This window comes from Mesoplodon densirostris, chromosome 6 (genome assembly GCF_025265405.1).
Source record: "Mesoplodon densirostris isolate mMesDen1 chromosome 6, mMesDen1 primary haplotype, whole genome shotgun sequence".
Classification (NCBI taxonomy): Eukaryota; Metazoa; Chordata; class Mammalia; order Artiodactyla; family Ziphiidae; genus Mesoplodon; species Mesoplodon densirostris.
Window position 1 is genome coordinate 117,262,490 of NC_082666.1, and position 68,754 is coordinate 117,331,243.

Sequence of the window (68,754 nt, forward strand, 5' to 3'; positions counted from 1 at the left end):
ATTCAATCCAACCCCTAACAAAATCTAAGCTCTATTCTTTTACAGAAAATGACAAACTACTCCTAAAATTCATGTGGAAATGCAAGTTACCCAGAGTAGCTAAAACAATCTTGATAAAGAAAAATCTTGGAGGGCTCACACTTTTTAATTTCAATTACTTTATGTTTAGGAAAAACACTGTGTTTCTCATCTATATTACTATAACATTCTACTCACAGAATACACTTCTGTATTCTCAATACTTCACTTCTGGTTACTGAAAGTGTAGAGGTTTTTCCCACTACCAAGCAACTCTGCAATGCCAGCAGGGTGTCCTACAATTCAATTCAGTTCTGATACTATCTACCTAGAGTTAGTATCAGATACAACAGGTTAGGGGTTCAGTCCCACAAGACTGCCTCCCCTCACACTACAGATGCTAACTGCACATACAGGTTGCTACCTGTGTTTCTGACCAATTAGCTATTAATAGGTTGTCCCCACATCCTCCTCCTCAGGTTCAGTTAATTTGTTAGAATGGATCACAGAACTCAGGAAACCAGTTTACTGACCAGATTTCCAGTTTTATTACAAAGTATACAACTAAGAAATAGCCAGATGGAAAAGCTGCATAGGGCAGAGCTTCCATGCCCTCTCCAGGGGCGTCATCCTCCCAGTACCGCACCTCATGTGTTCACCAACACCAAAGGTCTCCGAATCTTACAGTTCAGAGATTTTTGTGGAAGATTTATTATGTAAGCATAATTGCTATTAGTAATTAAGTCAACCTCCAGCACCCCCCCCCCAACTCCCTGAAGGTCAGTAGGTACGCTTCAAAGTCCCAACCCTGTAACCACTTGATTGGCATCCTTGGCAACAAGCCTACATCCTTAGGGCGTTTCCAAGTCACCTCATTAACAGGAACTCAAGCATGGTTGAGAGGGGCTTGCTATGAATAACAAAAGACACCTTGATCTCTCTTATCACTTAGGAAATTGGGACGCTGTGCCAGGAACAGGGGTGATGAACAAATAAATCTCTTACTATAAATCAGAATATCACACTATGCTGCTAAGACAGTACTGGTCTAAGAATAGACGCTTTAAGAATAAACTTAGAGAACAATGGAAGAGAATTAAGAGGCCAGAAATAAACCCCTACAACTATGGACAACTGAATTTCAACAAGGGTGCCATAATTCAATGAGAAAAATAGTATTTTCAACATATAGTGGTGGAACACTTGAATATTCACATGCAAAAGAATGAAGCTGCACCTCTACCTCACACCATGTATAAAAATTAAATCAAAGTGAATAACAGACTGTAGAGACTAAAATTATTAAATATGTAGGAAAAAACAGGATAAATCTGTTTGACTTCAGGTTAGGCAAAGTTTTCTTAGATTTGACAAAAACAAGCCAAAAAAAGAAAAAAAAAAGATCAACTGGATAGTATCAAAATAAAAAAACTTTTATACTTCAAAGAACTCCATGAAGAAAGTGAAATCCACAGAATGGGAGAAAAAAATTACAAAAATTTAATTGAGACAGAGACTTATATCCAGATTGTATAAGAAATCTTAAAAGTCAATAATGAAAAGACAAATAACCCAATTTATAAATGGAGAATGAATGTGAACAGACATTTCTCCAAGGAAATATATTCCTTGGAGAAATGTCTGTCTGTATGTGTGTGTGTGTGTGTGTGTGTGTGTGTGTGTGTGTGTGTGTGTGTGTGTATATTCCAGCCAAGAAGCAACTAGCACATGCGTGACATTAGGGAGATGCAAATCATAACCATAATGAAATCTCACTTCACTCACTAGGGCGGCTTTAAAAAAAAAAAAAAAAAGACATAAAATAACAAGTACTAATGTAGATGTTGCCAAAACTGGAAACTTCATCATTGCTGGTGGGTTGGTAAAATTGTGCCACTGCTTTGGGAAATTGTTTTGGTAGCTTCTAAAATTGTTAACAGAGTTACAATATCACCTAGTAATTCCACTCAAAGTATATACCCCGGAGAATCGAAAACTCCTCACACAAGAATGTTTATACAACTGCTCATAGCAGCATTATTCATATTATTCATAACAGTCAAAAGAGAAACAACGCAAAACCCATCAATCGAAAAATGGATAAACAAAATGTGATATATCCATACAATCAAGTATTACTTGGCCAGAAACTGAAGTGGATTACTGATACATATTACAACATGGATGAACCTTAAAAAGATTATGCTAGGTGGAATAAGTCAGTCACAAAAGGCTATATATTGGGGGATTCCACTGATATGAAACCTCCACAATAGGCAAATCTCTAGAGACAAAGAGTAGATTAGTAGTTGCCGGGGGTAGGGAGCAGAAATGAGGAATGACTACTAAAGGGTACTATTTTGGGGTGATGAAAATATTTTAAAATTAAATAGTGATGATAGTTCCATATCTCTATGAAAATACTAAAAAACACTGAATTGTACAAACTAAAAGGGTGAATTTTTGAAACATGAATAAACTTGTTACTTAAAAAAAAAATTCTGACAAAGAAAACTCCAGGTCCAGATTGCTTATGTAGAGAATTCTACTATGAACTTTTAAAGGAAGAAATAATATTAATTTTATAGTACTAGGATTAGAAAGAAAAGAAATAGCTAACAACAAGCAACTAATTAAAGGCTATGACTAACGTATTTAGTGGTAAATAAATTCTTTTGCATTAAATCCTAGTGTGCTCAAAAAAGAAATAGGGCCTCCCTGGTGGCGCAAGTGGTTGAGAGTCCGCCTGCCGATGCAGGGGATACGGGTTCGTGCCCCGGTCTGGGAGGATCCCATATGCCGCGGAGCGGCTGGGCCCGTGAGCCATGGCCGCTGAGCCTGCGCGTCCGGAGCCTGTGCTCCGCAACGGGGGAGGCCACAACAGTGAGAGGCCCGCATACCGCAAAAAAAAAAAAAAAAAAAAAAAGAAATAAAAATGCATAGAGATTAGAAAGATATAAAAATATCTTTATTTACAAACAACACTAATTAATATATAAAATATTCTAAGGAGTCTTCAAGACATCTAGTTTAAGTAACAAGTGACTTTAGCAAGATAGATAAAATAGCAATATAGATTAGGTTTTTACATAATTCCAAAAAACAACTGGAAATTGAAGTTTTGTAAAATATCATTAAAGATAGCATCAAAAGATTGAAGGATACATCTCATAAAACAGATTGAGACAAGTACACTAAAAACTACAAAACACTGCAAAGGAACATTAAAAGCTAACGAAAAGGAAAAAGATTTTTCACAAGTTGAAAAATTCAATATTGTTAGATGTAAATTTTCCCCAAAATGATACACAGGTTCAACAAAATCCTTATAAGAATACCACTAGTGTTTTAAGAAAAACCACATTCTTTTAAACTTTATAGAGAAAGAAAAAGAACCTGTAATAGCCAAAAGAAAAACTTAAAAAGTTTATCTTTCCTGATGTGAAAACTTACTACACAGCCAGATTAACCAAAATAGTGCACGATTAGTATTAAGATAGAAATGTAGATAAATAAACCACAATAATATTCAGAAATAAGCCTAGCATATATAGTCAGTTTATTTCAACAGGTGCCAAGGCAACTCAATAGGAAAGGATATAACCAGTGCAGCAATGAGAACTTTAGCTACAAAAAAAAGAATAACAATCCATATTTCCACACCATGTAGAGAGATTAACTAAAAAACTCAAAGGCTTAAATATAACCTAAACCAATAAAATTTCTAGAAGAAAAATACAGGAAATCTGAATGACCTTTGCTTAGTCATATTCTTAAACAGGGGAAAAAATAGAATATGAAAATAAAGCAAATAATAAATTGGACTTCATCAACATGAAAACCTTTTGTCCTATTGTTTAGCAAATAAAAAGGGCAATCACAGATAAGGAGAAAAAAATTCCTAAAGGTGTATCTTATGAAAAGTCTTCTACCCAGATTGTAAAAAGAACTCTTTCAATTGAATTATAACAAGACAAAAAAACTCAACAACACAAATAGGTTGAGGATATGAACACACTTTTTATAAAATATACATGAATGGCCAAACAGCATATAAAAGTTGTTTAGCAACATTAGTCAAAGGGAAAAGCTAACTAAAACTCAAGTAGATAAAACATACTCCCACTACCAAGATCATAAGTCATCAGGTTTACAACACAAAATGATGGTGAGGATGTGGAGCAACTAGAACTACTGTAAGTTGCTAATGCCCACGTAAATGACACTTGCACTTTAAAATCATTTGGCAGTTGGTTTTTTTTCTTCGTATACAGGCATACCTCACAGATACTGCAGGTGTGGTTCCAGATCACTGCAAAAAGGAAACAACACAATAAAGCGAGTCACAATTGGTTTCCCAGTACATATAAAAGTTGTGTTTACACACAGAGTAGCCTAATAAGTTTGCAACAGCATTATATCTTAAAAAACAATGTACATATCTTAATTTAAAAAACTTTATTGCTAAAAAATGCTAACCGTCATTGAGCCTTCCGTGCATGGTAATCTTCTTGCTGGTGGAGGGTCTTGCCTCAGTGTTGATGCTGCTGACTATTAATGGTGATGGTTACTGAAGGGAGGGGTGGCTGTGGCAGTTCCTTAAAATAAGACAACAATGAAGTTTGTCACATCAACAGACTCTTCCTTTCATGAATTATTTCTCCATAATACGCAAAGGTAATTGACATCATTTTACCGACCATAAAACTTCCTTCAAAACTAGAGTCAATCCTCTCCAACCCTCTCACTACTTTATTAACTAAATCTGTAATATTCTAAAATCTTTTGTTCTCATTTGAAGGATCTTCACAGCATCTTGACCAGGAGTAGATTCCATCTCAAAAAACCACTTCTTTGCTCCTTCAAGAAGCAATTCCTCGTTCATTAAATTTTTATCATGGGATTGCAGCAGTTCAGTCACATCTTCAGGATCCACTTCTAATTCTGATTCTTCTGCTTCTTCCACCACATCTGCAGTTACCTCCTTCACTGAAGTTTTGTACCCCTCAAAGTCACCCATAAGGGTTGGAATCAACTTCTTCCAACTCCTGTTCAGGTTGATATTGTGACCTCTTCCCATGAATCACAACTGTTCTTAATGGCATCTAGAATGGTCAATCCTTTCCAGAAGGGTTTCAATTAACTTTGCCCAGATCCATGGAGGAATCACGACCTATGGCAGCCGTAGTCTTACAAAAGGTATTTCTTAAATAATAAGACTTGAAAGTCAAAACTTGATGCATGGGCTGCAGAATGGATGTTATGTTAGCAAGCATAAAAACAACACTAACCTCACTGTACATCCCCGTCAGAGCTCCTGAGTGACCAGCTGCATTGTCAATGAGCATAGTTTAAAAGGAATCTTTTTTTCTGAGCCGTAGTTCTAACAATGGGCTTAAAATATTCGGTAAACCATGCTGTCAACAAATGTGCTGTCATCCAGGCTTTGTGGTTCCATTTATAAACCACAGGAAAAGTAGATTCACCATAATTCAAAAGGGTCCTAGGATTTCCAGAATGGTAAATGAGCAATGGCTTCAACTTAAAGTCACCAGCTGCATTAGCCCCTAACAACAGATTCAGTCTGTCCTTTCAAGCTTTAAAGCCTGGCACTGACTTCTCTTCTCTACCTATTAAAGTCCCAGATGGCACCTTATTCCAATAGAAGACTATTTCATCTCCAGTGAAAATCTGTTGTGTCATGTAGCCACCTTCATTAACTATCTTAGCTAGATCTTCTGGATAACTTCCTGCATCTTTTCCAGCAGCACTTGCTGATCCCCCGTGCACACTGATCTTACAGAGATGGCTTCTTCCCATAACCCTCATGAACCAAATTATACTAGATTCAACCTCTTCTTCGGCAGCTTCCTCACCGCTCTCAGCCTTCACAGAATTGAAGAGAGTTAGGGGCTTGCCCTGGATTAGGCTTTGGCTTAAGGGAATGTTGTGGCTGGTGGACCTTCTATCCAGATCACTGAAACTTTCTCTATATCAGCAATCAGGCTGTTTCACTTTCTTATCATACATGTGTTCACTGCAGTTAGCACTTTTTTTTTTTTTTTGTGGTATGCGGGCCTCTCACTGTTGTGGCCTCCCCCGTTGCGGAGCACAGGCTCCGGATGCGCAGGCTCCGGATGCGCAGGCCCAGTGGCCATGGCTCACGGGCCCAGCCGCTCCGCGGCATATGGGATCCTCCCAGACCGGGGCACGAACCCGTATCCCCTGCATCGGCAGGCGGACTCTCAACCACTGCGCCACCAGGGAGGCCCTGCAGTTAGCACTTTTATTCTCTTTCAAGAACTTTTCCATTGCATTCACAACTTGGCTGCCTGTTTGGTGCAAGAGACCTAGCTTTTGGTATATCTTGGCTTTCAACACAGCTTCCTTATTAATTATTTCTAGCTTATAAGATAAATTAAGAAACATGCAACTCTTCCTTTCATTTGAAGACTTACAGGCCACTGTAGGGTTATTAATTGGCCTAATTTCAATATTGTTGTGTCTTAGGGAATAGGGAGGCCTGAAGAGCAGCAGAGAGATGGGGGAATGGCCAGTAAGTTGAGCAGTCAGAACACACACATTTATGAATTAAGCTTGCCATCTCATATGGGCTCAGTTCATGATGTCCCAAAACAATTACAATACAACATCAAAGACCACAGAGCACTGAAACAAATACAATAATGAAAGAGTCTGAAACACTGCCAGAATTATCAGAATGTAATTCTGAGACATGAAGTCTCACACATGAGACATGAAGTGAGCAAATGCTATTGGAAAACTGGCAGCAATAGACGTGGTTGACACAGGCGTTTACCACAAAACTTCAATCTGTAGAACACGTAATATCTGCGAACTGCAATAAAGTAAAGCACAATAAAAAGAGGTGTTCCTGTAGTTATAAATACTTGCCATGAGTCCCAGGGAACCACCCCTAGGGTCTTTACACAAGGGAATGAAAACATGGCCACACACAGACTTGGACTTAAATATTCCTAGTACCTTTACTTATGATAGCACCACTTTGGTAACGAACTAAATGTCTTATCAACAATTGGAAATGCACAGCACAGAATGGAACACTACTCATCAATAAGAAGAATAAACACAGATACATACAACAACATCCATGAATCTCAAAAGAATTATGCTTAGGGAAGGATGCCATACAAAAACTAGTACCTAAAGTATGATTCCATTTATATGAATTTTCAAAAAAAGGGAAAAAGTATTGAAGCAGAAAGGGGATCAGTGATTATCAGAAAATGGGTGGGAAGAAAGGACTGACTGAGAAAGGCCATAAGAAAATTTTCACATGGTTGGGAATTCCCTGGCGGTCCAGCGGTTAACAGTCAGCACTTTCACTGCCATGGCCCAAGTTCATTCCCTGGTCAGGGAACTAAGATCCCACAAGCTGCAGAGAGTGGCCAAAAAAAAAAAAAAAAAAAAGGGAAAATTTTCAGGTGATAGAAATAACCTGTATCATGATTTTGCTGGTATAGCTGTACACATTTTTCAAAATTCATTGAATTATACATAGAAACTTGCTGAATTTTATTTTCTTTTAATTATACCTCAATATGGATGATTTTTTTAAAAACAAAAGAAGAAACAAAATCAAATACACTCTAGGCGGAGTCGCATGATAAAGTAGGCTCACCAGATGAGGCAAGGCGGCTGTAGTTCTCCAGCATCACTTCTCTGTACAGGGTCCTCTGAGCAGGATTCATATGCTGCCACTCCTCCTGGGTAAACTCCACAATCACGTCCATGAATGACACTGATGTCTGTGCAAGCACATTTCCCATCAATTTGAAGATTTCAAAATTAGGTGACATGGATAATACCTTTGGAACTAATTCCTATCATGTTTCTGGTTAAGACAAAAACCGAAAAAAGGTTTTGCATTATCAAAGTCTGACAGTACATTCTTTATTTGCGAGGCCCTAGGGAAGCAGGCATGTTCATACTTTTGGCTCTGCTTTCAAAATCCATCCAAAAAATTTCAAAGTATTGATACAACTGCTAACAGCATCATTTCTTGAAAGGATTATTGAAACAGCCTGCCAACTCTTCTGTTTCCACCACTGTCCCACTAGAGTCCATTCTCAGAGTTACTATTTTAAATTATAAGTCAGGTTATGCCCTTTCTCAGCTTGAAATTCTCTAAACAACCTAGTAAACAGAGGTAAATATTGAATTCATAGATTAGGAGATTCAACATGGTGGAGATGTCAGTTCTCCACAAAGAGATCCATAGATTCAATGCAATCACAATCAAAAGCTTACCATGCTTTAGAATCACAAGCTAATTCTAATATTTATGTAGAAAAGGAAACAACCTAGAATATGAAAACAATTTTGAAAAAATACAAAGTTGGAGGACAGATATTACCTTGATTTTGAGACATACCATACAGCCACTAATCAAAACAGTGTATGATATTAACTGTGTGTAATATTAAATAAAAGAAACAAATCAAAGAGCAAGTTCAAAAATGATATATACACACATATGTGCAAACACACATCTCCTTATCTGAGGTGTCTGGGCAACTCAATGCAGAAAGTATATTCTGACAAAAATCATGCTAGACTAATAAAATTCCATTAAAAAAATAACAATAACCTTGATTCACACTTTGCACCACAAAAAATAATTAATTCAAAATGATCACAGACATCAATGAGTCTGTTTTCTGCTTAGATTTTAGAGTCAGAGGAACATATCACCTACCCAAAAAAGAAACTGGCAGCTGCTGTACTGAAGTGGAAACCAGCAGAATGAATGAGCGTATACTCCCTCAACTCTCACATTTAGAAGATACTACCAGTACAAATTTCCAAGCCCATCCTCAGACCCTGAAATTCTAGATTTCTGGCAGGGCCAACCATGAACACATTTGGTTGTTTTCTGATCAGCATTCCCTCTATTAAAGTAAAAAATTTAAATATATGACAAAAGGAATTACTGACATAACAACAGATATAATAAGAGAATACTATCAACAAACTTACAAAAATACATTTGAAATACATAACAATGTACAGTTCTCTCTGAAAATGTAGTTTAAAAAAAAAAAGAAAACCAGACTAAACCTACGGTTGTTTAAAATAAAGTGATTCAATTATCTACATCTATGTACAAAAAGGAGATGTACTCACAAAGCCCAATTTTAGAGGTGAGTTTCATGAAATTTATAACAGGGTTTTTTCATATGAATTATATAGAGATAGATAGATAGAAAGAAAGAAAGAAAGAAAGGGCAGAGGGGAGGGGAGCAGAGAAAACAGGAGGAAAGGGCCACAGTAAGAGCAGTATAACCATGATAACACAGTTGGTTATGGAGAGTATAAAACAAAATTATAAGCTAATCTAGTTGTGAATCCAGGAATAAAAATTCAAAGATAATACTAACAAAAAATGTCAGTTACAAATTTACAAAAAGGTACTCAATATGATTCAGTGTACATTCATGACTCAAGTACAATCTTAAACCGATTATAAAAGGGAAATAACTTACACTGATAAAGGATGTGTAACACAAGCTAAGAGCAATCTGAAATCAAGTTAACTCTATCACAGCACAAAGTAGCTGATGAATAAAGAGCTCACCTCAGATATGTTCATCTTCTGTAGCTCTTGGCAGAGTGTACAGGACGGTGAAGATCCTGCTGGGGGGACAGCATCCCGACCTACCCCTTCTCGATTTGGTAAAAATAATTTTTTCAACAGATTTAAATAATACAAACAAAAAACTAACAACAGATGATTAAAATACACCAAAGGAGGACACTATTTCATTAAAATTAAAAGTGGAAAAAAAGACACAGGCTGAATACTTATTTTGTTTTCCTAGCAAAATTATTTACCCCTTGAGTTAGAGAATCTACAGAAAGCCCGGTAAAATGGATGGTGTGCTTCAAGATAATTTTTAAAAAATTATTTAAGGGACTTCGCTGGTGGCGCAGTGGTTAAGAAACTGCCTGCCAATGAAGTGAACATGGGTTCGAGCCCTGGCCCAGGAAAATCGCACATGCCGCGGAGCAACTAAGCCCATGCGCGACAACTACTAAGCCTGCGCTCTAGAGCCTGCGAGCCTCAACTATACTGAGCCCGCGTGCCTCGACTACTGAAGCCCGAGCGCCTAGAGCCTGTGCTCCGCAACAAGGGAAGCCACCACAATGAGAAGCCCGCGCTCCGCAACAAAGAAGAGCCCCGGCTCGCCGCCAACTAGAGAAAGCCCGCGTATGGCAATGAAGACACAACACAGCCAAAAATAAATAAATAAATTTATTTAAAAAAATTATTTAAGTGGGTTGTAGTTTCTCAAACGGGACTCTTGGTAAGTTTCTTTTGATAACTGAACAGTATGAATGACTGTTCGACTCCTGGCTGTCACAATCTGGGTGAGCCTGGAGAAGTCACTGGCGCTCTCGAACACAAGACAGAAACAGGAGAGAAGGGGGCAGGGCACAACTTTTAAAAGAATGACCTAGCCACAGGGCATGACAAGAACTGGTCAGAACCAACTAGATCCAAGATGGTGGAAGAGTCAATTTCCAGTAGACCTTGCGCCTCATTATACGCTCATTGTAATTGCAGCATTAGCATGATAAATGACACAACCAACAGCGCCGAGACATGAGGCCAACCATAAAAGGCCAAAAAGTGCGTGTTGGCCCAATTCCACCCCTTCTCCAAAATAGTTGGAATATCCCACTCGTTAGCCTATGAAGTTACCCATCCCATAAAAACAAACCACCCCATATTTCGGGGCCTCTCCAGTTTTGAGATTGCCCACACTCTGTGGAGTGTGATTCTCTCTAAATAAATCCACTCCTTACCTATCACTTAGTCTCTCACTAAAGTCTTTCTGTGATGCGACATAAAGAATCTGAGCTTCATTAAGTCCTGAGACCAGGTGTGTGATCTCAATTAAAAGACAATGGCTTCTGGCTGGGTTCCAGTCCCGGTACATGGTCTCCAGTTCCATGTGAGGTGCACAGTTTCAGGACCACCTCACCAACCTGAGACTCAGATTTGCTTTTTGTTATATGTGTGTTTAACGCAGATTGGTCATATCGCTATCACAAGATAATTGGGTGACTTGTGTAAACCACCCAATGAAAAGAACAAAGTGTCTTCTAAATACAACAGCTGTTATCACTCTTCCGCGGTTGGCAATTTGCTAACTCCTTTAACAAATGACATCGTATGGAATTCTCAGATCAACCCAAGAAGCAGACATTATTCATAGCCTCCTTTGCATACGAGTGGCCTGACTCTTCCCCAGGTTACTTCTCCCGCCCATAGTACAGGTGACACGGCTGTACGTGACCGGGTCTCTCCCGCTCCAGAGCAGGGCTGCCCAGCACACCTTCCGCCCGCGCTTTCTGGCCCGCTCACGGCCAGCGTGACCACCGCGCTTTCCCTCCCACTGTCCGCCCCGGCGTCCCCCCGTCAGACGCAGGCGGGACCCAGCATTCCGTCCCCACACGCACCGTCGCCGCTCCTAACGGGTCTCAGCTCCACCTGCCCCCAGACTACGAGGCCAGAACCGGGATCGCCCCACCCACCTTCCCAGATCCGAGGTCCAGGCCAGACACGGGCAATGTAGGGACGGGAGGGGGGCGGCCCGAGATATCTTGCTTCCGCCCCCGCCACAAGAACGCCGCTCTCAAAAACCTCCTGGCAACAGTAAAGTCCCTGCCGGGATGCGCAGCTCCTGCACCGGTACAGCTCCTGCACCTGCGCAGACGTACAGGCTCTATAATCTCTTCACCCCGCCTGGGATGGCGGAAGGGAAGAGGCGGGACCTAGGTTGCACATGCGCAGAGGGAGACCCTCGGTGTGGGGGCGGTGTGGTGGAGAAAGACTACATTTCCCGTCGCTCCGCGCGGACCCTGCGGTGACTTTGAAAGGAGCAAAGAGTTGAGCGCAGCCCAGTGGATATGTGGGAGAAAAGAAATGCGTCCCACAAGCCTGGGTCTCCGAGAACTCGGATGGGGTTTGTCTCCACTCTGTGGGTCTTAAGACATCTCCATACCCCACCCATGTGTGGGTACAAGAGCAAACCTCGGAAAGCTCATGGCTGAAATCAGATTCTTCACATTGTTAAATCATGATAGTCTTGAGAAAGTGTCCTTCTATTAGAATAGAATTTTCCATCTTTCCATAAATGAACCTACTTGGCATCTTGTGGGCTTCCTTTGTGAAGGACAAATAGCGTATTTTTTCTTCAAGAGTGAGTTCACAGGGTTAGACATAATCAAACACACTTCTTTTTCATTTATTGCAATTTTGAAACAAGGAGGACCCTGCAGAGCCCTCCCAGGTACAACAGCCTTTTTTTTGTCCCCCGCTTCTTTGTAGGAAAAATGCTTCATCCTCCTAGACCTTCCCTGAGTTCCAAAGGGCAGATTCAAACAGTTACTGTTACGGAGTCCCAGCTTGCTCTGCTCGCTGCATGACAGGCTGATGAGTCGGAGATGAGGTGTTGAGGCAAGGAATAGGACTTTATTCAGAAAGCCAGCAGACGAGAGTGTCCGATAAACCATCTTACTGGGGTTTGGATGCCAGTTTCTTCTATAGCACAGAGAGGGGGAGGAGATGAGGAACTAAAGTAAAAGGGCCATAAGTTTTGCAGTTATCCCCTGGAATGGCCAGCCTCAGGGAGGGGATGTGTTAATTTCTTCTTTCTTGCAGCCATCCACAGGTGGGCGGGGTCAGATTGTCTCCCTGTAAGCGGAACAGAGCCAATTTAGCATAACATTCAGGCAGAGGGGCAGGGTTCCCTGAGGCAGGCCATTATGTATGATTATAATAACAAAAGCAACTAAAAGCAAAGGAAACAGATCCAACATGGAGTCATAATTGGCTCTTCCCGGTTACAATTATAGCAACCGTCCACTCTCTATCTCCTTCCCAAACTTAACCAATGTTAACTGCTGCTTTGCCCTGACTTTATTTCGGTGCAGACCACTAGAGGAATACATTTTTCAAAAAGGAGCTATTCTTTTTTTCTACTTATTTACAATTTGTTTTGACTCTTACTTAGGGTATAATCATGTTATCAGGTCAAACTTTTTACAGCTACGCCATACCTTTTCTTGGTTGCATTTTTTTAAAAATTAATTAATTTATTTATTTTTGACTGCATTGGGTATTTGTTGCTGCGTACGGGCTTTCTCTAGTTGCAGCGAGCGGGGACTACTCTTCGTTGCGGTGCGTGGGCTTCTCATTGCGGTGGCTTCTCTTGTTGCGGAGCATAGGCTCTAGGCATACGTGCTTCAGAAGTTGTGGCACGTGAGCTCAGTAGTTGTGGCTCGCAGGCTCTAGAGCTCAGGCTCAGTAGTTGTGACACACGGGCTTAGTTGCTCTGCGGCATGTGGGATCTTCCTGGACCAGGGCTCGAACCCATGCCCCCTACATTGGGAGGTGGATTCTTAATCACTGCGCCACCAGGGAAGCCCGGCTGCATGATATTTTATTTTGGGGGGGTATATCATTTACTTAATAAAACACTTTTTGATGGGTATTTAATTTGTTTCCAATATTCATTACTGTAAATGTGCAGTAAATATTTGTGTTTATACTTCTTTGCATATTTGCATTATTTTTGCAATAGAAATTCCAAAATATGGATTTGCTGATTTAAAATAGATGTGTAAAAGTTGGTAGATGTTAACAACAAGCCATCAAAAAGGCTATGCTAGTTTATGCTCCCACTAGGATTTGTGAAAGAAAAAGCTATTCTGACACTTACTAAAATGATAAGAAAGACTTTATTCAGGATGATTGCAATAGGGTAGAGAGATCAGACTCAACTCCAAATACATCAGAAAAAGCCAGGGATTTATAGCTGATGAGCAGAGTGAGGGAATACACGGGTAGAAAATGACTAGAGGGAGACTTCAAAGGTAGGATTCTTACTAAACTGACCTATTGAAATTCTTGCTAAAGAGAGGCCTAAGGCTTAGATGTCAACGGTGAGGGATGAAGATCAAGGATGAGGATTCTAAAGTGAATTAGCAGGATTCTTGTTAAAACTGAACTATGTATGCCTGTCAAGGATGGGATGGATATGGAATGCCAAGGTCAAGGCCTAGTCAAAAAGAGGGTTTAGAGGAGCCTGACTAAAGTTTGGTCAAGAAGAGGGTTTGGGTCACATGAAAGTTCCATTTCTCCCACCCCTATTCCAACATTGGATTTTATTATTCTTTGATGAATAATTATTACAGAGGCTAATTGAATTGACCACTCACATCTATGTATTTACATGGGGCATTTTTTTACTGTATGTGTGAGTTACAAGTTCTAATTTTTTTATAAATAGGTTCTGAAACTAGAGTCCTCTTTATTATTCTGAAAACCAACATCTATTACATATAAAATTCCATTATGTACTTGGATCTATTCATAGACATTTCGTTATTGTTTTTCCCTTCATCTACCTATCAATGTACCATTTAAGCACAATGTTAATTATTTTAGCTTTCTTATGGATATAAATACCATGTAGTACTAATCATTTCTCTTGACTCTTAATTTTCAGAATTTCCCTAGCTATCCTCACAAGCTATTCATCAAGAGAAACATTACCATAAGTTTGTAGGGCCAAATCTCTAAAATAATCATGTTGAGGTTCTGATTAGCATTACACGTATCAATTAAAGTGAGAAATAGTATTTTTACAATAATAAAATAATGACATTATCCAGTCTTCCAATAATATACTTCTGGTCACTGTATAGTCTTTAAATCCCTTATGCAGGTTAATAGTTTTCTATATATAGATGAACATACAGGTAAACATTTATTAAGTTCTTTCAGTTTGATTCTTATTATTATAAATAAATCATCTTCACATACTGTATAACAAGTATTTATTTGCACATGTGAGAGCTGTTGGTTTTGATATGTTAACAATATTTTTTCCTTCATTCTCTTATTTTTTAAACGAATTTGAATGTTAATGATCTTGATTTTCATGAACATAATGTTATTCATTTTCAATATTATCATTTTTTGTCTTTCTAATATGGGCAGAATTGTGCCCCAATCTAGAAGTTAATATATTGAAGCCCTAACCCTCAATACCTTAGAATATAACTATATTCAGGGTTAGGACCATCAGAAAAGTAAATTTATTTTTTTACTTTTTGTCTGTGTCACGTGACTTGTGGGATCCTAATTCGCTGACCAAGGATCAAACCCATGCCCTCGGCAGTGAAAGTTCAGAGTCCTAACCATTGGACCACCAGGAAATTCCCTTAAAGAAGTAATTAAGTTAAAATGAGACTGTGAAGGTAAGCTCTAATCCAATCTACCTGGTGTCCTTATAAGAAGATTTGTATACACAAGGAGATATAAGGGATGCATACATACAGAGGAAAGACCATATGAAGACACAATAAGAAGGCAACACTAAAAAAGTCCCAGAGATTTTTTTTTTTTTGCATACGCAGGCCTCTCTCTTATGCTTTTGCCTATTTTGGATGATTCACATAAACGGAATAATAGAATAGGTAGCCTTTTGTATCTGGATTCTTTCACTCATACTGTTTTCAAGGATTATCCATCTTGCAGCATGTATCAGTATTTTATTCCCTTTATGAATGAATAATATTCCATTGTATATAATGCCACAGTTTCTTTATGCATTCATTAGTTGATAAGATATTTGGGTTGTCTCCATCTTTTAGCTAGTGTGAATACTGCTGCTATGAACATTTATGTAAAAAGTGTTTACTTGAAAAACTGTTTTCAATTATTTGGGGTAGAGCAGAAAGTAGAATTGTTGGGTCATAAGTTAATTCTATGTTTAACTTTTTGAGGAACCATCTATTTGTTTTCCATAACAGCGGAACTATTTTAAATTCAAACCAGCAATGTACGAGGGTTCCAATTTCTCCATATCCCCACCAAACATAATGAATGTTTCCAATTATATGTAATTGTGGAAAAGGCAAAACTTTAGAGACAGTAAAATAATCAGTGGATGCCAGATGGTTAACAAGAATGTTGGAGGGCTGAGTAGGTGAAGCACAAGTTTTTTTTTTTAATCATATCAAAACAATTTTTTATGATACTATAATAGTGAGTGCATGATATTGTGCACTTGTCAAACACACAGAACTCTACACCAAAAAGAATAAGTATTAAAAAGCAGTAAGTCAGCAAAATGGTGGAAGTTCCAAGCCATCACTTCCTCAGGGAAACAAATGCATTAAAAAGAACAACTGGAAAAATATACTATATAGGGACTCAGGAAAACAGACAAAGGGATGTGAACTAACCAAATGAACATCAAACTATGGCAAAAAATTCAAGTCAACAAGAAATTTTGTGGCATTTTTGCTCACATATGTCCCAACCCCTTTATTGCATGGCACAACTTGGTATGGAAGAGGTGGCATCCAGTTCTCAATCTCTTTCCTTGAATTGGTGGGAAAAAAGGAGAGCTTATTTACAGCATTGTGACCTGCCTTGGAGCTGCTTAAAGAACTGGTCTCTGTCTTGCCTAACTCAGACCTCAGATGGGAAGAATAAGTGGGCACTGCATGGGAAGGCTTTGAGGATCCTAAGACCTGCAGATCCTAAGATTTGAAATCTCTAGAGCAATAGATTATAGGACCCATATAATAAATCATCTAAAGCTCCAAGGAAAAGCTGGAGTGAGACTCTTCAAAAAATTAAGTTATTTAAAACATGTGTATATACAGGGAATTAAAAACACACATACATAGATCTATATAAGATGCATGCCTCTGAGAAGAATTAAGCTTTCTATTCAGGCTAATCACTAGATAGTCTCCTAAATGGAGAAAAGCAGATATAGTGAGAGGAAAGATGAGGCAATGAGCTCAAAATAATAGGAGTAAGTGAGGGTTTTCATATTGTACTAGTGAGATTTTCCAAACCTCTTTTCTTGTTGCAATATAAGAATGACAGCTGCCTGCCACATGCCAGAGAGATTCCAACACACAGTTGGAGCAAAAATATCTGAGACTGGATGCATTGAAGAAGGTAAAGGAATAGTTTGACTTTACTTACATCACCCCTCCCTCAAGGTGGCACAGCTCAGTGATAAGAGAGACCCCTGAAGCCCATGATTTCTCTCATTGGGCAAATTTAGAGCATGTGAGTGAGCAATCAGTTTCTCCAGCTATGCAGAATGCTGCCAAAGGGGTCCACTTCTTTATTACCTCACCCAGAATACTGAGGTGAGCTTCATTGCTAACAGGTTGGGAGAGGCTAGGAGCACAGCAGTCAGGGTTCTGAATACATCAAAAGGTCATGGATCTTACTAACTGCTTCACAGACTCCATCAGGAAGTCTGCTTATAAGCCACTGGGGATGCTTGCCTCTGGACCCCACCCCCCTCAACCAGCTCACAGGCATGCCCAACAAACCATGTGCCTCAACTACCACACCCCCATGACCAGCTCTCTGTGCATAACTCACTGGTGGTGAAAATGAGACATTGTAGATGGCTAGCACACAGAAAGTCAACCCAACTCTGTGAGATTGGGAGAAATCACATAAGCCTGAGCATTCAGCACTGCCCCAGGTAAAGCAAATGGGAATCTGTCTGCATGCATTCTGGCTTTGCAGGATCAAAAGAAGGCATGCAATCTTAATAATCCCCCCAACCCCAAGAGGGAGCAAGAAGTGTGGAGCAGGCATATCCATAGAAAATATTTGAGGAAATCCTCCAAACTTTTAGGAATTGCAAGAAGAGGGATTTCTCTCCTGATGCCAGTCATAAAGTCTAGGAGGGTGACTGCTGCTTCAATAATGAAAGACTACAACACACAAGAATTCAAAAAACATGAAAAATCAAGGAAACATGACACCACCAAAGGAACACAATAATTTTCCATTAATTAACCTCCCCAAAATGGAAATCTATGATTTGCCTGATAAAAATACAAAATAATAGTTTTAAAGAATTTCAGTGAACACAGGAAAATGCACAAAGGCTATACAATGAAATAATTTTTAAAAAGCAATATGTGAACAAAATTAGAAGTTTAATAGAGTGATAGAAATTATAAAAAAGAACCAAACAGAAATTCTGGGGTTGAACAACACAATGACTAAAATGAAAAATACAATAAAGAGGATAAAATTGTATCAATCAGAAGAAAGAATTTGTGAACTCAAAGACAAGTCATTTGAAATGATCAAATCAGAGGAGAACAAAGAAAAAAAGAATGAAAGAAAGTGAAGAAGGCCTATGTGCATTATGGGATACCATTGGGCAAAACGACTTATGCATTAATGGAGTCCCAGAAGAGGTAGAGAGAGAGAAAAAAAGAGCAGAAAGCTTATTTAAAGAAATAATGACTGAGAATTTCCAAAATCTTGGAGATAAATGCATAGCCAAATCCATGAAGCTCTTAGGTCCCCAAACATATTCAACCCAAAGAGATTTTCTCCAAGACATATAATAATAATAATGTTTAAAATTAAAGAAAATGAGAATTTTGATAGCAGCAAGAGATTAAAAAAAAAACTCACCATTTACAGAGAAACCCCTGTAAGGCTTTCAGTGGGTTTCTCAACAGAAATCTTGCAGACCATGGGAGAGTAGGATGATATATTCAAAGTGCAGAAAGAAAAAAAAAAACCTGTCCATCAAAAATTCTTTACTAGCAAAGCTGCCCTTCAGAAATAAAGGAGAGATAAAGGACTTTTCCTTTAGTTGAGAAAGCTTATCACCATTAGAAATGTCTTACAAGACATACTAAAAGGAGTTCTTCGAGTCAATGAAAGGATGCTAATTAGTAATTTGAAAACATGAAAGTATAATACACACAGGTAAAGGTAACTATATGGTAAAGTTCAGAATAGTTAATACATAATGGCAATGTGTAAATCACCTTACTGTAAAGTAAAACAAAAGAACAAAAGTATTTTAAAAATAAGTATAGCTACAATAATTTGTTAATGGATACACAATATAAAAGATGTAAAGTATGACAAAAACATAAAATGTGTGACAGAAAGTAAAATTGTAGAATTTTGTATGTGATCAAAGTTATCAGTTTAGTATAGACCATTTTAACTAAAAGATATTTTATATAAGCCTCATTAACCTCAAGTGAAAAACCTGTAGTAGATACATAAATGATGGAAGGAAAAGAATCAAAGCATGCCACTACAGAAAATCATCAAATCACAAAAGAAAACAGCAAAGAGGAAGCAATAAAACAAATGAACTACAAAACAGCCAGAAAACAATGTATAACATGTCAATGATAAGTCTTTACCTATTAAGAATGATTTTAAATTTAAAAGGAGTATCATTCTCTAATCAAAAGATATAGAGTGACTGAATGGATTTAAAAATATATCCCAACTATATGCTGCTAACAAAATGCTTATTTTAGCTTTAAGACACAAATGAGCTAAAAGTAAAAAAGATGCAAAAAGGTATTTCATGCAAATGGAAAACACAATAGAGCAGGAGTAACTATTCTTATATCAGACAAAATAGATTGTGTCAAAAGTTGTAACAAGAGAATAAAATTTATTTTATAATAATAAGATGGTCAATTCACCAAAAGGATGTATCAGTTATAAATATATATGCACCCATTATCAGAGCACCTAAATATATTGAACAAATGCTAACAGATCTGAAGGGAAAAATAGACAACAATGCAATAACAGTAGGGAACTCCAATACCCCACTTTTTTGTTTTTTTTTGTTTTTTGTTTTTTTTTTGCGGTATGCGGGCTTCTCACTGCTGTGGCCTCTCCCGTTGTGGAGCACAGGCTCTGGATGCGCAGGCTCAGCGACCATGGCTCACGGGCCCAGCCGCTCCATGGCATGTGGGATCCTCCCGGACCGGGGCACAAACCCGCGTCCCCCGCATCGGCAGGCGGACTCTCAACCACTGTGCCACCAGGGAAGCCCCCAATACCCCACTTTTGACATTAGATAGATCATTCACACGGAAGATCAATAAAGAAATATTGGATCTGAACTACACTTTAGACCAAATAGAGCTAAAAGACATATACAGAACATTTCATCCAACACACCAGAGTACACAATATTCTCAAGCACACACAGAACATTTTCCAGTATAGATTACATAGTAAGTCAAAAAGCAGGTCTTAATAAATTTAAGAAGATTGAAATCACACCAAGTATCTCTTCCAAAACAATAAACAAAATTCTTCTGAACAACTAATGACCCAAAGAAGAAATCAAAAGGGAAACCTAAAAGTATTTTGAGACAAGCAAAAATAGAAACACAACATACAGAAACCTATGGTATCTAACAAAAGCAGTTCTAAGAGGGAAGTCTACAGTGATAAATAGCTACATTAAGAAAAAAGATCTTAAAACAGAATCTAACCTTACACGCCAAGGAACCAGAAAAAGAAGAATAAATTAAGCCTACTGTTAGAAGAAGAAAGGAAACAACAAAGATGAGAACAAAAATAAATGTAATGGAGAGACCCCCCTCCACCAAAAAAAAAAAAGGAAATAGAAGAAAAGATCAACAAAACTAAGAGCTAGCTTTTTAACAAACTGTACAAAATTAACAAACCTTCAACTAAACTAAGAGAAAAAGAGAGAAGACTCAAATAAAATCTTAAATGTAAGAGGAGACGTTACAAATGATACCAAAGAAATACAAGGGATCATAAAAGATTACTATGAACAAACTGGCCAACAAATTGAATAACCTAGAAGAAATGGATAAATTCTTAGAAACTGAATACTAATACTGAAACTAATACTAAATCATGAAGAAATAGAAAATCTGAACAGACCAATAACAAGTAGAAGATTCAGCAGTAATCAAAAACTGCTCATAAAGAAATGCCCATTACCAGATAGCTTTATTGATGAATTTGACCAAACCTTTAAAGAAGACTTAATACCAATCCTTCTCAAACTCTTTCAAAAAAGAGGAGAGAGCACTTTCAAACTCATATTATGAGGCCAGTATTACCATGATATAAAAACCAGATAAGAACACTAAGAGAAAATAAATTACAGGCCAATATCTCTAATGGACATGATTTCAAAAATCCTCCACAAAATACTAGCAAATCAAATTGAAATGCACTTTAAAAGTTTCACACACCATGATCAAGCTGGATTTATCTCTGGAATGCAAAAATGATTTAAATACACAAATTAATCAATATGATAAACCACAAGAACAGATTGAAGGATAAAAAATCATATGATATCTCTATAAGTACAGAAAAAGCACTTGACAAAATTTAATGTGATTTCATGATAAAAAAAAAAACTGCCAACAAATTTGATATAGAAGGAATGTAGTACAATGTTATAAAAGCCACATCTAACATCATGCTCAGTGATGAAAAGCTGAAAGATTTTCTCCTAATTTCTGGAAGAAGAGAGTGGTGCCCACTTTCACTACTTCTATTCAGCACAGTACTGAAAGTCCTAGACAGAGCAATGAGACAAGAAAAATAAATAAAAGCCTCCAAATCAGAAAGGAAGAAGTAAAATTGTCTTTGTTTGCAGATGACATGATCTTATATGCAGAGAACCATAAAGACTTCATAGAAAAGCTGTTAGACCTAGTAAATAAATTTAGTAAACTTGAAGGATACAAATCAACATACAGAAATAGTTGTGTTTCTATACACTAACAACAAACTATTAGAAAGAGAAATTAAGAAAATCATTCCATTTATAACAACATCAAAAAGAGTAAAATGCTTATGAATAAATTCAACCAAGTGAAATCATATGATATGTGTCTTTGTCTGACTTATTTCACTTAGCATAATGCCCTCAAGATCCATCCATGTTGTCACAAATGGCAAAATTTCATGTTTTTTTTGTTGTTGTTAATTTATTTTATTTATTTATTTTTGGCTGCATTGGGTCTTCATTGCTGCACATGGGAATTCTCTAAGTTGTGGCAAGCAGGGGCTACTCTTCAATGCGGTGCATGGGCTTCTCATTGTGGTGACTTCTCTTGTTGTGGAGCATGGGATCTTAGGTGCATAGGCTTCAGTAGTTGTGGCATGCAGGCTCAGTAGTTGTGGCTTGTGGTCTCTAGAGCACAGGCTCAGTAGTTGTGGTGCACAGGCTTAGTCACTCCACGACATGTGGCATCTTCCCAGGCCAGGGCTCGAACCTGTGTCCCCTACATTGGCAGGTGGATTCTTAACCACTGTGCCACCAGGGAAATCCCAAAATTTCATGTTTTTAATGACTGAGTAATATTGCATATATATATATATATATATATATATATATATATATATATATAATATTTATCCATTCATCTGTCAATGGACACTTCATTTGCTCCCATATCTTGGCTATTATAATAGTGCTGCAATGAACATAAGAGTGTATATATATTTTTTCAAATTAAAGCCTGTGTTTTCTTTAGGTAAATGCCCAGAATTGGAATTTGATGAAGTAGTCCAGTTTGATTTCTTTTATGTGTGGCTGTCCAGTTTCCCCAAACCATTTACTGAACAGGATGTCTTTTCCCCATTATATATTTTTGCCTCCTTTGTCATAGATTACTTTACTATATCAGTGTGTGTTCATTTCTGAGCTCTCTATTCTGTTCCATTTATCTCTGTGTCTGTTTTTGTGCCCATACCATACCATTTTGATTGCTGTAGCTTTGTAGTATAGTTTGAAACCATCTTTTGTGCTGTGTTTGGATTCCTTTCTTTTTATGTGTGTGTGTATGTTACTGATTTTTGGTTTGGGGTTACCATGAGGTTCATATATAACAAGCCATATATATATATGTACATATAGCTTTATATATATAAAATTATTTAATGTTGATAATCTCTTAAGTTCAAGTGCATTTTAACATCCCTGCATTTTATTACCTCCTCTCCAACACGTTTAATGTTTCTGACATCATATTTTACATCTTTTTGTTTTGTTCATCCCTTAACTTCTTCTTGGGGATACAGACAATTTTACTACCTTTGTCTTTTAACAGTTTTGCTTGGAAAAGTTCTTTTAACATTTCTTGTAAAGTCAGTTTAGTGGTACTGATCTCTTTTAGCTTTTGCTTGTCTGTGAATTTCTTTTTTTTTTTTTTGCGGTACGCGGGCCTCTCACTGTTGTGGCCTCTCCCATTGCGGAGCACAGGCTCCGGACGTGCAGGCTCAGCGGCCATGGCTCATGGGCCCAGCCACTCCGCGGCATGTGGGATCTTCCCGGACCGGGGCACGAACCTGTGTCCCCTGCATCGGCAGGCGGACTCTCAACCACTGCGCCACCAGGGAAGCCCTGTGAATTTCTTTATCACTCCTTCAAATCTGAATGATAGCCATGCTGGGTAGAGAATTCTTGGTGGTAGGTGTTTTTTCTTTCCTTACTTTGACTATTGGGCCATTCCCTTCTGGCCTGCCAAGTTACTGTTGAAAGTCAGTTGATGGTCTTATGGCAGTTTCCTTGTACATAACTAGTTGCTTTTCTCTTGCTGCTTTTAACACATTGTTGACTGGGGGATTTTTGCAGAAACTAATGTCTGTTGTTGGCGATCTGTTATGTCAATGAATATTGAAATGTCTCTGGTCAATAACGTTTGGGTAACAAAAGTCATATTAAAACATCTCTGGTCAATAATGAGTTAAGATTCTCTCTTTATCTTTAATTTTTGCCATTTTAACTTTATGATGTCCTGATGTGGACCTCTTTGGTTTTATCTTGTTTGGTGCACTCTGTGCTTCTAGGACCCAGATATTTGTGACCTTTTCCAGGCTAGGGAACTTTTCAGCTGTTATTTCTTTAAATAATTTATCTGCCCCTTTTTCTCTCTCATCTCCTTCTGGGATCCCTACAATGCAAATGTTAATAAGCTTGATGTTGTCCCAGAAGACTGCTAAACTATCCTCATTTTTTTAACTTATTATTTTCTTCTTTTTTTCTGTTCAGTTTGGGTGATTTCCACCACTCTGTCTTCCAGTTTGTTGACCTGTTCCTCTGTACCAACTAATCTACTGTTGATTCCTTCTAGTGTATTATTATTATATAACAATATAATATATAATATGATTTTTATATAAGTAATTATTATACTATATATAATATAGTATATTTTTGTTATATAATAATTATCATTATTTTATTTCAGCTATTGTTTTCTTCAACTGTGTTTGTTTTTTTCTTTACATTGTCTAACTCTTTGTTAAACTTTTCATTGGGTTCATCATTCTTCTCCTGATTTCATTGAGTATCTTTATGATTGTTACCTTACACTCTTTATGGGTGGATCTCTTATCTCTGTTTCATTTAGTTCATCTTCTGGGGTTTTGTCTTGTTTCTTCATTCAAAACAAATTTCTCTGTCTCCTTATTTTGCCTAATTCTCTCTGTTTATTTCTATATATTACATAGGTAAGTTTCCCAATCTTGGAGTATTGGCCTTATGTAAAGATATGACTATCCTTCAGTGGTGTCATGTTTCCTTGATTTTTTGTTTCTTAGTTTTATATTGCTCTCTTCCAGTCTTTATGAAGTGCCTTGGGAGAGTAACACCTTTCATCTGTCCTGCTAGGTATTTTGAGACTTTCTCAGACTGTCTATGAATATACCTGCTCCACACTTCTTGCTATTTCTTGTAATAGAGTTTAAGCACACATGACTTCTCTTGATCCTGCAATACACCAGGCAAATTGTTGACAACATTTTTGCTTTCCTAATGGTGGCACTAGAACTCAAGTTCATGGTCTGTGCCATGCTGCAGATTCAGGCAGGCTTTCTGCACGTGTTCACTAGCCATCTACCAAAGCTTGCTCTTGCCAACACCATGGGGAACGAACACAGGGAGCCAGCCACAGAGTGGGAGTATGTGTAGGTGAGGCACACTGAGCACTGGGGGTGCCCATGGGTCAGTTGGGAAATCCATGTGTGAGGCATTCTCAGCAGTTCAAGGAAAGGCTTCTTGATGGAGTCCACAATGGGTTTGTACCTTCTGAGAGTCCTATCTGCTCTTCTTTTAGGCTGTTCCTGCGCCCCCCATTAATGCAGCACACAAATTAGTACTCTGGATGGAGTGAGAGAGAAATGAGCCTCTTTGGCTGTGTCCTGCCTTGTTGAGAAACCAGGTGCTCACTCACACACTCTCACTTTCCCTCACAAGAGAAATCATGGGCCTAGAAGATTTCTCTTGGTCCTAAGCTGTGCCACCTTGGGAAAAGGGGATGAGAATAAAGTAATGCTGCTTCTCTTACCCTCTCAAATGCATCCAAACTCGTATTTTTCCCCCTCTAATAGTGTCCTGAAACATCCTCTGGACACCTGAACTTCCACAAAGGCTTTTTCACCTGTGGATGGTTGTCTAACACAGTGTTTTCCAGGGGATCCTAGATTGTGACCAAGAAGAGCTGAAGCTGATTCATACACTGCTGTAAGTTCCACATCCAGGATTGAGTTTTGTGTTCTGACGCATGGGAAGGTGAGACTCCTCGGAGGTATCTTGGTATATGATGTTGGATCCCGCAGCTCCCCAAAGGCATTTCGTCCATGGATGGATGCCGAATTATTGTTGCTGAGGGAAGGGACAAAAACAAGGAATGTCTTATTCCACCATGATACTGACATCACTCCTCTGTACATGTTAAGTATATACAATTTTATTTGTTAATTATATCTCAATTATGCTGGGGGGAGCAGAGAAAGAGAATGAGTTAAACCCTTAAAATTCTGGGGGGAATTTTTTTAAACGAATAATTGTATGCCCAGCAAAATATCAATCAAGTGTGATGGTGGGATAAGTACATAGTTATGAGGACTCAAAAAATTCACACCTCATGCCCCCTTTCTTAAAAAGCTGTTAGACGGTACACTCCAAAGACAAGGAAAACATGGCTCAAAAGAAAGAGATGCCAATCTGAGCAGGCAGTGAGGATTCCCCAAGGGCCATGTCCAGGAAAGATGGAATTGATAAAATATCTGATCTGTGTAAACATTTAGAAATAAACTACTAACAGGAATTGGCATAACCAATGGGAAAAAAGTGAAATGAAGCTAACAGAAAATTATACAAATAAAAATAAAGAGGCAATCAAGGAAAAGCAAAAAGAATAAGAAAGGTGATAAAGTGCTATTACACCAGGAGACTCATAAGGAAACAGTAATGTAATATTGTAATATCATCATTTAACAATGTAAATCCTGACCTTATGTAACCAAAAATTGCAAAGTAAATATTTAGTATGATGGGAGTAGGGAAGAAGGAAAGCTAAATAGTCATTTATAATAAAATGAAAGCAACAGACAATATCTAAAATGAAGAAATCAAGAGGCACCAGTTTAAAACTATTATCAAAATGAAGTAAAGGGACTTCCCTGGTGGTGCAGTGGTTAAGAATCCGCCTGTCAATGCAGGGGACATGGGTTCAATCCCTTGCCTGGGAAGATCCCACATGCCATGGAGCAACTAAGGCCACGAGCCACAACTACTGAGCCCGTAGGCCGCACCCACTAAGCCCACGTGCCACAACTACTGAAGCCCGTGCACCTAGAGCCCATGCTCTGCAACAAGAGAAGCCACTGCAATGAGAAGATTGCACACTGTAATGAAGAGTAGCCCCCTCTCACCACAACTAGAGAAAGCCGGAGTGCAGCAAGGAAGACCCAGTGCAGCCCCTTCCCCCCAAAAAATGCTGTTTAAAGATGAGTACAAGAAAACACAGCTAAAAAGATTGAAAGGGCTTAGTTATCTCTGTGGAGCAGGGGGAGGGAAGGGGAGAGAAAGAGCAAGGCTGTAAACTGTGTTTTCTGTTGTGTTATTTAATTACACTGGATTTTAAAAATGTGTTCGATGCTTCTTAATTTAAAATTTTAAAAGTTATTTTAAAGTTAAAATTTTAAGTTAAAAAATTATTTAGAAAAATCATAGTGCTCTTTTTTAAAGAAAGAAAATGAATACAAAAGGGTTATATGATTACCAGCAGGTGGCACTATTTTCTATCTCAGTGTGAGACTTTTCTTCCTAAATCCTGCCTCCTCTGCTTTTTCCTCATTCATTTGATTACATTAAATTGTATAGCTTTTTTCTCCCAAGAACTGAGAAGCCCAAACTTGTTGATCTTGATGGAGAAAATAGTTTGTTTCTATATTGCTTAGATTTTAGGCAATCATGAGTATTTCCATAGTGACTACACTAAACTGAAATTATCAGTTCTCTAATGCAGTACAATTATCTTTATATTTTTCTTTTGTAAAACAGAGATGAAATAACTAAACTCTTCTCTTTTTCATAAATCTTTGCCTTCCAAGAAAACCAGCAAAATTTTCCAGAACCAGCTTATTTGTTTAGGTACTTAACCTGCAAGTTCACGATAAACTATCAAATTTTGAAAGTACAAATGCTACTGGTTATGTTAATATAATCTGGAATATAAACACATACTGATTACAAAGAGTAAGATTAGAGATTAAATTGATTTTACCTAACTCCACCTTCTAGCTCTATATGACACTAGAACATAGATCTTGAAGCAACAGAAAAGATTATTTTTTGAGCAGTAGCTCCTGAATTCTACTCACCTATAACTTCCTATCAATGCCCTGTCCTGTCTGGCACCTAAAATTTCTCACTCGTACACCCTGCCTTCTCCTCACACTTTCTCTCCAACCCTGACATTCATCTCTCCTCCTCTCACCTGTCAGCCTGTCTATCCACCCACCATCTGACAGCTTTGTCTTATTGTCTGCTTTGCACCCACTTACATCACTCTCTTTGCCTTACCCCCTCTTTCTTCCACCTAGCAAAGTGTTTTTCCAACATTTTGTATTTCTGCTGGGACTCTTGTTGTTTTTTATTCTAGTCCAGTTTTCCCTCTCCATTGGTAACTATGTGCCTTGGTCTTCCTCCATGGGTTGAGGTTAGGGCAAGATTAGTGTTAGGGTCAGGGTCTTCTGTATTTCTTTCCTTTTACTGTCCCTCTGAGCCAGCTCTTTTGTCACAAATTCAATAACAACATCTTAACTCTGCCATGAAGATAGATAACGTGTATGGTGTACTGTGAAAATAATTTTTTTTTTTACTTATTAGTAACTTTTAATTTTGATACAGTTGAAATAATAGTACAAAGAACATTAGCATATTCTTTATCTAAACAAAAGGTATACAGATATTAATGTTTCATTATTGTTTCTATTCATTTGCTTTATCATTTCTCTCTCTCAGATAGATTGATAGATACAGATATAGTTTTCTGAACCATCTGATGGTAACAGACATCATGTTTCTTTACCCCTAGATATTTCAGCATGTATTTCCTAAGAACAAGGATATTCTTTTTTTTTTTTATTAGTCTCTGCTTTACAACAAAGTGAATCCGTCATACATATACATCTGTTCCCACATCCCCTCCCTCCTGCGTCTCCCTCCCTCCCACCCTCCCCATCCCACCCCTCCAGGTGGCCACAAAGCACCGAGCCGATCCCCCCGTGCCACGCAGCCACCCCCCACCAACCATCCACCCCATGCCCGACAGTGTATACACGTCCATGCCTCTCCCCTGCCCCGTCACAGCCCCCCCATATCCCCAAGCCCACCCCCAGTAGGTCTGTGTCTCTATTCCTGTTTTACCCCTAAGTTATTCATGACATTTTTTTTTCTTAAATTCCATATATATGTGTTAGCATACGGTATTTGTCTTTCTCTTTCTGACTTACTTCACTCTGTATGACAGACTCTAGGTCTATCCACCTCATTACAAATAGCTCAGTTTTGTTCCTTTTTATGGCTGAGTAATATTCCTATGTATATATGTGCCACATCTTCTTTATCCATTCATCTGTTGATGGACACTTAGGTTGCTTCCATGTCCTGGCTATTGTAAATAGAGCTGCAATGAATATTTTGGTACATGACTCTTTTTGAATTATGCTTTTCTCAGGGTATACACCCAGTAGTGGGTTTGCTGGGTTTTATGGTAGCTCTATTTTCAGTTTTTTAGGGAACCTCCATGCTGTTCTCCATAGTGGCTGTATCAACTTACATTCCCACCAACATGGCAAGAGGGTTCCCTTTTCTCCACACCCTCTCCAGTATTTATTGTTTGTAGACTTCTTGATGATGGCCATTCTGACTGGTGTGAGGTGATACCTCATTGTAGTTTTGATTTGCATTTCTCTAGTGATTAGTGATGTTGAGCATCCTTTCATGTGTTTGTTGGCAGTCTGTATATCTTCTTTGGAGAATAATTAAGTTACCACAGTGTCTATAACAGAAACCTGAAACCGGTATTTTTTTTCCTGATATTGAATAACTTGGTATTGGTTCAATGGTAGAAGTATTTTTGCCTCAGCTTTAAAGTGAGACTTGTAAATGATGAGACCCAGGCTGAAAATGAATGAGCTGTGATTAGAATGACAAAGAACAGAAAAATATGGGACAGGTAACCTCACTGCCATCTCTACTCCTCGCAAATGAGTAAGCTGAAACAGGGCTCTTTACCCTCAGTTTCTCAGGACTGTTTCTTTATCTGTAAAAAGGGCATAACAATATTGATAATATACGTGCCTGGGGCCACAGCCCCTGGACCTGGAGAATTCTTGATTTCCTGTCCATTTTTAGGATGTGTACACACAGCTTTCACAATTGCCTTAAATTGGCACACAGTGAAGAGCTTCTGGAAAGAAAGGGACTGAATAAAAACTTTACCCAGTGATTCAAGACTGATTATCTGAAAATATAAAGGCATTCTTTGTGCCAGTAAAGGAAACTGAGAGAATTTGGCTCCATGACATGGTGATAAGAAATAGAACTTTGTACTTTTCTAAACAATGATCCTGTCATTGTCTCAGACCTGCACATAAAACTTACCTGCTTCCAAAAGTGGGTCTGGTCCATCCAATCATTCAGTTTCTTCCACAGTAATTGGGTGGGATTTCTAAGTCACTTCCTTAACATGTATACATTTATTCATTCAAAAACATACTTGTAGTTCTGCTATGTGCAGACTTCACTCACTTGTGATTTATTGAGACGTGAAAAAGGGAGAGAGTATGGATTCTCTTTCCATGGGAGTAGGGACAACAGAAAGGGATTTTAGAAAGTGGCATTAAGGGCCTTCAAAACCAGCAATGGGGATAGGAGAACAGTCTGGGGTTTCTACCATAAACATCTAATAAAGCACAGTTTGTCACACTAGCCGGGTCTGCTCAATTAGTATTTCCTTCTTTTTGTATCTTTTGCTCAACAAAATTAAATATTAATAATAGAACTTGTCTTGGTAATACCAGTATTATAAAGTTAAAATAAAGTTGACAGATATTCTTTCTTTCAACACATGTTTATTGAGCACCTACTATGTGTGAGGTATTGTTCTGTGTGCTAGGGATGCAGCAGTGAAGTAGGCAGGCAGCATGACTCAACAGGAGTTTCTGCTCTGATGATGGGAGGCAATTAATTAATCAACTAATAAATAAATAAGGTAATAAGAAAATTTCAGATAGTGGTGAGACAGTGGAGATATCTAAGGACTGCACAGCTACTTTAGGTGATTAAGTAGACATTTTGCATTGAGATCTGAAGGACAGAATGGTAAGCATAATGAGATTGGTGGAAACTGCATTCTGGGCGTAGTAAACTGATAGCATACATGCTCTAATGCACAGCCAGGCCTGGAACTCAGATAGGCCTCTGCATCTGGAGTAGGCTCACAGACGGTGAGAGTGGCAGGAGAAATTGGCAGGGAAGTAGGTAGAAACCAGGCTGTGTGAGATTTAGCATTTTGGATATCTGTGCACATGCAGACAAAAACAAGTATATCATAAGTGTTCCTCAGTTCACAGCAATGTAACAGACGTCCGAATTTTAGCGTTATTAAAACATTTTTTAAAGTGCTCTCAAATCAATAAAATATAGTACTTTAAATGTGTTGCAGAAAGTTCTATGTAAATAGAATGTTTTAAGTCATTTTATGGAACTCTAGTTTAGACTGTTCAAGTTTTTGTGAAGTGAACTATCACTTCCATGTTTTTTTGGTTATAAATCCAGATATTTAGAATAAAACTCAAATGTAAGGAGAGTGCTTGCAATGTCTGGTGAATAATCTCTTTTAAAATTATTGTAGGGCTTCCCTGGTGGCGCAGTGGTTGAGAGTCCGCCTGCCGATGCAGGGGACACGGGTTCGTGCCCCGGTTTGGGAAGATCCCACATGCCGCGGAGCGGCTGGGTCCGTGCGCCATGGCCGCTGAGCCTGCGCATCCGGAGCCTGTGCTCCGCAACGGGAGAGGCCACAGCAGTGAGAAGCCCGCGTACCACAAAAAAAAAAAAAAAAAAAAAAAAAAAAAAAATTATTGTAATTAGAGCATCTAAAAGACAAAGTCTAACTTTTTGAAAATGAAGTTTAAATCAAATAAAATTAAAAGCTCAGAAAAGCTTCTTTCCAAGCTCACTTTAGGGTGCAAAAATAATTCCTTATTAATGACTCAGTAGCTATTTAAATTTGCTCTTGCTCAAAATAAGATATCTATATGCTCAATATTAAGAGAAGTAATAGGCTTATTTCTTTAAAAATAGGTGTGAGTTAGGATGACTAATCTGGAACAAGGAGCAAGAATTTGTAAGAAATTTGGGGATCTTACTTCTCTGTCCATTTCTTTCCATTTACACTCCCAGTCCAGAAGCCATAGAGAAAAATATATGCCATAAATTGAGAAAAGCCAAGTAGTTTCTAGATGAATTTTAGAGAGTTGACAAAGTTGAAAATATAGTAATGGGCTCAATATCAACTTTTACCAGTTACCTGGCATTTAATTATTTGCCATCAACACTAAGCTGGGTATGATTTTGTTTTGTTAAAGCACTATAACCCTAAAATATACTTACTACTACATATTTAAGTGTGAAATTTACATAAAGGCTAGAAGTACCTTGTAGTCTAGTTTGGAACATAAAAGAAGGAGGCCCACAAGATACATAGGAATTTGATAAGCAGTTTAGGAATTCTTGAATTTATGGGTTTAACATTGTTTCACCTACAGAGTTGAAGCTCTAGGAACAGTGGAGAGAGGCTGCACTGGAGATCATGGGACTTGAGTTCTCTTTCCGACCTTGCCGTGCAGAGACTTGGCTCCTTTGAGCAAGAGCCCTTTCTTCTCTGAACCTCAGATCTGACACTCTAGGATTTTTTATTATTTTATTATATTATTTCATTTTATTATTTAAACGCTTCTCTCATATCACCTTGGCTGATCTCTATTTTCAGCCACAGCTTTCTAGGAGATTTTGTGTATGTTTAGACCCATTCTACAGAGCAGCCTTCCAATTAAAGAAGCTTATGTCTTTCTGCACTTTGCTGTAGGGCTTTACCTACTCCACCTTGGGCTCTCTGCTGGAAGCACTGCCTGGAAATGCAGGCTCATTAAGCCTCACTTAACTAAGAAGAGGCTAAACTGAACTGTCTGGTAGTTTTTTGTTTTTTGGTTTTTTTTGCGGTACGTGGGCCTCTCACTGCTGTGGCCTCTCCCGTTGCGGAGCACAGGCTCCGGATGCGCAGGCTCAGTGGCCATGGCTCACGGGCCCAGCCGCTCCGCGGCATGTGGGATCTTCCTGGACTGGGGCACGAACCCGTGTTCCCTGCATCGGCAGGTGGACTCTCAACCACTGCGCCACCAGGGAAGCCCTGTCTGGTAGTTTTGATGGATAATTCTGGGTGGTATCCTGCCAACTTCTAAGGAGATCTCAGGAGAATTGAAACCCCCCTCCTCTCCCCGACTCCCCAAAACAACCTCTCATCAGGTACCCTTACTATTGGCTTTCTCTCTTGCCCCCCTCCCTCTCTGCTCCCTTACTCATACTTCCTAAATCATGTCTTGTATTAGAGTGTTATTGCTGCATACCAAATTACCTGTAATAAATGTATTACCTATTGTGTAGGTCAGAGCTCTGGGTGGGGTTGCCTGGATTTTCTGCATACAGTCTCACAAGGCTGAAATCAAACTGTTGGCTTAGCCAGGCTGGGCACTTATCTGGAAGATCTGGGAAAGAATCTGCTTCCAAGCTTAGTTCCTTGCAGTTGTAGAGCTGAGGTCCCTGTTTCCTGCCTGTGAGCCAGGGGTCATTCTCAGCTCCTAGAGGCTAGTCTCAAGTCCTTTCCAGCTGTCTCCTTCCATTTTCACAGCCTATGATAGTGGCATGTCAACTCCTTCTGTGCTTTTAACCCGTTTGACCTCCACTTCTGCAACCAGCCAGAGAAAACTTTCTGCTTTAAAGGGCTAATGCTATTAGATTAGGCTTATCTGAATGATTTCCTTTTTGATGAACTCAAAACCAGCTAATTAGTAACTCAATTAAATCTGCAAAATCTCTTTTGCTGTGTCACATTAATGTAATCCATCCATGATATTTCATCATATTTACAGTCCCAGGATTTAGGATGGAAAATCTTGGAGGACTATCTTTAGAATTCTGCATACCACACTTTCCAAATAAACTAGTTGTACCCAAATCTTTGCCTCTGCTTTCAGGGGGACCCAGAGTAAGATAACCCATAAATAGCAAATGGCTACTTTTCCAAATTCTAATTGAGCTTTCCAATTGTTCCAACTAAATCAAGATTTTAGAGAAGTTTTCTAATTTAGTTGTCATTTTCATGACTGGAAACTTCTAAGAGAAGTAAGTATAAAAATTAAACAATTTCTCAAGCTTCCTTAAGAATGTCTGAACTATTTAAACCTAACTAAGGCTGGCAGCCTCTTGCCTTTTGATCTTCTAATTTTACAGTACATCACACTTTATATTTTTGTACTCTTCTCATCTAGCAGATTTATTGAATTTATTTCATTTACTCTGCACAAGAAGGCTGAGAGCCTTTATGACCCTAATTTTATAAACAGAAACTGGGGCTCAGTTTCAGAAATTTTCTCAAGGCCGCATGGCTAGTCATGGCAAAAATGGAAAAAAAATCCAGCTCTGATTCCAGGTGCCCACTCCTTCCATTTTACCTTGCCAGCCTCCAAAACTGAGCAAATAAGCAGGTAATCTGGGAGAAGGAGGTATTGCATAGCCCTATATAGAGACACTTTAAGTCACTGAGTTGGAGAAAATAACCTTGTTCAACACAGACTGGCTTTATAGAAATTATAGCGCAGAGTACTGATCCCAGATCATAGTCCAGATTTTCTCTTACAGACTTCCTCCTTCCAGAAAATTTAACAAACCTCAGAGAACTCAAATATAGACCTATAATTGTTTCCATGGTTGCATTTCAACAAAACTGTTCATTAAACAGCAATCTATTATCTTATCATCTTCGGACTTATGAACAAACATTTTCCCAATATATCTCTTTCTAGAAAACTTTACATGCCAGTCCTAACGAAGGAAATTTAGAAAGTATTAACTACACCAAAGTCAAACCAAAATTTTTGGAATTTTACTGACTTCAAATAATGGCATGAGGACTTTAGCTAGGAGGGTATTATTTGTGAAAAAGAACTCTAAAAAGCAGAAAATTGAAAATTAATTGTTGCTTTGTAAACTGTTTCTGTTTAGTAAACTTTTATTTTCTATATGAGGCTTATTATCATATCAAGGATCAAGGTTATCCTTGAGATGAGTGGGTTGTTCTCTAAATCTTAAAAAGTCAGAGAGAGAGAGAGAGAGAGAGAGGTGGGAGGGAAGAAGGAAATTCTTGTTTGTAAATAAAGCAGAATGATGGATGACTTACTTTAAAATTTGTGATGGTTTTAATTTTGTCATTATTTTTTGTTTTTGGATAGGTACGTACATATACAGGAAGACAATAAACATATGCAGTGTTTTCAGATGCAAAATATTATGGTAGAATGGAACACCTTGATGTATTATCCTCATTTATCCTCACAGAGAAGCAGAAGGTGAACGATGCAGTGCTAGCTTATGGTTAGATTTGACTGTAATTTGCCTGGTGAACATTTCAGGGTCTTGAGGCTCAGGAGCTGGCATGTTCACACAAAGAGCAGAGCAGGGACCGACGTGGGGAGCGCAAGTCTATGTCTCTAATTTTTCTTTAGCTCTGACAGTTTTTGAGTATCTTCTTTCTTCTGGGGTCCCTTACACCCATACAAATCCACTGCGCATGGACTCAGGTGTAGCCCATCTTTAGTGCTCGCTGCTTTCAATGTCTTTGCTTCTCCCTCACATCAGCTCTACAGCTTTCCTTCCTGACCCCTACCCCTGCCAGTGTGCCTACCTGCCTCTATCTTTCCCAAGTAAGCATGTTTTAAATATAATATACTTGCCAAAATAATAAAGACTTGCATATTAAATGTCTCAGGAGTTGCAATGGATTCCATGTTTGTGTCCCCACCCAATTCATTTGTCGAAATCCTAACCCCCAATAAGGTGGTATTAGAAGGTAGGGCTCTTAGGAGATAATTAGGTCATGAGGGTGGTATCATCATGAATGTGATTATTGTCCTTACACAGGGATTCCCAGAGCTTTCTGCCACGTGAACAAGCAGTGAGAAGGTGGCAGTCTATGAACCAGAAAGTAGACCCTCACTAGATACTTAGTCTGCCAGCACCTTGATCTTGGACTTCCCCAGGCTCCAGAAATGTATGAAATAAGTGTTTGTTGTTTAAACCACCCAGTCTATAGCATTCTGTAATGGCATCCTGGACTAAGACAAGAGTGTCTGATTGAAAAGAAGTCCTCAGTAAGAAAGCCACTCATAATGAGAAAGAATATACTGCTAATGAGAAATTAGGAATGGATGACCGTAAGAGAGAGTATCTATTAGATTCAAGGAAGCTCATTTTTTATGGTCACAATCTTTTGACATCAGTTGGAAGAAAGTCTCAGGGCAGGATCTTCCCAACATTCTTAATTTTGGTCACTCAAGGACTTCCTACTGAACCTCACCCCTGTAGCCAGGTTTCTTCTACTCCTGTCACTTGTTCCCTTTCTCCCTAGTTGCTTTTTCCCCTCTGTTGACTACTCCATAATTTTATCCTACTTGTAAGCATTTCATGACCCAGCTCCCTCTTCAGTTCCAGTACCATCTCTCTCTGAGTGTTTTCCAAACACATCTTTTATGAGAAGCAGCACGGTGACCTGAAAAGTCATGGGCTTGATTCTGGAGTCTCAGCACTGCCATTACTCACTAGGGATGGGCCTTGGGGAAAGATAGTTCTCTATGCTTCCATTTTTTGGATGTTCTCTATGCGCCTTTAGCAAGAACATTGTGGAGTTCAGCATTTGGTTAGTTTTATAACTATCTGTTCCCTTTCCTCTCAAGATTTCCCATCGATTCAACCAGAGTCAAAATAATCTGAAACATTGCTATTCAAAGAGTTGCCCATAAGCAATCAGTATGGGCATCATCAAGGAGCTTATTCAAAATCTCAGGCCCACCTCAGACCTGCTGAGTGGGAATCTGTATTTCAGTGAGGTCCCAATGATTGATTGAACATTGAAGTTTAGAAGTACTTATCTAAACATATACTTAGGCATTGAGTTCAGAGTTTGGGAGCAACAATTCCTGGCAGTCTGAGGGAACAAGTCCAGCTGGGTCACATGAGCAGGGTGTCCAGATTCAAGGAAGCTTATTTTTTTATGGTTAGAGTTTTTATCATTGACGTCAGTGACCTCAGAGCTTCTTCCTGGTGCTATACTTGGAATGGTGCCACTGTGCAAGATTCAGGAGCATGTCTTACTTTTTTTTAATTAAAAAAATTTTTAAGTCTTTATTGAATTTGTTACAATATTGCTTCTGTTTTATATTTTGGTTTTTTGGCTGTGAGGCATGTGTGATCTTAGTTCCCCGACCAGGGATCGAACCCACACCCCCTGCATTGGAAGGCAAAGTCTTAACCACTGGACCACTAGGGAAGTCCCAGGAGCATGTCTTTTAGCAGCAACCAAGACCCCCCAAAGCTATGCCTCCAAAAGAAAGGGAAAACCAGTGACAAATGAGCTCAAAGAAAAATCAACCTAGTTCTTCCTGACTCTTGGAGATTTTATCCTCCTATAAACATCCTTCTGTCTTTCTCTGGCCTCTGATTTCTCTACTCCACTTCCAAGTGGGGATGTTGTTCAGATAGGCTCTCTCCTCTGCTTCCTTTCTGACTTCTTTGAATCTAGCACTCAACATTTTTCCTTGAAATAATACTCACTAAATAAGATAATTATCAAAAACTAGTAAAAGTTGCCAAGATATCTGGCTTAGAATCAGACTCTGGCCTGGCTCCTCTCTTGAGACCAAAAGAATGCTGCTCTACAGCTACCTGCTGGGTTCCCCTCAAAGATGGCATATGTTGCTGTAGGTGCAGCTGCCGTTGCTAATCTCAAATGTGAGGTGAGAGATTGAATTTAGCTAATAATAGAGCAATAAATTCTAGATTTCACATTATCTCAAGTAACTCACAGCTTCAGCCCTTCTCTTCACAATAAAAGAGAGAAACAGAATTTTTAAAAGTACTCTGAGCTGCAAAAATAAACATTATATAGGTACCATACACGGGAGAGTTGATGCATTTTATACCTAGTGTCTCACTCAGAATTTATGTACCCTTGCTTGACACTTTGTTCTAATAAGATTATATATCTGATTTCTAGACCATGATAAATTAGAAAAGAGATAAATATTGCTCTAGATAAGTGTGTTATTACAGCTATTGGGGATTAAGGATGTAGTAAAAGGCAGAAACCCTGCACACACACACACACACACACACACAAACACACATACCCCAAAAGTAGTATGAGACTATTTTATGTAGGGGCAAAGATCCATCCTTACCCTTGTCCTCTAGCCCTGAAAGCTTTATTGTATTACAACTCAACACCCCAATTAATATTCTTAATAACAGAGCTGATTTTATGCAGGAAATGTAAAATATTCTCCAGTAAACTGAAAAATAAAAAGACACACAAGCATATGTTATGGTTTAACTATAAAAACTCTAACCATAGCAGAAATAGAATTTAGACAATTTTTTCATTAAAAATAGTTTAAATAAAATTTTGTGAGGCTATTCAAGGGTTATGACTAGATAAAACTTCACAGCATCTTTTATTTTGTATAATCCTTAAAGTTTTCAAGAGGTTCTCATATACATTATTTGCTTTCATTCAAATGAGATTAATGAAAACTTGAAATGCATTTAAGTAAACCAATGAAGGAAAATAAATGTATTTTTAAACACAAAGTAGAAGGCAAAGTCTCTATGGAGGCAGAATGATTCCTATGACTCTCTCTAAAACTACAGATAAAATGTTTTAGAGAAATGGGAAAAAAATGTGTGTAGAATCATATCTCTCTGGCTAGAAGAAGTTTAGTAATTACTTGGTCCAACCATCCATATAATATTCAAGATCTTTCTACAACATCTCTGATAAGTGATTCTTCAATCAGGATTTAAACATCTTAAGAGACAGAGGAATACTTACCTCTATTTCCACTTCTTTTATTTTTAAGTAACTCCCTCAGCATAATCCTTTTTATACTGAATCATAATCTACCTCCTTGTAGTCTCTACCAGTAATATCTAGCTTAATCTGTTTTGGTCTTTGTTCATAGGGAAAAGACGCAGGAATAAAAATAAAGAGAGGTGAGGGTGTTCTCTTCAAAGACCCATTATGTGAAAGAGAAATTGGACTTAACATTTTAAGGTCATGGTGATCTATGTGCAGAAGTTATGAAAAGGCAAAAACAAAAACAAAAACATAAACCATTTAAGCAGTCATTACTGTCCGCCAATGTGATGAACTTCCTTGAGAAATCCTTAGTTTCCCATTAGCAGAAGCATTCTAATTGAGGCTTGATGACCAATTATCAGGATACTATAGAAAATCCTGCTATATTACATGGGACATTGTGTTTTACAAACTCTAACTTAGTTTTATTTACTACACTGTTATGATTTCTGGATTACAACTTAATGCTCCACATTTTAATCATCATCACCATCATCATCAGTAACATTTATTTTGTGCTCTGAATGTACCAGGCACTGTGCCAAGTATTTCATACATATTATCTTATTTAATCCTTTTAACAATCCCAGGAAACAGGTGATATTATTAATATTTCCTTTGATGAATGAGAAAACCAGGCTTACAAAGATTGAGAATCCTGTCTTTGAACTACAGAGACTGAGAACATATCAGTGGTTGCTGAGGACTATTAGTGAGAGGAAAGGTTGATTACAAAAGAGCACACAAAAATTGGGGGAGGTGGTGGAATTGTTCTGTATCATGATGGTGGTTACCACATGGCTGAATGCATTCATCAAAACTCATAGACTTGTACAGGAAAGAGAGTAAGTTTTACAACATAAACTATATCTTAATAAACCTGACTTTAAAAATCTTGCCTTTGATTGTACAGTTGGTTAGTACTCTTCTGTGGGCTGAGGTAGTTATAAGTTTGGACTCTGTGGTTATTCTGTGCTCCTCAACTGAGGTCTCTAATTTGGGTAAGGTGCCACATCACATTTGCAACTTTGGTGCTTGGGCTAGGCCCAAAGACTACGTGGATAGTATCCTATGGGAATGCATATGTCTTAATAAGTTCTATCACCTTTTAACTATATTTGTCACTGTATTCTCCTCTGTAATTCACTTCTCAATTCATGGTTTCCAAACCTGCTACATTCTGATTATCTTGAAAGACGAGACAGTTTGTTTACCTCTATAATTGTCTCTAAAATTCTAGTATCTTTCACAGTACCGTATTCAGACACAAAGAGTATTTTCCTCAATAAAAAACACTAGGAAAACTGAAATTTGGGTTCATCATAAGGAAACATTTCAGATAGGCACTGCTACTCAGAGACGGACCAGGTGCCCACTAGGACATGGGTGTCTTACATCAGAGAACAAAGTATTTCTAAAATCACCTTTAACTGAATTTATCAAAGCTCACAAATAAAAAATGCTCAATGATTTCTCTAAAGGCATGAGGAATATTGATTTCGTAGAGTTATAAGTGCAGAACATTATGACATAAAAGGAGGAGAACCTTGCTTTGGTTCTACTCCCACTCAGCTTTCCTTCTGTGCCTGCTTTGTGTGTGTGTGTGTGTGTGTGTGTGTGTGTGTGTGTGATTGTGTCTGAGAACATGTGTCCTACTGAGGGCAACTTAAGGGCAAGATTTTGAGGCAACTGATGAATGAAATCACTATGAGTAGTCAATTTCATAAGAGAAAAACGTTTTTTTAAATTTTATTTATTTATACAACAGGTTCTTATTAGTTATTTATTTTATACATATTAGTGTATATATGTCTATCCAAATCTCCCAGTTCATCCCACAACCACCACCCCTTCTCTGATTTCCTGCCTTGGTGTTCATATGTTTGTTCTGTACATCTGTATTTCTATTTCTGCCTTGCAAACTGGTTCATCTGTACCATTTTTTAGAGTCCACATATATGCGTTAATATATGATATTCGTTTTTCTCTTTCTGACATTTCACTCAGTAGGACAGTCTCTAGGTCCATCCATGTCTCTACAAATTACCCAATTTCATTCTTTTTTATGGCTGAGTAACATTCCATTCTATATATGTACCACATCTTCTTTATCCATTTGTCTGTCAATGGGCATTTAGGTTGCTTCCATGATCTGGCTATTGTAAATAGTGCTGCAGTGAACACTGGGGTGCATGTGTCTTTTTGAATTATGGTTTTCTCAGGGTATATGCCCAGTAGCGGGATTGCTGTGTCATATGGTAATTTTATTTTTACTTTTTTAAGGAACCTCCATACTGTTCTCCATAGTGGCTGTCTCAATTTACATTCCCACCAACAGTGCAACACGGTTCCCTTTTTCTCCACACCCTCTCCAGGATTTGTTGTCTGTAGATTTTCTTATGATGCCCATTCTAACTGGTGTGAGGTGAAACCTCACTGTAATTTTGACTTGCATTTCTCTAATAATTAATGATGTTGAGCAGCTTTTCATGTGCCACTTGGCCATCTGTATGTCTTCTTTGGAGAAATGTCTATTTAGGTCTTTAGCCCATTTTTGGATTGCATTGTTTGTTTCTTTAATATGGAGCTGCATGAGCTGTTTATATATTTTGGAGATTAATCCTTTGTCCGTTGATTCACTTGCAAATATTTTCTCCCATTTTGAAGGTTGTCTTTTCATCTTGTTTGTAGTTTCTTTTGCTTTGCAAAAGCTTTTAAGTTTCATTAGGTCCCTTTTGTTTATTTTTGTTTTTATTTCCATTACTCTAGGAGGTGGCTCAAAAAAGCTCTTGCTGTGATTTATGTCAAAGAGGGTTCTTCCTATGTTTTCCTCTAAGAGTTTTATAGTGTCCAGTTTTACATTTAGGTCCCTAATCCATTTTGAGTTTATTTTTGTGTATGGTGTTAGGGAGTGTTCTAATTTCATTCTTTTACATGTAGCTGTCCAGTTTTCCCAGCACCACTTATTGGAGAAGCTGTCTTTTCTCCTTTGTATATCCTTGCCTCCTTTGTCATAGATTAGTTGACCATAGGTGCATGGGTTTATCTCTGGGCTTCCTATCCTCTTCCATCAATCTATATTTCTGTTTTTGTGCCAGTACCATATTGTCTTGATTACTGTAGATTTGTAGTAATGTCTGAAGTCAGGGACTCTGATTCCTCCAGCTCTGTTTTTTTTCCCTCAAGATTGCTTTCACCATTTGGGGTCTTTTTTATCTCCATACAAATTTTAAGATTTTTTGTTCTAGTTCTATAAAAAATGCCATTGGTAATTTGATAGAGATTGCATTGAATCTGTAGATTGCTTTGGGTAGTAGTCATTTTCACAGTATTGATTCTTCCAATCCAAGAACACGGAATATCTCTCCATCTGTGTCATCTTTGATTTCTTTCATCAGTGTCTTATAGTTCTCTGAGCACAGGTCTTTTACCTCCTTAGGTAGGTTTATTCGAGATGTTTTATTCTTTTTGTTGCAATGGTGAATGGGATTGTTTCCTTAATTTCTCTTTCTCATCTTTCATTGTTAGTATATAGGAATGCAAGAAATTTCTGTGCATTAATTTTGTATCCTGCAACTTTACCAAATTCATTGATTATCTCTAGCAGTTTTCTGGTGACATATTTAGGATTATCTATGTATAGTATGTCATCTGCACACAGTGACAGTTTTACTTCTTCTTTTCCAATTTGAATTCCTTTTATTTCTTTTTCTTCTCTGATTGCCATGGCTAGGACTTGCAAAACTATGTTGAATAATAGTGGTGAGAGTGGGCAACCTTGTCTTCTTCCTGATCTTAGAGGAAATGGTTTCAGTTTTTCACCATTGAGAATGATGTTGGCTGTGGGTTTGTCATATATGGCCTTTATTATGTTGAGGTAAGTTCCCTCTATGACTACTTTCTGGAGAGTTTTTAATCATAAATAGGTGTTGAATTATGTCAAAAGATTTTCTGCATCTATTGAGATGATTATATGGTTTTTATTCTTCAATTTGTTAATATGGTGTATCACATTGATTCAATTGCATATATTGAAGAATCCTTGCATCTGGGATACATCCCATTTGATTATGGTGTTTGATCCTTTTAATCTGTTGCTGGACTCTGTTTGCTAGTATTTTGTTGAGGATTTTTGCGTCTATATTCATCAGTGATATTGGTCTGTAATTTTCTTTTTTTGTAGTATCTTTGTCTGGTTTTGGTATCAGTGTGATGGTGGCCTCGTAGAATCAGTTTGGGAGTGTTCCTTCCTCTGCAATTTTTTGGAAGAGTTTGAGAAGGATGGGTGTTAGCTCTTCTCTAAATGTTTGATAGAATTTGCCTGTGAACCCACCTGGTCCTGGACTTTTGTTTGTTGGAAGATGTTTTTTCACATTTTCAATTTCATTACTTGTGATTGGTCTGTTCATGTTTTCTATTTCTTCCTGATTCAGTCTTGGAAGGTTATATATTTCTAAGAATTTGTACATTTCTTCCAGGTTGTCCATTTCATTGATATATAGTTGCTTGTAGTAGTCTCTCATGATCCTTTGTATTTCTGCCATGTCAGTTGTAACTTCTCCTTTTTCATTTCTAATTTTATTGATTTGAGTCCTCTCTCTAGATGAGTCTGGCTTTAAGTTTATGAGTTTTATCTTTTGTTTATCTTCTCAAAGAACCAACTTTTAGTTTTTTTGATCTTTGCTATAGTTTTCTTTGTTTCTATTTCATTTATTTCTGCTCTGATCTTTATGATTTCTTTCCTTCTACTAACTTTGGGTTTTGTTTGTTCTTCTTTCTCTAGTTCCTTTAGGTGTAAGTTTGGAACGTTTATTTGAGATTTTTCTTGTTTCTTTAGGTGAGATTGTATTGCTATAAACTTCCCTCTTTGAGCTGCTTTTGCTGCATCCCATAGGTTTTTGATCATCATGTTTTCGTTGTCATTTTTCTCTAGGTATTTTTTATTTCCTCCTTGATTTCTTCAGTGATCTCTTGGTTATTTAGTAACGTATGGTTTAGCTCCATGTGTTTGTGTTTTTTAAGGTTTTTTTCCCCTGTACTTTATTTCTAATCTTATAGCATTGTGGTTGGAAAAGATGCTTGATATGATTTCACTTTTCTTATATTTACCAAGGCTTGATTTGTGACCCAAGATGTGATCTTTCCTGGAGAATGTTCTGTGTGCACTTGAGAAGAAAGTGTAGTCTGCTCTTTTCAGACGGACTATCCTATAAGTATCAATTAAATCTATCTGGTCTATTTTGTCATTTAAAGGTTGTTTTGTTATTAATTTTCTGACTGGATGATCTGTCCACTGGTGTAAGTGAGGTGTTAAAGTCCCTCACTATTATTGTGTTACTGTCCATTTCCTCCTTTATAGTTGTTAGCTTTTGCCTTATGTATTGAGGTGCTCCTATATTGGGTGCATATATATTTATAACTGTTATATCTTCTTCCTAGCTTGATCCCTTTATCATTATGTAGTGTCCTTGTCTCCTGCAATAGTCTTAAAGTCTATTTATTCTGATATGAGAATTGCTACTGCAGCTTTCTTTTGATTTCCATTTACATGGAATATCTTTTTCCATCCCCTCACTTTCAGTCTGTATGTGTCCCTAGGCCTGAAGTGGGTCTCTTGTAGACATGATATGTATGGGTCTTGTTTTTGTATCCATTCAATCAGTCTATGTCTTTTGGTTGGAGCATTTAACCTATTTACATTTAAGGTAATTATCGATATGTATGTTCCTATTACCATTTTCTTAATTGTTTGGCGTTTGTTTTCGTAGGTCCTTTCCTTCTCTTGTGTTTCCCACTTAGAGAAGTTCCTTTAGCATTTGTTGTAAAGCTGGTTTGGTGGTGCTGAATTCTCTTAGCTTTTGCTTTTCTGTAAAGTTTTGATTTCTCCATCAAATCTGAATGAGATCCTTGCTGGGTAGAGTAATCTTAGTTGTAGGTTTTTCCCTTTCATCCCTTTTAATATATCATGCCACTCCCTTCTGGCTTGTAGAGTTTCTGCTGAGGAATCAGCTGTTAACCTTATGGGAGTTCCCTTGTATGTTATTTGTCATTTTTCCCTTGTTGCTTTTAATAATTTTTCTTTGTCTTTAATTTTTGTCAATTTGATTACTATGTGTCTTGATGTGTTTCTCCTTGGGTTTATCCTTATGGGACTCTCTGCACTTCCTGGACTTGGGTAACTGTTTCCTTTCCCACGTTAGGGAAGATTTCAACTATACATTCTTCAAATATTTTCTTGGGTCCTTTCTCTCTTTTCCTTCTGGGACCCCTATAATGCGAATGCTTAATGTTGTCTCAGAGGTCTCTTAGGCTGTTTTCATTTCTTTTCATACTTTTTTCTTTATTCTGTTCTGCGATAATGAGTTCCACCATTCTGTCTTCCAGATCACTTATCCATTCTTCTGCCTCAGTTATTCTGCTATTGATTCTTTCTAGTGTATTTTTCATTTCAGTTATTGTATTGTTCATGTCTGTTTGTTTGTTCTTTAATTCTTTTAGGTGTTTCTTCTTTAATTCTTCTAGGTCTTTGTTAAACATTTCTTGCAGCTTCTCGACCTTTGCCTCCATTCCTTTTCTGAGACTCTGGATCATCTTCACTATCTTTATTCTGAATTCTTTTTCTGGAAGGTTACCTATCTCCACTTCATTTAGTCATTTTTCTGGGGTTTTATCTTGTTCTTTCATCTGGTACATAGTCCTCTGCCTTTTCATTTTGTCTATCTTTCTGTGAATGTGGTTTTTGTTCCACAGGCTGCAGGACTGTATTTCTTCTTGCGTCTGCTGTCTGCCCTCTGGTGGGTGAGGCTATCTAAGAGGCTTGTGCAAGCTTCCTGATGATAGGGACAGGTGGTGGGCAGAGCTGGGTGTTGCTCTGGTGAGCAGAGCTAAGTAAAACTTCAATCCCGTTGTCTGCTGATGGGTAGGGCTGCGTTCCTTCCCTGTTCATTGTTTGGCCTGAAGTGACCCAGCACTGGAGCCTACAGGCTCTTTGATGCAGTTAATGGTGGACTCCAGGAGGGCTCACACCAAGGAGTACTTCCCAGAACTTCTGCTGCCAGTGTCTTTGTCCGCATGGTGAACCACAGCCCCCTGCCTCTGCAGGAGACCCTCCAACACTAGCAGGCAGGTCTGGTTCAGTCTCCTATGGGGTCACTGCTCCTTCCCTGGGTCCTGGTGCACACACTGCTTTGTGTGTGCCCTCCAAGAGTGGAGTCTCTCTTTCCCCCAGTCCTGTCAGAGTTCTGCAATCGAATCCCACTAGCCTTCACAGTCTGATTCTCTGGGAATTCCTCCTCCCATTTCCAGACCCCCAGGTTGGAAAGCCTGACGTGGGGCTCAGAACCTTCACTCCAGTGCGTGGGCTTCTGTGGTATAATTGTTCTCCAGTTTGTGAGTCACCCTTCCAGTGGTTATAGGATTTGATTTTATTGTGATTGTGCCCCTCCTACCATCTCATTGGGGCTTCTCCTTTGTCTTTGGATGTGGGGTATCTTTTTTGGTGTGTTCCAGTGTCTTCCTGTCAATGATTGTTCAGCAGTTAGTTGTGACTCTGGTGCTCTCACAAGAGGGAGTCAAGAAAAATATTTTTATAATTATTATGTCTAAAAGTATTTTTCAGATCATTCATTTTATTGTAACTGAAAATTGTTACAAGTCAAAATAATCTAAAGTGATGTGTATCCTTTTTTAGTAATAATAAGAAAAATTCATAAGTTGTTGTATCCACCTAAGTTGTAAACTTTTTTGAAAAGCAAATAATATAATTTGTATTTTCTTCACATATATCTCAGATACCCATGTCTGATCTGTGAACACCACACTAGTCTCTGAAATTTTGTAACATCAACATGACAATAGACTAACCATGGCCATGAATGCAGGATGCTGAAATCCACACAGCACTAAATCACCTAAGAGAGAGCTTGATTAGATACGTACTCAAGGATGGAGTCCTATAGGAAATGAGCTTGGCAGCTCTCTGCAACAAAAGGGGTGCAAAGCAGTTGACATGACAAAGGGAAAGTCAAGCGGGGCCCCAGTGTTCTCCTCCTACCTAAGTGCATGACCTTAAACAAGTCACTACATGTTGGGCTTTTGTTTTTCACCTACAACATGAGGAGTACACAATTGTTTGCATAGATTTCAGGACAAAACTGTTATCATCTCAATAGCTAACGTAGTAAACATTTTAAATAAAATTCTTATCTGACATTGGGAGCACTTGGAAAATTCTTAGTTTTCAATATTTGTATGGATTTTGAAATGTCAAGCCATTGTGTAAATGTCTTTTACAACTTTCCCACGTCTGGCCAATCAGGGCAAACAACAACTCATGTGAATTGAGTAAGATGAAGATTTATTTTAGAATAGAAAAATCTTGCCCCATAGAACTTGTGTCACTATGAACACTGAGAAATATCGAAGAACAATTTCTTGTAGTTGCTCAACAGTGTTAGAAAAGGTTATATAAAAGGGACAAATTGCCCAATATGCACTCTTTCTTCAAACCATAAAACAAAATTAGCAGCCACATGAGGCAACTATATAAAGCCAGGAAGTCCTAAAATGGAAAAGTAAAGAAGTAAATGTCTACTGGAATAAAAATGCTACAAAACATGAAAATATGCAGATTAAATTCTATAGGAGACAAGGAAATAAAAGACTTTTGTAACCCAGTGTTAGCAAGATTTGATAGCACATACTTAATTCACAATGTGAGTAGTGACAGCATGGGATCGTAAGGATCAATTAACCTAATAATTTATTTAGCATATTTATGTATATGCTTTTTTGTATAATGTTTTACAATTTATTTATTTATTTATGTCTTCACAGTGCAATTTATTCCACCAAAAGTTCACAGTCACATTCTAGGGATGGCATTCAGGACAACCAGAAATCTGAACAGGTCTATGCAGCATATGAAAAAGTTTAAAGCTGTGCTGGCATAGGCATGAGCTGGTTAAGAAATGTGGTGTTACTGACCCACAGGACTGAAGAAAAAGAGGTTGGAGAGAAAGTAGAGTGGAGTGGTTTGAAGAAAGGTTTTTCATGCCTAAAGGGTTTGGACATTGGCTCTGCCACTTACTTACTCTGTGACCTTGGAGAAGATTCTCACCTAAGATCAGTGAACTATTCTGTAAAATGGACTGCTGGGAGGAATATGTGAGACACTTCATGCAACATGTGTGACACATGTAGAGTAAGTACTTAAAAAACATTCACTCTTTTGATGATGATGATAATGACAATGACATGGACTGTTTTCTGAAAGGAGTATAAACACCTACCAAAAAGGTCAGACAGTTCTAGGGTAAGTAATACGATGGACAATCTAGAAGAAATGGACAAATTCTTAGAGAGATACAACCTTCCAAGGCTGAACCAGGAAGAAATAGAAAATCTGAACAGACCAATCACAAGTAATGAAATTGAAACTGTGATTAAAAATCTTCCAACATACAAAGGTCCAGGACCAGACGGCTTCACAGGTGAATTCTATCAAACATTTAGAAAAGAGATAATACCTACACTTCTGAAACTCTTTCAAAAAATTGCAGAGGAAGGAACACTTCCAAGCTCATTCTATGAGGCCACCATCACCCTGATACCAAAACCAGACAAAGATATCACAATAAAAAGAAAATTAGAGGTCAATATCACTGATAAACATAGACATAAAATTCTCAACAAAATACTAGCAAACTGAATCCAACAACACATTAAAACGATCACACACCCCAATCAAGTGGGATTTATTCCAGGGATGCAAGGATTCTTCAATATAGGCAAATCAATCTATGTGATACACCATATTAACAAATGGAAGAATAAAAACCATATAATCATCTCAATTTAAAAATAGTTTTCACACATTATCTTAATTCAAAACTCAACAAAACTCTGAGGGAAATAGAGTAGCCTAGTCCCATTTCGACACCTGTCCCTACCTCCTGCCCAGGTGCCAAAGGGAATGGCTTACATAAATCAAAAAGCAGATCCTAGAGGTCCAGTATCCTTATGTACATTGTGAGACATGCTGATGGCCACATTTTTTACTTGCATTCCTGGATTGGAAAGAAGTAACACACAGTCTCCAAATCAAAAGCTGTCACTTTCAGATAACTACAGGTAAATACAAAAACTAAGCCTCAATCAACAGAAAGCTGCACTTCTAAGCCTGGGACATAGCAGATCCTTACTATTTAGAGGCTATGCACTTATGTAAAATATTGGTAGTAATAATACTACCACCAAGGGTTGTTGTAAGAACTGCATCTATTCATTCAATCAACATTTATTGAGGCCAGAGTGACATCACCAAGATGGCAGCATAGGAGACCCCAGCCTCTATCCCCCAACAAAGACCAACAATTAGATAGCTATCCATGAACAAAAACAGTTCTGGGAGAGCTTGGTGTCCATTTAAGAAACTTTAGCAACACAGTGGAATAAAAAAGAAAATCCTGAAACTGCACAAGAAGAGTAAAGAAGACAGCTTAATTTTCCCTGAATCATCCCTCTCCCCCAAACTGGCATTGCTCATTGCCAAAATGGAACTCCCCAGCTAGAAAACATTCCCCTCAACAGGAAAGGAAGAGTGAGATGAGTGACCAGCTTTCTCAGCCTTTTGGGTACCATATGAAGGTCCAGCTTCATTTTCACCTACCCAGACCAGCAAAGCTGAGACTTACAGAATTGGCTAGAAACAATGAAGAAAACCAGGGGCTACTAATAGCAGCCATGCATGGAAGTGACTGATGTTCACAGTAACCTGCTTTTACAGGCAAAACCAGCAGCTTTTGACAATGAGGGAACCAAAAAACAATGGCCAGTACAGCTGGCAGATTTCACTAGCTTTTCCCACAGGTTTTTACATTCACTGACTCCCGCCACCTGAGTCCTCCCTGCTCCCTTCCTTTACCCCCCAGAGTCCAGGAATTGCATCAGCAGCCAGCCCAGGCCTCTGCAGGTGTAAAATGCAAGTCCAGACCCCTGTGGCTCCCCACCCCATCAGTTGTGCATGTGCTTGTGTCTAGCCCCTCTAGTTGTGCACCTGCACACTGCTGCCTGACACCTATCACCAAACTCCACTGTGTGTGCACACCCAGGAAAGACCATCAGGAAAACACATCTGGCACCCATGGCCACCACAGCTGCTTATGGGCCCAGACAAGACCTTGTCTTCTGTCACTGGCCTCCACCACTGTGATCACCTGCAGCCAGCCCCTATAGCTGAGCACCTGCATGCTGTCAGCCCAACTACTTCACCATGCTGTGCTGCCACGTGCCTGGAGCAAGACCCAGCAGCCAGTGTAGTACATGCCAACAGCCAGGGTCTCTGAACTATCAGTGCACCAGCAGTTGCCTATCATACCCCAACAACTACATGTGTGCCTGTAACTGATCCCTGTCACTACATAGGCACTTGCAGTTGGCCTCCAGAGCCAAATGTCTGCACACTACTACCAGCTCTGGTTACCACCATTGTCTGCAGTGGTCCCTAACTGTTGGAACTGGAAGCATAGCTGAGAAACCCAAGAGCCTTTGCAGCCACCATGGGCACCCAGTGACACTCACCAAGAACCACACAATTATCAATGCCATGGACCCAATGGCCTGAGTTTAAGAGACATCATGCCTCCTGAGACCCAGTGCCACCACACACCTCTCACTTGGCACCTTCAACACTAGACCCAGGGCCACAGCATGCTCCAGTGTGCCCCCACTTTCAGGTGAAAATCTTTCTTACTGAAATCATTTCATAAAGTCTGAAAGAGGTGACTGCTTCTTTAAATGTACCAACACCTACACAAAACTACAGGGATCAGGGAAAATCAGGGAAACACTGACTCCACCAGAGGAATGCTGTAAACCTCCAGTAACTGGCCACAAAAAATGGAGATACAGGAATTACCTGACAAACAATTCAAAATCATTATTCTCTAGATGCTCAGAGATCTACAAGAGGACACAAACAATTAACAATATCAGGAAGGCAATATAAGAATGTAAGAATTTCAAAAAAGAGATAGAAAACATAAAAAAGAACCAAACAAATTTTAGAAATGAAGAATACAATGGCTGAACTGAAGAATTCAGTAGAAAACTTCAACAGCAGACTTGACTAAGCAGAAGAAAGAAGTAGTGAGCACAAAGACTAGAATAAATAAAATTGTAAATGAAAGAGAACACGTTACAACTAATACTACCAATACACAAAGAATCAGAGAGACAACTATGAACAGGAGCACACAATACGGAAAGGATAGTCTCTGAAACTACTGTTGCTGAGAGAACCAGATTGCCACATGCAGAAGAAAAGAAATTGGACCCTTATCATACACCAATCACAAAAACTAACTCAAAATGGATTAAAGACTTAAACATAAGACCTGAAACCACAAAACTCCTAGAAGAAAGCATAGAGAAAAAGCTGCTAATACTGGTCTTGGCAATGATTTTTTTTTTTGGTGGAGGGATATGACATCAAAAGTACAAGCAAGAAAAACAAAAATTAACAAGTGAGACTACAGCAAACTAAAGAGCTTCTGCACAGGAAAAGAAACATTCCAAAAATGAAAAGGCAACCTATGGAATGGGAGAAAATATTTTCAAATCATATATCTGTTAAGGAGCTGATATCCCAAAATATGTAGATAACCCATACAACTCAATTGCAAACAAACAAACAAAAAAGCAAAAAAAAAAAACAATGAAAAAAATGCGCAGAGAAACTGAATAGAAAATTTTCCAAAGAAGACATCTGAATGGTCAACAGGTACAATGAAAAAGTGCTCTACATCACTAATCATTAGGGAAATAAAAATAAAACCACAATGGGATATCACCTCACACCTGTTAGAATGGCTATCGTTAAGAAGACAAGAGATAGCAAGTGTAAAGATGTGAAAAAAAGACCCCTTGTACACTGTTAGTGGGAATATAAATTGGTACAGCCACTATGGAAAACAGTATGGAGGTTACTTAAAAAATTAAAAATAGAACTACTGTACAATCCAGTAATTCTTCTTCTGGGTATATACCCAAAGGAATTTCAAATAGGAGTTCAGAGAGATATATGCACTCCCATGTTTATTGCAGCACTATTCACAATAGACAAGATTTGGAAACAACCTAAGTGTCCATTGATGGATAAAGGGATAAAGGAGATGTGGTAAATATACATATATATATATTTTATACATATAAATATATATTATATATATAAAATATACAAATACATAAATATACATAAATATATATTTTTATAGATATATATATGTAATTATTCAGTTGTGAGCAAAAAGGAAATTCAGTCATTTGGGTCAACATGGATTGACCTTGAGGGCATTATGCTATGTGAAATAAGTCAAACAAAAAGGCAAATATTGTATTATATCACTTATATGTGGAATCTACAAAAGCAAAAGCATAGAAACAGAGTATAAAGTTGGTTACCAGGGGCTGGGGGATGGGAGAATATTTGTCAAAGTGTGTAAACTTCCAGTTATGAGTAAATTCTGGGGATCAAATATCCCCAGGTATAATCTTCTGGTGAATATAGTTAATAATAGTGTATTATATATATGAAAGTTGGTAAGAGAGCAGATCTTAAATGTTCTCACCACAAAAAAGAAATTGTAATCATGTGACATGATAATGGTATTAGTTATGGCTCTGCTGGGAATCATTCTGTAATATATAAGTATATCAAGTCAACACACTGCACATGTTAAATTCACATAATAGTATATGTCAATTATATCTCAATAAAACTGAAAAATAATAAAAGTAAATGTGTCTTAAAAAAACTAAAAAACCACATTTACTTAGACCCTACTGTGTGCAGGAATAGGCCTGGGACTAAATGTAAATACAAGAATATGTTTGTAGTCTAGAAGAAGAGAACTTTGTAGTCTAGAAGAACAGAAAGAAAAATAGGAAAAGTGCTTTGTGAACTGTAAGGACAATTGTACTTACTTAAAGGAGATGGGAAAGATGACCTAATTCAAACGTAAAAGTGATGAAAAAGGAAGTGGGTTTCTAAAGGCTCCCATCTTGGGGTCCTGGCTAAGCTTCCTGCATATAGTGGCCCCTTGAGTCCTAAGTGGGACTTTATGTGTAAAATGTCTACAGAATTGGACTAACGATTACAAACATATTATGTAAGAGAGACGTTTATATAAGTGCAGCCAAAGTGTTTTCACACTTCAGTCCTGTGAATGCTTGGGCAAGGTTCTCTGTGATCCAAGGAATGAAGCCAAGTCAGCTACTCTCCACCCACAACCCCATTTCCTCAGCTCTCACACAGGCTTTAGTTGAAATGACAACATGGGAAGCAAAACACTTGTTGAAAATGTGGTATGCTGAAATGAAGACAAAGCTGGTCTTTATTTTCCTCCAGAAGGTCAAGTCTTCACAACACTCATCATACACAATCAGACCTTCACAAATTCATGAAAGTAGAAATGGGTGAAGGGGAAGGAAGAAGAGAAGAGAAAGGTGTTGGGGTAAGATATGTAGAGTTAGCTGTAAAGGTGGGAGCAGTAAAACAAGAGCTAAACCAGATAAAAGAGCTGGAATGCCTGCTTCCTTCCATGACAGGAATAACTGCTGCATTTCTGGATTCCAGGCAAGACCTTGGATTGTGAAGCTGCTGCTTTACTTAGTTGGTCACAGCATTAGGTACCTCTATAGTTTCTCCACAGTCTACTATGATATAGTGGATATGATCTCAGGTGGCCTCAGCCTGCAGCAACTTGAAGGAGGATTTTGGTTCCCCGGCCAGAGAATGAAGTCAGGCTGCAGCAGTGAAAACACTCAATCCTAGCCACCAGACCACCAGGGACCAGTGGCCAGTGACAAGGTCCTGGCCCATCAACTTTGTAGAAATAAATTTCCACAAAGAGACAGAAAGTAGTGAAACAAGTAGAGTGTTTATTAGAAGGAAAAATAGTACCTGTGAATAGACACACAGGTGGGCTCAGAGAGAGTCGCACCCTTGTGGTAGTTTGAATCACTTATGTGGGGCATTTCTTCTGGGTTTCCTTTGGCCAATCATCTTGCTTTGCCTGGTCCTCCCATGTGTGAGTGCACATCTCTCAGCCAAGGTGGAGTCTAGTGAAGAGGTCTATGGATAGGTTGACATCACTCCCTTTTTGACTTCCAAGAATCCTCTCTGTGCATGTATAGTTGGGAAAGTCTCCTTGACCTTGAAAATGAGAAATATGTGGTCGCTATCTCAGGGCTCAGCCTCTCTTATTATCCTCCTGCGATTATCTTCATCTTGGAGTATCTGCCCACAAGCGACAAACTCCAGCTGCTCAGCCTGAGGCCCATCTATCTCCTGCCCCAAAAAGAGTAGCAGAGTGAGAGTCAAAAGACCTGATATCTAGCACCATACAGTCACTACCTAGGCAAGTGTGTATCATATCTGGGGCTCCATTTCCAGATGTGTAGAATGAGGTACTTGGAGCAGACAGTATTCAAGAGGCACTCTGGCCACATAAGTTATGATTTCATCAGGATGGTATACTTCAATCAACAGAGACATTTTGTAATGAATAAACCACCATTTCCTAGTTGTGTGGTTTTGTACAAGTTACTAAACTTTTCTGAGCCCTAGTTTCTTCAGAGTAAACTGTGATTAATGGTGCCTGTCGGGGTGTTGGAAGGATTAAATGAGATAATGCATATACCGCACTAGCATAGCACTAGTAGCATAGAAGAGGATAGTTCCCTTCCCCTCATTAGGGTTCTTTGGTGGATGTCCCTATGAGAGTTTCTCTTCAATCCTATCAGAACTTTCATAGGGGGCATTGAACAGAGGAGCCACAGTGAAAGAAGGAATGGGGTTCTAGTCCAGCTGCCCAGCAAGCCCTCAAGCAGGTCCTGAGCATCAGTGAGCTTCATTTTCCTCTTGTGCAAGATGAAGGTATGACTACTTGTGCTGCCTACCTCTTGAGGCTATTGTGAGATCAAAGAGGATAAATATGGAATGTTTTATGGACTCTGAAACACCATTCCAATGTCAGTGTGAGAGGAGAGCAGGCGATAAGATTCTGCACCACCAAATGCCTCTTGCTCACTCCTAGACAGTGGCTATCAGCTCTCCTAGATTATCATTTATCCTTAGCTGGTGTTAGGGAAAACTCAGGGCTCATGCATCCTCTAATCCACTTAAGAATTTGGATACTGAGCTTTATTCTTTAATGCTTAGCACATGAGACTTCTAAGAGGGGACAGTCTCTCATAGTGTTAACTCTAGGGTGATTTACATCAATGCGTCTCTCTTTTGCCCAGGCAAGTAGGAGAGTTAAGCATGATGTATCACCTTTATATCATGTCTTTAACAGGCTCTGTTCCTCTGCACAGAAATTTTAAATTATTACATTATAGAAAGTAGGGGTACATATTTATAACTGTAGTATCAAAGCTAAAGAAGATTATTTTACATTATTCTGTTTCTCTGCTCCCTTTTTTTTCTGAAGCACTAACTGTTCTTCTAACATGAAAAGTGTGTTCTAAGAAAACACATGGAAAGGAGTCCCAAGTTTGCCCCTTCACGATTTCCAGATCTTAATTCCATCCATTATTAATTTTCCTCACCAGTCTCAATTCCGTGGCTTCTCAGCAAAGTGCCAATATATTCTCCATGCATGACCCTAGGAAAAAGTTACTCCTTTTAAATGACAAATCACAAAAAGAAGAGCAAAGGAAGCCATCATGTGTACTTTCCATCATTAGCTCAAACTGTTTTGTTCCTTTTAGGTACCAGGATGAAGGAGATTTGCAGTTAGGCAGCAGGAATATAAGCAAATGGTCAAAAGGATTTTGAATCTTTAAAAATGGTGTCTGTCTCCTCATATATGTTCTTAGTCAAATAAGGCAGTAAAATAAGCACCTGGTAAAGTAATTGGATCTCTAGGATGGCATAAAGAGGACTGACTACTCATAAAAATAAACCTAGAGCTCAGTCAGAATTGATGCATTTACTTGACTGCCTTCTGGTTATTTTGACATTTCCTTCATATATACATATACATATATTTAAACTTCAGTGGAAATTATGTAATGATGATACAAATAGTGGCAAAGTGTATAAAGAAAACATAGTGTCTAAGGTTGAAGTGATGTAAAATTAAAGATGTATGATGACGTGTCTGTGTTATGCAATGAATCAACATCATACAGCAGGATTCTAATATTGGATTCATACAGAGCACTACATGTCTACACTGAAAACTGGAAAAAAATTACCAAGCTATTGGTAGGTTTGCAAATATCTAGATATTTGTTATCATATAAACAACCTATCTGAATAACTTCTGTATACTCTTGATGTAATAAAAACAAACTAGAAATCATAAAGTGCTACACTACTACAGAATTCTTTTAATCCCAATTGCAAAACCAAACTAATACCACAAAAATAATATCTATACTTACTGATAACTGGGCAGTCAAATATATTACACAAGAGCAGGTATTCTTTACATCTTTCTACAGCACGTCTTTGCAAAACAGGGGCTGATCCTCAATGGGATGTAGCAAATTATAGAGACCACACAAGATCATTTATACAATCCCCTATCTTAAGTCACCACATGATATGTTGATAGCAGATTTTTGATGAAAAATTTCAACCATTAAAAAAAAAAACCCAAACTTGTAGCGTTTAGGAAAATAAATCTTATTTGATTAAATCTCCAAGGGCAAACATTTTTACAATGAAATATTTCAAAACACAGAATGATTCTGTAGGCATAGCAAAAACAGGCACCAAATATAGAGCTCTTTGAAAAACTCAAACAACAGAAAATCAAAACCAAAACCCAAAACAATAACCAAAAACTCTTACTGCCTCTCTAAACAAATCTACAAATTTATATTCAATGCAAACTCTGTTTTATAAAAACAAAACAAAAAAACTTGAAAATACATTGTTTCCATCTAATACAGTTATTTTTCACTTCTTAAAAATAAAGCCATATTTATAATGGAGAAAAACATTAAAATAGAAAAAAAATTCTTCCTCTCCAATCATGTTCTCTCTCTTGTTTAAGATGACTGAGGAACTTCCCTTGTGGTCCAGTGGTTAAGGGTCGATGATCCCACTGCAGGGGGCACAGTTTTGATCCCTGGTCTGGGAACTAATATCCTGTGTGATGAATGGCAAGGCCAAAAACAAAACAAAACAAAGCAAAAAAAGATGACTGAGATTTTTAGTTTTAGAAGATAAACAAGCACCCAACAAGAACCTATGAAACTGAGAAATAAAAGATTAGATTTGGAAATAGAGTATAGTCCTGGTCGCTACCTAAACCTCCCAGCTGTGATCTCCTTGTTGAGAATTCAAATTCTAGGAATTTACGGTTTGGATTATTTATATTCACTAGTTAGTTTATAAGGGAAAGCAAAAGAGGAGGGAGGAGCAATTCTCGGACATGTCCAGTCACAGCCTTCATGCCTACAGTGTCCTGGTATAGGACAGTCTTACTTAGACCCAGACCACTGAGCATTGGAAGTTGAGCTGCCAAAAAAGTGAACAGACAAAGGTGAGTAGTCACTAACTGGCTGCCACATCCTTCCAAAGTCTTCACATTCTCAAATATCATCCAAGCAGCTGCCTTCAGAACAACTTAAAGAAAATATAAATGGGAAGCTAAGGCATCAGTTGGGCTTGCCTCCTGATCAACTCTTCTAAGATGACACCACAGTGTCAGAGCACAAGGGACAGCACTACAAAACTTCAGGTTCCAGGGCTTCCCTGGTGGTGCAGTGGTTGGGAATTTGCCTGCTAATGCAGGGGGCACGGGTTCGAGCCCTGGTCTGGGAGGATCCCACATGCCACGGAGCAACTAGGCCCGTGAGCCACAACTGCTGAGCCTGCGCGTCTGGAGCCTGTGCTCCGCAACAAGAGAGGCCGCGATAGTGAGAGGCCCGCGCACTGCGATGAAGAGTGGCCCCCGCTTGCCACAACTAGAGATAGCCCTCGCACAGAAACAAAAACCCAACACAGCAAAAATAAATAAATAAATAAATAAATAAACTCCTACCCCCAACATCTTCTTTAAAAAAAACAAAAAAACCCTTCAGTTTCCAGGAAATTCACAAGCACAGAAATCACTCCATTCAAGGACCATGGAGTGATAGATGCTGAACACACATGAAGTATTGTCTTCCACGTTTTTACTAGTAAATCCCCATACAGAGAAGTGGCCCTGCACTCTGGGTTCCAAAGCCATTTCCTGGCACACTTCTTAGAACTGTGACTTCTGAAGGGTAAAATTCTAAGCATTACGGAAAACTTTTACTTGTTACCAGGGTACAAACCGAGCCAGAACAATTCTGAGGGGAATTCACTTTCCACTCAGACATCAGCACAGTTTCAGAAACACTATCAAGTTGAGTAAGCATAATGTGAAACATTTCTTGTTGTTATTTTTAATTATTAGCTTTGAAAGTTTACTTTTGGGGAGCAATATAACATTTCAAAATGCTGCTATATCATACCTTAGAAGGAAGCAATATCAAGAAGCTACAAATAATCCCTAAACCTCAGCATGTGTATAACATTCTTCATTTTCCCAAGTCCTTTGAAAATTGACCTCATTTGATTTCAAATGCCTCCTATGAGGGAGCCAGGGCAAATACTATTATCCCGTTTTTACAGGTGAAGTATCTAAGAAGCTCAGACGGGTTAGGTAAATTGCCAACCCCCAGCCCACATTATAAATAGAAAAACAAAGACTTGAACTTCACCTGCACAACAGCATGGAATAGTAATGGTTCACTCTATATCATCTTCCTTAACAAAATAATAGTAATAGTAATAATAATAACAAAACTTCTATCCTTGACCTCTGGTGACTTTTGGTTCTCACAAACCACAACTAATTTCAAAGTACATCTACATACAGGCAAATTATAACATTTTTCTTTAATTTCTATTCTAATATCGCACAGAAAAAATGTTATCGACAAATGTTTATTGAAGGCTTGTGATGTCATCAGTGTTTATGACAATAAGCTGAAAATTTAAATTTTACTTACATAGCACTGAATATTCATATATATCAAACTGTGTAGAATGTTTGATACATTTATATGCATATGTTTGATACATTTATATACATTTATATTCATTGATGACTGCATTTTTCACTTTTCATCTAAATATTTTGGCATTTTATCATAGAAAAATCAAAGACTAGGAGGAAAAAAGCTGCTACTCTGAATCCTCTACTCTTCCATGGGGAACATTGGCTTAATAAAAAGAGTTTTGTACTTCCAGGCAGGAGATGCATATAATTATATTAGATTCACCCTAATAAATGTTTTTAGGAGATTCATTTAGTTCCTCAACCTCTGAATCTGGTAAAAGTAAATATGGGCTCTTATCCAAAGGACAAATAGGCTCAACGATCTTTAAAAAAAGAAACTAAAATGAGGAAAGCTTTAATGGTGAAAAGTCAATTGGAAGATGGAGGAAATTTGCAAGTGAAAAATTTAAAAATAATATTAAGTGGGTCTTGAGGTTGCATGGGTCCTTGGGGGCATAGGAGGGAGGCAGGGGAGATCAGGAGCAGCTGGTGGGAGGAGCCATCTAGGAGGAGCAGGAGACAAGAGGAGGGCATTTGCCCTACCCACTTGAGCCCAGGAAACCTGCTGGGCTCCCAGGTGAGGTCCCTTGTCCTCTGAGACCAGGGGTGGGGCACATGCCTGGGCCCCTTCTGTTCCTTGAGCCTAAGCCCCACCCCTCACAGTCCCCAGGGCCTTTGACAGCCCTATGGGTTCTGAGCATTGGCCCCACCCACTGCCCAAACCTCACCCTTGCGTAGGCCCTGCCCTCCACAGCCAAGGCCTTTCCCCCCACACTTTTTTTCTTTCTTTTCCCTCCTCCTCTTTTTTACTATTGTGGTACTGATGTACCTTACAGTTGTTGATTCATCTTTATTTTTATTTTTAGATTCTTTCTAACATATCTGTTAGTTTCCTAGTCTAATTTTAGTTTTTAATTTGTTATTGATCTTTTTTTTTTTCTTTTTTACTGCCAGCCCATGTGGCTTGTGTGATCTTGGTTCATGAGCCCTGGGTCAGGCTGAAGCTCTTGCGGTGGGAACTTCAAATATGAACCACTGGACTAACAGAGAACCTCAAGCCCCAGGGAATATTCATTGAAATGAGGTCTCACAGGGTTCATAATCTCAGCACCAAGACCCAGCTCTACAAAATACCCTACAAACTCCAGTGTTGGAAACCTCAGTTCAAACAACCAGTAAGACAGGAACACAATCTGACTCATAAAAAAAAAAAAAAAAAGAGACAGCAAAACAATATGTCACAGATGAAGGAGCAATGTAAAAACCTGCAAGAACAAATAAATGAAGAGGAAATAGGCAATTTACCTGAAAAATAATTCAAAGTAATGATAGTAAAGATGATCCAGAATCTCGGAAATAGAATGGAGGCATGGATTGAGAAAATACAAGAAGTGTTTAACAAAGATCTAGGAGAACTAAAGAACAAACAAACAGAGATGAACAACACAATAACTGACATGAAAAATACACTAGAAGGAATCAATAACACAGTAACTGAGGCAGAAGAATGAATAAGTGAGCTGGAAGACAAAATGGTGGAAATAAGTGCCAAAGAGCAGAATAAAGAAAAAAGAATGAAAAGAATTGAATGCAATCTCAGAGACCTCTGGGACAAAATTGAACTCACCAACATTTGAATTATAGGGGTTCCAAAAGAAGAAAAGAAAAAAAAAAGAAAGGGTCTGAGAAAATATTTGAAGAAATTATAGTCAAAAACTTCCCTAACATGGAAAGGAAATAGTCACCCAAGTCCAGGAAGCACAGAGAGTCCCGTACAAGATCAACCCTAAGAAAAACACACAAAGACACATATTAATCAAACTAACGAAAATTAAATTCAAAGAAAAAATATTAAAAACAGTAAGGGAAAAACAAAAAACAATATACATAGGAATTCCCATAAGGTTATCAGCTGATTTTCAGCAGACACTCTACACGCCAGAAGGGAGTGGCAGGATACACTTAAAGTGATGAAAGAGAAAAACCTACAACGAAGATTACTCTACCGAGCAAGGATCTCATTCAGATTCGACAGAGAAATTAAAACCTTTACAGACAGGCAAAAGCTAAGAGAATTCAGCACCACCAAACCAGCTTTACAACAAATGTTAAAGAAACTTCTCTAAGTGGGAAACACAAGAGAAGAAAATGACCGACAAAAACAAACCCAAAACAATTAAGAAAATGGTAATACGAACATACACATTGATAATTACCTTAAATGTAAATAGATTAAATGCTCCAACCAAAAGACGTAGACTGGCTGAATGGATACAAAAACAAGACCCATCTATATGCTGTCTACAAGAGACCCACTTCAGACCTAGGGACACATACAGATTGAAAGTGAGAAGATGGAAAAAGATATTCCATGCAAATGGACATCAAAAGAAAGCTGGAGTAGCAATACTTGTATCAGACAAAATAGACTTTAAAATAAAGACTGTTACAAGAGATAATGAGGGACACTACCTAATGATCAAAGGATCAATCCAAGAAGTTATAACAATTATAAATGTATGTGCACCCAACATAGGAGCACCTCACTACATAAGGCAAATAATAACAACCATGAAAGGAGAAATTGTCAGTAACACAATAATAGTAGGGGACTTTAACACCCCACTTTCACCAATGGACAGATCATCCAAACAGAAAAAAAAATAAGGAAACACAAGCTTTCAATGACACAATAGACCAGATAGATCTAATTGATATTTAAGGAACATTCCACCCAAAAGTGGCAGAATACAATTTCTTCTCAAGTGCACATGGAACATTCTCCAGGATAGGTTGCAACTTGTGCCACAAATCAAGCCTTAGAAAACTTAAGAAAACTGAATTCGTATCAGATTGGAATCAATTACAGGAAAAAATGGTAAAAAACACAAATACATGGAGGCTAAACAATGCACTACTAAATAACCAAGAGATCACTGAAGAAATCAAAGAAGAAATTAAAAAATACATAGAAAAAAATGACAATGAAAACATGATGACCCAAAACCTATGGGAGGTTCTAAGAGGGAAGTTTATAACACTTCAATCTCACCTCAAGAAACAAGAAAAATCTCAAATAAACAATCTAACCCTACACTTAAAACAACTAGATAAAGAAGAACAAAGAAAACCCAGTCAGTAGGAGGAAAGAAATCATAAAGATCAGAGCAGAAATAAATGATATAGAAATGAAGAAAACAATAGCAAAGGTCAATAAAAGTAAAAGCTGGTTCTTTGAGAAGATAAACAAAATTGATAAACAATTAGCCAGACTCACCAAGAAAAAAAGGGAGAGGACACAAATCAATAAAATTAGAAATGAAAAAGGAGAAATCACAACTTACACTGCAGAAAAAGAAAGGATTATAAGAGACTACTACAAGCAACTATATGCGAATAGAATGCACAACCATGAAGAAAAGGACAAATTCTTGGAAAGGTCCAATTTTCCAACACTGAACCAGGAAGAATTAGAAAATACAAACAGACCTATCACAAGTAATGAAATTGAGTCTGTAATTAAAAATATTCCAACAAACCAAAGTCCAGGACCAGCTGACTTCACAGGCAAATTCTATCAAACATTTAGAGAAGAGCTAACACCTATCCTTCTCAAACTCTTCCAAAAATTGCAGAGGGAGAAACACGTCAAAATTAATTCTACGAAGCCACCATCACCCTGATACCCAAACCAGAAAAAGATATCGCATTAAAAAATTATAGACTGATATCATGATGAACATAGATGCAAAAATCCTGAGCAAAATACTAGCAAACAGAATCCATCAACACATTAAAAGGATCTTACACCATGATCAAGTGGGATTTATCCCAGGGATGCAAGGATTCTTCAATACACACAAATCAATGTGATACATATTAACAAATTAAGGAATAAAAAGCATATGATCTTCTCAATAGATGCAGAAAAAGCTTTTGACAAAACTCAACACCGATTTATGATAAAAACTCTCCAGAAAATGGGCATAGAGGGAACATACCTCAACATAATAAAAGCCATATATGGCAAACCCACAGCAAGCATCATACTCAATGTTGAAACCCTGAAAGCATTTCCATTAAGATCAGGAACATGACAAAGACGTCCATTCTCTCCACTCTTGTTCAACATAGTTTTGGAAGTCCAAGCCATAGCAATAAGAGAGGAAAAAGAAATAAAAGGAATACAAATTGGAAAAGAAGAAGTAAAACTGTCACCGTTTGCAGATGACATGACACTATACATAGAAAATCCTAAAGATGCCACCCCAAAATTACTTGAACTAATCAATGAATTTAGTAAGGTTTCAGGATACAAAATTAATGCACAGAAATCTCTGGCATTCCTATACACCAACAATGAAAAATCAGAAATAAAAATTAATGAAACAATCCCATTTACCACTGAACAAAAAGAATAAAATACCTAGGAATAAACCTGCCTAAGGAGGTGAAAACTTGTACTCAGAAAACTATAAAACACTGATGAAAGAAATCAAAGTTGACATAAACAGATGGAGAAATATACCATGTTCTTGGATTGGAAGAATCAATATTGTGAAAATAACTATACTACCCAAAGCAATCTACAGATTCAGTGCAAACTGTATCAAACTACCAATGGCATTCTTTACAGAATTAGAACAAAAAAAATTACAATTCATATGGAAACACAAAAGACCCCAAATAGCCAAAGCAATCTTTTTTTTTTTTAATTAATTAATTAATTTATTTATTTTTGGCTGTGTTGGGTATTCATTTCTGTGCGAGGGCTTTCTCTAGTTGTAGCAAGTGGGGGCCACTCCTCATCACAGTGCACGGGCCTCTCACTATCGCCGCCTCTCTTGTTGCGGAGCACAGGCTCCAGACGTGCAGGCTCACGGGGCTAGTTGCTCCGTGGCATGTGGGATCTTCCAAGACCAGGGCTTGAACCCGTGTCCCCTGCATTGGCAGGCAGATTCTCAACCACTGCGCCACCAGGGAAGCCCGCCAAAGCAATCTTGAGAAAGAAAAACGGAGTTGGTAGAATCAGGCTCCCTGACCTCAAACTATACCACAAAGCTACAGTAATCAAGAGAGTATGGTACTGGCACAAAAGCAGCAATATAGATCAATGGTATAGTATAGAATACCCAGAGATAAACCCACGCACATATGGGCACCTAATTTATGACAAAGGAGGCAAGAATATACAATGGAGAAAACACAGCCTCTTCAATAAGTGGTGCTGGGAAAACTGGACAGCTACATGTAGAAGAATGAAATTAGATCACTAGCTAACACCATACACAAAAATAAACTCAAAATGGATTAAAGACTTAAATGTAAGACCAAACACTATAAAACTCTTAGAGAAAAAAATAGGAAAAATACTCTTTGACATAAACCACAGCAAGATCTTTTTAGACCCACCTCCTAGAGTAATGGAAATAAAAACAAAAATAAACAAATGGGATTTAATAAAACTTAAAAGCTTTTGCACAGCAAAGGAAACCATAAACACGATGAAAAGACAACCCTCAGAATGGGAGAAAATATTTGCAAATGAAACAACAGACAAAGAATTAATCTCCAAAATATACAAACAGCTCAGGGAGATCAATATCAAAAAAACCCAAACAATCCAGTTAAAAAATGGGTAGAAGACCCAAATAGACATTTCACTAAGGCAGACATACAGATGGCCAAGAGGCACATGAAAAGATGCTCAACATCAGTAATTATTAGAGCAATGCAAATCAAAAGTACAATGAGATACCACCTCACACCAGTCAGAATGGCAATTATCAAAAAATCTAGAAAAAATAATTGTTGGAAAGGGTGTGGTGAAAAGGGAACCCTCCTGCACTGTTGGTGGGGATGTAAATCGATACAACCACTATGGTGAACAGTATGGAGGTTCCTTAAAAAAAACTAGAAATAGAACTACCATATGACCCAGCAATCCCACGACTGGGCATATACCCTGAGAAAATGGATCTGGAGTGGCACATGTGCTGGGTTCAGTACATTTAACCTATATTTCCACACTTAAAATGTAAATCCCAATCCTCTAAGGGTCAACCAGTTTACTTTTTCTTTTCTTTCATTCATCTATGTATACCTGCTTCCTTGCTTGCTTGCTTCCTTCCTCCCTTTCTTCCTTCCTCCCTTCCTCCCTACCTCCCTTCCTTTCTCCTTCTTTCTAGTATTTATTCACATCTCCATTTAATCAGTAAGCAGCGTGATAAGTGATTACAGTGGTTCCCACTCCCAGCCCCCTCCAACATGACACTCTGCTAAGTGTAAAAGTTTATTCAAAGTTTAAGTATCTTGCTAGTCACTAGTAGATGGTCAACAAATAGTGACTAATTTTCATAGTCACATATTGATTACAAAAACATGTGACTATATAGGCTTTTGTTGTACTCATCCTGTGTACAAGCTCAATGGGGAAGAAAGAGTGAGAGAAAAGACAAAACTATCTAATTGTGTGAAGACTACTGTCACAGCCTTTATTTGAAAGAAATGACTGTTTAAACTATTACCAAGGGCTTCCCTGGTGGTGCAGTGGTTGAGAGTCCGCCTGCTAATGCAGGGGACATGGGTTCATGCCCCGGTCCGGGAAGATCCCACATGCCACGGAATGGCTGGGCCCGTGAGCCATGGCCGCTGAGCCTGCGCGTCCGAAGCCTGTGCTCCGCAACGGGAGAGGCCACAACAGTGAGAGGCCCGCATACCACAAAAAAATAAAAATAAAAAATAAACTATTACCAAGACTGAACATTAATGAGTCCTATCAAATTTATTACAACTAAGAAAAATATTTATGGTAAAACATAAAGAAGAGTCTAAGAAATTAACTAGAAAAATGATGAAGGAGAGCTGTTATCTTCCAGAAATCTATTATTCAAGTAGATACAGAGTAGAATTAGAAGATAAGAGATAAATTTTAAAATACCATAATTAAATGGAATATAATAAATCAGTTAAAACTTAAAGAATTTTGTTCTTCAAAGCTCCTTTTTTATAATTCATTGTACTTTTCCTTCATATCAAGTACCACAAGTGGAGGTTTCAGGTCAAAATTGACAAGCCCATTTTGAAAGGGGCACACAATAAATATTTTAGGCTTTTCAGGCCACATACAGTCTCTATCACATGTTCTTATTGGTGCATTTCCTTATAACCCTTTAAAATGTAAAAAACAAAAAAACAAATAAAAAAACCTCTATCTCACTAAGTTGTACAATAATCGGTTGCAGGTCAGATTTGGCCAATGGACATTGTTTGTCAAACCCTAATTTTTAGTCCAGTAATATTTAATATAATATAATTAGGGTTAAGTCTTTTAGTTTGATATTTATTTTCCATTTGACTCATCTGTTCTTTATTTCTTTATTCCTCCTTCCCTGACTTCTTTTACATTAATAGAATATTTTAAAAAATATTTATTTATTTACTTATTTGACTGCCTCAGGTCTTAGCTGTGGCACACGGGATCTTCATTGCCACATCTTTTTAGTTGCAGCATGTGGGATCTAGTTGCCTGACCAGGGACTGAATTTGGGCCCCTTGCATCGGGAGTGTGGACTCTTAGCCACTGGACCACCAGGGAAGTCCCAAATATTTTTTTTTACCATTCTATTTTATCTCCTCTATTTATATTTTTAGCTATATATTTGAATGTTTTTCTTTTAGTGGTTTTCTTATAAATTTCAGTATGCATCCTTGAATTTTTATCACCCTCTTAAATTAGTATGTTTAAAACTTCTTGAACAATGTGCTAATTTTAATGCTGTTTTTGGCCATTTAAAAACTTCTATTAAATTATATGTTATCTCTAAAAGATATTATTATTATTATTATTTTAAGCAGTCAGTATTTTTTTTTCTATTTACTCACATAGATTTACCTTTTCTTGTGCCCTTCCTTTCTTCCTACAATTCTGTAGTTCCAACCAGGATCAATTTCTTTCAGCCTAAGGAATTTCCCTTAATATTTCTTGTTAATATGGGTCTACTAATATAAATTCTCTCAACTTTTGTTAGTTTGAAAATATCTTTAGTTTATCCTCATTTTCAAAGGCTCTTTTTGCTCAGTATTCCAGGTTGTAGGTTTGCCTTTCCTCTTCTCTTTCTTCCTTCCTTCCTTCTTTCCTTTCTTCCTTCGTTTTTCAACACTTTAAATATATCTTTAAATTTTCTTCTGTATTCCATAATTTCTTTTGAAAATTCAGCCTTTAGTCCTATGGTTGATTTTTTTGCTGATAATGTGTCTTTTTCTTACCCCTCTAGCTGCATTTAAGATTTCCTCTTTGTGTTATTTTTTAGCAATTGGACTGTGATATGGCTACGTGTGAGTTTCTTTATATTAACCTACCTCAGAATTCTCAAACTTCTTGAAGCTGTAGTGTTTTAAAATGTAGATTTTATTATTCAGATATGTTGAGCCCAACAGATAAAGGAATGATTGTCATTGAAAAGACAGTTTGTTACTCATAGTTCCCAAGAGGAGGAGACATGCCATGCCATGCAGGGGTCACATGGGAAAACATCAGGGTTGGTCAGGAGGCAAATGAAATGAGGGAAAAATATGGACAAGAGCTTTTATTGTGATTTCCATAGGAAGGAATAGGCAAGGTAGGGTAAGAAGAATTAGGACTAGCTGGTTTAAATAATTTCAGTGGGCTCTACCTCAAAGAGATATCTGCACTATTATATTTATTGCATCATTATTCATAATAGCCAAGATATGGAAACAACCTAAGTGTTCCACTGATGGATGAATAGATAAAGAAAATGTGGTGTTTATATGTACAACGGAATAGTATTCAGCCTTTAAAGTGAAGATTCTGCCATTTGCAACATGAACAAACTTATAAGATATTATGCTAAGTGAAATAAGCTAAACATAGAAAGAAAAATACTGTATGACTTCAGTTACATATGGAATCTTAAAAAGTTGAACACATAAATAAAAGTAGAGAGTAGAATGATGGTTACCAGGGGCTGGAGGGTAGGGATAATGGGGAGTTATAGTTTAAAGATGACAAAGTTTCAGGATAAATAAGTTCTGGATATCTGATGTACAGCATGGTGACTATAGTTAATACTGCATTGTATACTTAGAGTTTGCTCAGAGAATAGATCATAAGTATTCTCAACACACACACACACACACACACACACACACAATGGTAACTATTAAAAGGGATGGTTATATTAATTAGTTTGATTGTAGTAAGCATTTCATAATGTATACATATATTAAAACATCATTTTGTATATCTTAAATACACATAATTTTTATTTGTCAATTATACCTCAAAAAAGCTGGAAAGAAATAATAATGAGTTTGCCATTAGTATTTTTTAATGTAAAAATCATACTTAGCTCACCAGGCTATACAAAAACTTATCTTTTATAATCTGATCTGTTGTTCCTATTCTTTTTCCTCTGTGTGCTTCAGCTTTGATATTTTCTATTGTTCTTTTTTTTTTTTTCAAATTTACTAATTCTGTCATCTGCTTCATCTGAGCTGCTGTTAAATCCATCCAATGAATACTTAATTTCATACATTTTAAGTTCTAGAATGTACATTTGACTTTTTTTTTTTTTGCGGTACGCGGGCCTCTCACTGTTGTGGCCTCTCCTCGTTGCGGAGCACAGGCTCCGGATGCGCAGGCTCAGCGGCCATGGCTCATGGGCCCAGCCACTCCGCGGCATGTGGGATCTTCCCGGACCGGGGCACGAACCCGTGTCCCCTGCATCGGCAGGCGGACTCTCAACCACTGCGCCACCAGGGAAGCCCCATTTGACTTTTTTTATAGTTTACAGTCCTCTGTTAAAATTCTCCATTTTTTACATTTATTTTGTCCATTTTTCCCCACTGTTCTCTTTAACATTATTTATAAAGGAAGTTAAAGTCCTTATCTGCTAACACCAACATCTGGATCATCTTTGAGTCTGTACTTATATTGCACGTTTTTATTTCTTCCTTGGTCACATTTTGCTGGCCATTGGGATTCTCATAAATTGTTTTTATGTACAGGACATGTTTATAAGACAGCCATAGAAACTGAAGATAATGTTAAGCATCCCTGAGAGGGTTTACCTTTCCTCTGTTAAATGGATCCTAATAAAGAATTGAGTTGAGTTGGTGTAGGGTACATTTTTAGATGTTAGATGCAGTGTCCACTACTTTGTGCATGCTCCTTAGACATTGC

At 38.0% G+C, this 68,754-nt stretch overlaps 1 protein-coding gene across 1 annotated transcript; it reads right to left on the reverse strand.

Moving 5' to 3' along the window:
- Positions 1 to 4,119: 4,119 nt before the first annotated feature.
- LOC132491700 (uncharacterized) lies at positions 4,120 to 25,633 on the reverse strand. The gene is made up of 6 exons (XM_060100531.1): positions 25,269 to 25,633; positions 11,602 to 11,801; positions 9,638 to 9,723; positions 7,682 to 7,808; positions 4,498 to 4,616; positions 4,120 to 4,330 (listed from the first exon to the last, which is right to left on the reverse strand). The coding sequence occupies exons 1-5, from the start codon at positions 25,631 to 25,633 to the stop codon at positions 4,573 to 4,575; spliced, it is 822 nt and encodes a 273-aa protein (XP_059956514.1). The 3' UTR covers positions 4,120 to 4,330; positions 4,498 to 4,572.
- Between the last annotated feature and the right edge of the window lie 43,121 nt (positions 25,634 to 68,754).

Excerpts from the sequence above, each read along its gene's own strand:
- LOC132491700 (XM_060100531.1), bottom strand. The coding sequence starts at position 25,633 with ATGTACAGAGGAGTGATGTCAGTATCATGGTGGAATAAGACATTCCTT. Across the intron at positions 9,724-11,601 it reads TGGACCTCGGATCTGGGAAG|GGGTAGGTCGGGATGCTGTC; the intron begins GTGGGTGGGGCG and ends CAAATCGAGAAG. Across the intron at positions 4,617-7,681 it reads CAGCCGCCTTGCCTCATCTG|GAACTGCCACAGCCACCCCT; the intron begins GTGAGCCTACTT and ends TCTTATTTTAAG.